The following is a 67,881-nucleotide window of genomic DNA, read 5'->3' on the forward strand; positions in this document are numbered from 1 at the left end:
GGGGGAGGAATATGATGGCAACAAGAGGGATTACCAGAGAGTCACTAGGAATAGAGGAAGGGGAAGAGGTGGTATTACGAACACCAGAGGAGGTGCCAATAATGATTCCTTTTTTAGGCAGAGGCATGGGCAAGAGGAACTTTCGCAAGACCTAGTCATTAACCTTTCATCTCGACCCCTCTCCAATATGGAATGTGAGGTCTTAAATTTGGGATTAGGATTTGTTCCCACACCACAATACAATGCCTTCAGGACCAAAGTAGATCTTTTTAAAATAAGACAAATTAAAATAAAAAAAAATTCTTTGAAGGAAAAAGAAAAAATATACAGTGTGAACCCTTTCCCCCGAAGTCGACTTTTGTACCCAACATTTCTGACCCTTGCATAATAGCCTTTGAGAAAATGGTGTTAAGAGATTTAAAAGCAACTGAAACCTCTTTTAGATCTGGCTGGCGTAATTTAAATATGCAACAGAGGTTAGCGTTAGAGAATTTGCAAAGTGACTTGGATGTTGTCATAAAATCTGCTGACAAAGGAGGTGCGGTGGTGGTTCAAGATAGCCATGAGTATATGAACAAAATTAAGAGACAACTAGCTGATGAAATGACATATACTCCATTGCATTCTGACCCCACCAAGCATGTGCAAAATATTATTAGAGTAGTTTTAACAGAAGCTGAATTACTTGGGGTCATTCATAACAAAACTGCAAAATTTTTACTTAATGACTCTCCTAGAACACCTGTAATTTATACTCTTCCAAAAATGCATAAGGGAATCTTGCCACCTCCAGGAAGAGCTATTATTTCAGGTTCAAATTCAGTTTTGGAGCCTTTAGCTAAGTTTGTTGATTTTTATCTTAAGCCATTTGTTGTTCAGATTCCGTCGTACATTAAGGATACTAAAGATTTCATATCCAAGATATGGGGAGGGACGGTGACTCAGTGGTAGAGCATCTGCTTGGGAAGCAGAAGGTCCCAGGTTCAATCCCTGGCATCTCCAAAAAAGGGTCCAGGCAAATAGGTGTGAAAAACCTCAGCTGGAGACCCTGGAGAGCCACTGCCGGTCTGAGAAGACAATACTGACTTTGATGGACCAAGGGTCTGATTCAGTATAAGGCAGCTTCATATGTGCATATATGTTCAAGATGGAAGGTTTAAATGTCCCACAGGATGCTTGCATAGTTACTATGGATGTTACATCCTTATATACATCAATACCTTTGGATGAGGCACGAGCAGTAGTAGAAGAACATTTTTTGAATAGACATGATCAAACCTGCCACATATTTCCTAATGGAACTGGTGGATATAATTTTTGAAAAGAACTTTTTTAGGTTTGATGAGGACTTTTATTTACAAATCCGTGGGGTGGCTATGGGGAGCAGTCTGGCTCCTTCTGTTGCCAGCTTATTTATGGCTGGACTTGAGAAACAGCGTATTTGTAATTCTAGGAATCCCTTTCTTGATGAAGTCCTAATATATTTTAGGTTTATTGATGATTTATTCCTGATTGTTAAAAATCGACAAGTGGTTGGTCCATTGTTGGAATGGATGAATGGGATACATACCACAATTAAGTTTACAGGCGGAAGTGACAGGTCTGAATTGCCTTTTTTAGATGTAACAGTTTACAAGATTTTTACAAATCAACTGGCAGTACGTCTTTACAGGAAGCCTTCAGATCGGAGTTCCTTTCTCCATTATCGCTCCTTTCATCCTCTACATGTGCGGAGGAGTCTGCCCTGTAGTCAAGAATCAAACGTAATTCAACAGAGGTGGGTGATTATAGGAGAGATAGAAGAAATTTAGCTCAGGATTTCAGGAAACGGGGTTTTCCAGCCCAAGTGGTAAATGAGGCTATTAATAAAGCTGATTCTGTAGCCAGAACATGTCTTTTTCAGGATCGTGAGGATAGGCGGGAAGAACAATTGACTTGTGCTTTTGATTACACTCCCCTTTCTTCCAAAATTCAATCAATTATAAATAAACATTGGCACCTGTTGAGTGATGTGCCAGGGTGTAGTAACAGACCATATATAGGACTTCATAGAACTCATAGCAGAAGAGATCTGTTAGTGCTCAGACATCAGGCAGAATCATCCAAATAGTAATATACCTGCAGTTGGAAATTTTCCATGTGGCAGGTGCAAATTCTGCCCTTTAGCTATGCAGACGAAAGAATTTGTGCACCCTACAACTGGAATGAAAATCAAGTTGAGACATCTCAGTTCTTGTTTGTCATGGAATGTGGTGTACGTGGTTCTGTGTGGCTGTCCAAGAATGTGTGGCTGTAATACTACTAGACAAGTAAGGGTCCGGATCCTTGAGCACCAGTCTCGGGTTTGTCTCGAAAACATGGAGGCTCCTTTAACGGAACATTATGTATCTGTTAATCATACTGATAGGGATATGAAGTTTTGTGTCTTATATAAATATCAAGGGATCAACAAAACTCAGAATGAAATTCAAAGGATATTACTCAGGGAAGAAGCTGCCCTGATTTTCAAGTTGAACGCATTGGAACCTTTAGGTTTGAATTCCGCCCTGGATTTATCTTGCTTCTTATAATATAGAGCTAATTTGGCAAACAATTTCCAGTATGGTTTACAGTAAGGGATATCTAATAATGAGGCTTGGGTTTCCAGCCCTCACGTTAGTAATGTTGTTTTAACAGTTGTACCAGCTGTTTCCAGTTTGTAAAGATAAAAGTAGGCTGTGAGGGACCATCCTTTGAGGTTTTCTCCAGAACGTTGTATGCTGGAAGTTGGTGAGTTTGATGTCCTGGTTGATTTGTATGAGTTGTATTTAGTGTTGAAAGATGTGTTAGAATGATGTGTTGTGTTGGTTACAGATAAGTGGAACACATCTCTCAGATGAAGACATTTGAAACAGTATTACAAGCTTTACTGTTAGAGGCTTATGACCATCCACTATATAATAAACGTCTTTAAAGAAATGGAGTTTAAAGGAGCGTCTTAACATCATAAATTCTTTGCTGAAGAACAAGAATTATCTTCAGTTGCAACACATTGGACACTGGCCCTTCAATTAATGGGTTTCAAGGACTTCAAACTGCATATGGACTAACTGCAGGCACTTTTGAATATTTATACTTTGTACTTTATATCTTGCATTTGTGATAATATGCTGTTGTATGTAATGATATGTGAAAATGTGTGAAGTTGAAATGTTTAATTATCTATTACACTTTTGAAGTATTTTTCACTAATTTTTTGTTATTTTTCCACAATTTTTTTGTTGTTGGTTGATCCACCTGGGGGTTGGCAACCCTACCAGGTAGCCCAGAGATCAGTAGCTGTTCCAGGAGATCTCCAGGCCCTACCTGGAGAATGGCGGCCCCACTGAAAGGACTTAGGCTGACTTTCCAGCAACTTACACATGAATCTTCCCTCTCTGCCCTTTGCTGACACTTAAGCAAGTAAAACCTAAGTGGCAGATTGTATTACCTGCTTCATCTCCCAGGATTAAAAATAGCCAACCAAGAGCAGATGGAACTCTTCTCCATTCTCTTTCATTCTCCTAGAGATCATCTTAACAGTTGAAGCAGCTGGGGGCTAGCAGTGAACAAAAACACTTAGGGGTTAACTGTGTGGACTGGGAGAACCGGGTTTGATTCCCCACTTCTCCACTTGCAGCTGCTGGAATGGCCTAGGGTCACCCATGGGTATCACAGAGCTGTCCTTGAAAGGGCAGCTTCTGGAGATCTCTCTCAGCCCTACATACCTCACAAGGTAAAGGAGATTGTGACCACTCTGAGACTCTGATTCAAAGAGAAGGGCAGGGTATAAATCTACGGTCTTCTTCTTTTTGTTGTACATACGGTCAAAAAGATGGAGATGTCTGAACATGTATAAAAGGGTTTTGTAAAACTATGGCAGAGGTGGCCAAACTGGCTCTTCCACACATATTGTGAGGCTCTTGAAGCCCCCACTACCCCGTTGGCCAGCTTGAAGAAGGCAGTTCTCTCTTTAAATCACTTCTCCAAGCCAAGCCAAACAGTGACTTGGAGAATGCATTTAAAGCTAGTTGTTTTCTTTCCACCTCTCTTTCCCCTTTGTCCCATCTATTTTCCTTCCTTCCTTTGGCTCTCAGACATCTGATATTCATGTTTTGCAGCTCTCAAACATCTGATGTTTATTCTATGTGGTTCTTACGTTAAATAAGTTTGGCCACCCCTGAACTAGGGGTTTGGGCCTCCTTCTACGGTCAAAAATTATTCCTCTATTTTCTTGGCCTGGATCCTGTGCCTTTAACGACAGCCCAACACACCATTCTTCTTATGTCATTTACAGTCTCTCACCTCAAGATAGGGATGCCAGCCTTCTAGTGGAACCTGGGGGTCCCCTGGAATTGCAGCTCATACCCAGACTGTAGAGCTCAGTCCCCCTGGGGAAAATGGATGCTTTGGAGAATGGACTCTGGCACTGCACCCCACTGAGGACCTTGTCCTCTCAGGCTCCATCCCCAAATCTCCAGGAGTTTCCAATCTGGATTCCAGCGTATGCCCTGCTGGTGGCCGGGGAGGGCTGCTGTCAACCCTACTCCAAGTAGGAGCTGGAGCTTGGGTTGCTGGCTTTGGGTTGGGAAATGCCTGGAGATCTGGGGGGTGGAGCCCTGGGAAGGGAGGGACTACAGAGGAAGGGAGGGGCCTCAGCTGGGTACAATGCCAAAGAGTCCACCCGCCAAAGCAGCCATTTTCTCCAGGGGCACTGATCTTGGTTGTCTGTGCCAAGCCCTACATATCTCTTTCTCTTAGAAGCTGGGTTGTGTTATTTGCTACCTAATAGCCAGGGCCATCTGGCAAAGCGGGGGGGGGGGGGGGGGGGGAGGGTTAGCTTCTCATTAAGTATTGCTGTGTCTCACGAGTGTGAGAAGAAGTGCCCTGGCAACTTCAAACATCCTTATCTCTTTGATATGTAGTTCTCTGTTGCTTATTGTAATATTGGACCCTTAAGGTAGAAGTGCCTGCCAAATCGTAACGGCTGTGAACCCCCATTATATATCTCTATGTATGCCTTGACTCTTCAGTTCTTTCAGTTACCTGTCCTCTAAGCATCTCCAGGTCTTAATAAATGAATCTATTTGAAATAAACAAAGGGTATCATTATTGGGACTATTGGAGCTTGACATTCTGAAAGAACTCACACTTTGGGACTGAACCAGATCCAGAAACTTTTAACACTATGGCGGAAGAAGCACCAGACAACAGCCAGGTCGACCAGCCTCTCCAGAAGCTGGGAATCAGGAGCCATCCCAAAGCAGCCACCGTGGCACATAATGGACATGAGGAGACAGGCTGGGAGGGCTTCCCCGCTGCACATCCAGCGACTATTCATCACCCCAAAGGACTGGGGGCCACGCAGATCCACCAGCTTAATGGACGCCGGCCCAGCCAGACGAGATGCGATCCTGGAACTACCCCCCTCCGACTATGAGGAGAAACAGAGGACGGCTAGGAGCAGGGGCGGGGGGTGAGGGAAGGGAAGGGAAAAGAAGAGAAGGTGACAAGTCTGATCCCTGATGACGAGGAGGAAGAAGACGGAGTGGATCTGAGAGACTTCCTCCAATTGATGAGGGCTGAGATGGTGAAGATGGCACACAACCCGAGGGAAGAAATGCGGGCGAACAATACACACTTTACACAAGAGGTTGCTCAGCAGATCAACCAAGCGTTGGCCCTACAGCAACCACCCGCCCTGCAAGGTAGACCGCCGCCACCACCCCAGCTGCCACCGGCCCCACAGCCTTTGCTTCAGCCACAGAGACCACAGCCACAACCCCAGGTGCCCCTGACACAGCCGCCCCCTCCTCCCCGAGACTACGGGAGAGGGCGAGAGCTGGCGACTACTTTCAACGGGGATCCTGAAAACGTAGAATACTTCACCATACAAGCTAACAGCTTCATGTACTATTGGGGGAACACTTTCCCCGATGAGTTTAGCTGGGTGGACTATTTGGGGTCAAAGCTACAAGGAGCAGCCAAGAGATGGTATGTAAGCCTCTATGAGACCCGCAGCCCCGAACTGGACACTGTAGAAACATTTCTACAAGCCATCCTAACCCAGTATGAAGACCCGCTACAAGAGACTCGGGCCCTAGCCACAGTGCGGACTTTTGGGCAGCCAGAGTTCGTGGGTGGAGTGAATTGATGAAAATGGAGCAGTTCCAAAGAGGGCTGAATGCCAGCATCCTGGATCGGGCCCTACACCAAGCCCAATCGACTTCACTGGTGGGGTGGATACAATTAGCGGGAGAAGTGGAGACTCACATGCGGCATGTCACTCTCCAAAAGACATCAAGGCCCCCTATTACTCCGAAGACCGGTGCACCCAAACCCAAGAAGACCGAAAGCCGCTCAAAGGAATCAGGATGGGGAAGCATCGCTGCAGTTGCCCCATGAGACGAGAATGTTATAGTAGTATTGAAGTCGGGAGAGAAATCCTGAGAAGAAGGGCCGGCGGGAAACAAGAGCAACCTGCACTGAGCGGCGCCGAGCGTCAAGTTGGAGATCGAATGGCGCCCCTGAGGGTGAGAGTCACGAGAACTTTATTTTTCATCCCACTAACTTTATTGAACCCTGCCCCAAAACACTTCATGCATGTAATTACCCCCCAAATGGTAGAGGTTCTAGGACTTGCCAAGAGCCCACTACACCACCCCGTCCAGTTCAAATGGATGGATGGGACAATAATAAAGGGGGATCCCTGCACCGAGCAAACCCAGTTGGTATCAGTGGGGATAGAGGACCACTGGGACACAAAGATTTTTGTAGTAGCCCCTCAGTTCTCGTTTGACTTGGTGCTAGGGGTGGGCTGGCTGGCCAAACAAGAGCCAAACATTAGGTGGGGTGACCAAATCATAGACTTTAAAGACCCAGCCTGTGACAGCCATAAGTAGCGAGACGACTTGGGTCCTGATCCACCCCCAGCAAATGAGAAATTATGCCTGACCATAGAGGAAGTGAGATGCCTGACCATAGAGGAAGTGAGATGCCTGACCATAGAGGAAGTGAGATGCATACCAAAAGAGTACAGAGATCACAAGAATGGTGTTTAGCGAGGAAGAGGCTAACGAGCTACCTCCCCACTGAAACACCGACTGCGCCATAGAGCTGATCCTGGTCAAGACCTGCCCAAAGCCAAAATCTACCCGATGGGATGGGTAGAGAAAATAGAGCTCCGGAAATTTTTGGATAAGAACTTAGCCAGGGGGTTCATCCACCCACCCACAGCACCTCACACCGCACTAGTGTTATTCCGCAAGAAAAAAGACGGGGGGCTGAGACTTTGCACTGACTTTAGGGGGATTAACATGATTTCGGCATCAAATGCCTACCCGATTCCGCTCATAAAGGATCTATTGAATACGGTGTCCCAGGGGGACATATGAACATAAGAGAAGCCATGTTGGATCAGGCCAAAGGCCCATCCAGTCCAACACTCTGTATCACACAGTGGCCAATACACACACACACACACACACACACACACACACACACACTGTGGCTAATAGCCACTGATGGACTTCTGCTCCATATTTTTATCCAATCCCCTCTTGAAGTTGGCTATGCTTGTAGCCGCCACCACCTCCTGTGGCAGTGAATTCCACATGTTAATCACCCTTTGGGTGAAGAAGTACCTCCTTTTATCCATTTTAACCTGACTGCTCAGTAATTTCATTGAATGCCCATGAGTTTTTGTATTGTGAGAAAGGGAGAAAAGGACTTCTTTCTCTACTTTCCTCATCCCATGCATAATCTTGTAAAACTCTATCATGTCACCTTTCAGTCGACGTTTCTCCAAGCTAAAGAACCTCAAGCGTTTTAACCTTTCTTCATAGGAAAAGTGTTCCAAACCATTAATCATTCTAGTTGCCCTTTTCTGGACCTTTTCCAGTGCTATAATATCCTTTCTGAGGTGCGGTGACCAGAATTGCACACAGTACTCCAAATGAGACTGCACCATCGATTTATACAGAGGCATTATGATACTGGCTGATTTGTTTTCAATTCCCTTCCTAATAATTCCCAGCATGGCGTTGCCCTTTTGTATTGCAATCGCACACTGTCTTGACATTTTCAGTGAGTTATCTACCACGACCCCAAGATCTCTCTCTTGGTCAGTCTCTGCCAGTTCACACCCCATCAACTTGTATTTGTAGCTGGGATTCTTGGCCCCAATGTGCATTACTTTGCACTTGGCCACATTGAACTTCATCTGCCACGTTGACGCCCACTCACCGAGCCTCAACAGATCCCTTTGGAGTGCCTCACAATCCTCTCTGGTTCTTACCACCCTGAACAACTTAGTGTCATCTGCAAACTTGGCCACTTCACTGCTCACTCCCAACTCCAGATCATTAATGAACAAGTTAAAGAGCATGGAGCCAGTACTGAGCCCTGTGGAACCCCACTGCTGTCTGTCTGTCATTCTTCTTTTTCTCAGGTAAACATGCAAAACTCTCACAGTAGAAGAAATTCTTAGACAGACTCCAGTCCAAATTTTATTCTCAAATGTGCAGTATATGAATATTCAAACATGCGGCTAAACGAGCCCTTCTGGAACTTTCAAACCTCATTTTCGCAGAAAGCTCCATCTTCGCATTCAAGACAAGGAATTTCATCACATCCAAATGCCATACTTCCCAATAGGTTCCCAGCACATGGAGGCAGTGCCTTTTTTCTCCTTGCCACCTGGAAGTTGGCAACCATAGAAGCAGATGATAATGCTGTTCTCCACATCCTGAAAAGCAGTTGTGGATTGCTGCCACTTAAGCAGACACTGAAGGAAGAGGAGCAGGATAGGTTGTTTATTTCCCCCGCAATAGGATTTGACTTTTAAAGCTAGAAGCAAGGTTGCCCCCCCAGTAGTACAGCTGTTCTTTCTATCATTATACACATTAGGTAAATAGTTCATTTTTGTCCTGGGCTTGCCAAAATTTACTTGGCTTGACTCCTGCCCTGGCCCAGGGCCCAGAATCTTTATCTCAGGGCCTCCCAAACTGTCATTCTGAAGAAGAGAAAAGCAACTCCCTTTGCGTTGTTTAAATTTTTTTGGGGGGGAGAGGGGTGTTGGGGGGAAAACCCCCACTGAGAATGGAGGCCAAGTGTTACAATGAAGGCCCCGTCCCCAAGAGCCCGAGCTGAGCCAAATCACACGTGAAGCAAGAACTCTGTGCCAAAAAGCTGAGACATTTTTATTCAGGCTTTATCACAGCTGTGAGGGGCTTCTAACAGTGATGCTGGGTTTGCTGTCAATGTCTTGAATGGCTCAAGAAGGTTAGCTGTCTTTGTCTGTAGTAGTCGGAAGGAGCAAGAGCCCAGGAGCATCTGAAAGGCTTTTTCTAAGCAGGGACGGCTGGCTTGGCGTCAGGGAGTGCGGCCTAATATGCAAATAAGTTCCTGCTGGCCTTCTTCTACAAAACAGAATTCTTGAGGAGCACCTTCAAGACCAACAGACCAAATCTGTGGCTGGATAAGGAGCTTGTGGGAGTTGCTGCTCATTTCTTCAGGTTTCTGCCACAAATTCTGACGGTCTCAAAGGTGCTCCGGGACTCCTGCTCTTGTCTGATGATGCCCATCTTGCTATATCTCCATTGAAGGCCCCACATTTACCTAGACAGAATGGAAATCCATCAGTCATGCGATGGTGTATCTGAAAAAGTGAGCAGTGACTCAAGCGAGCTCCTTCCCTGCCACACATTTTGAGTCTTGAAGGTGCCACATAATACACCACATAATATAGGTCCGTTCTCCTGGAGCAAATGGCTGCTTTGGAAGGTGGACCATATGGCATTCCATCCCTCTGAGCTCCCTCCCTAGACTCTACCTTCCCCTGGCTCCACTCCCAAATTTCCAGAAATTTACTAACCTGGAGTTGGCAACCCTATGCCACCTGGCATAAGCAAAACCAACTTCTATTGCGCAGCAGTTGCTTGAAATGACTGCCTTCTCTATTGCAAGACCCAGAAATTCTGGCATGCAACCCAGGCCAGGCTCCTCTGACTGTCTGGGCCTGCCAGCCTGGGGCCCAGTAAGCTCAGCATGCTCCTGAGGCAGGGTTGACAACTTCCAGGTGGTGGCTGGAGATCTCCTGGGGATCACATAAAGCAACATCAAGGAAAGGACCTTTGGGTGTGAAGCCCAGGGGTTGCTTTCGCAAAACCTGTGTGGATTTGCTGAGGTGATTTTTTAGCGACACAAATGGGGGCTTGTGAAACTCACCGGGGGGGGGGGGCGGTCTCATATTTCTCCCCTCATGGCTGAGCTGGCGAGCTCCAAGCCTGACCCCTGCTGCCCCCAGGTCCGGGGAGGCCACTGTGCTGTTCTGCTGAGGTCCTCTTCTCCTGACCCCAGTCTAGGGTTGCCAAGTCCAATTCAAGAAATATCTGGGGACTTTGGGGGTGGAGCCAGGCGACATTGAGAGTGGAGCCAGGATCAAGGCTGTGACGAGCATAATTGAACTCCAAAGGGAGTTTTGGCCATCACATTTAAAGGGACGGCACACCTTTTCAATGCCTTCCTTCCATAGGAAATCATGAAGGATAGGGGCACCTTCTTTTGGGGCTCATAGAATTGGACCCCCTGGTCCAATCTTTTTGAAACTTGGGGGGTATTTCGGGGAGAGGCACTAGATGCTATACTGAAAATTTGGTGCCTCTACCCTAAACAACAGCCGTCCCCCAGAGCCCCAGATACCCGCGGATCAATTCTCCATGATTTTCTATGGGAATAAATCTTCATAGGGAAAGAGTTCCCAGCAGACATTTCCCTCCCCTCCCCCCGCTTTCTGACAACCCTGAAGCGGGGGGAGGGCCTCCAAACCGGGGGATCCCCTGCCCCCACCTGGAGATTGGCAACCCTACCCCAGTCGCCATGGCACCCAGGCCCACAGCTTCAGCTTGCTCCATGAGAATGGTGTCGTTCTCTCCACTTCCTCAGCTTGTCCAGCGATTCTCCTGAGCTTTGTAGCCCCTCCAGCTGTGAACTCGATGCAGCTCCCTGAATGCTGCTCCTACCAAGTCTCCTCTGAGGAACACCAGAGGCATTTCACTTTGTGGGAATTAACCTCCTTGTGTGTGTGTATGTGGGGTTTTTTTTGTCAAAATGGCAAGATTTTCCAGCATACTTTAGGGGTTGCCCAAGCTCACAGAAAAGTCTGTTTTGGGTAAGTGTGGCCCCAACCCACCGATTAAGTATCCATAGACAGAGACCACACTTGGGAAATAGACATAGAGATAACTCACTGAGATGAATTACCAAAAAAATATTTTATTCCTTCCTCTAGTCTGTGTGCAGTTATACAAAAAATTACATACATAGTCAACTTTTCTTAAATATTCTGTTTATTTTGCCCAGTCCTTTTCCAAGGCTGTCCAGTGCTCCATAACTGATCCTTTGGCGCCATCTAGTGGCTGAATAAAGTTTTGACTGCCAGAATTCAGGACAACTGGAACTAAGAATTCCTTGAAAACTTTGTATGGAAGGCGGCTAAGAAAAAGCTTTGCCTGAAAGGTGCCTAAGAAAAAAGGGCCTAAAACTGATAATATTAATATTGCAAGATTGATGTTGCAGTCTGTTGCTTGGAAGTGGAACGTGTCACCAAATCCCAGCTTCTGGTGACCCTGTTGGCTTCCAAGGCAAGAGATATTCAGAGGTACAACCCTGCTGTAGGGTCTTTGAAGGTCTTTCGCCCAAATATTGGCCAGGGCTGACCCTGCTTAGCTTCTGAGATCTGATGAGATCAGGCTAGCCTGGAGTATCCAGGGCAGGAGAAACTCATCTGCAAGAGTTAGTTACCTTTGAGTTAAGACATCTGGGGTAGGGCTGCAAAGAGTTTTGATTGCTAAAGTCTAGTGCTGCATACAAAGTTTTGCCACTGCTGCTAAATTCCATATGTAAGGAAAGGAGGAACAAAGCAGCACCCCTATATTTAATGAACGATGTGGATTTCTGACTTAACACATTGGATCCAGTAGAAATTTCCACTGATTGAAGAGGGGGTGGGGGGTTGCTGATTTCTCAACCGTCTGTCCCCTCACTCCATGGCAGACCTCTGATGGTTTCGTGCATGGACTCTTATCTGGGAGAACCAGGTTTGATACCCCTCTCCTCCACTCACAGAAGAAGAAGAAGAAGATATTGGATTTATATCCCGCCCTCCACTCCGAAGAGTCTCAGAGCGGCTCACAATCTCCTTTCCCTTCCTCCCCCACAACAGACACCCTGTGAGGTGGGTGGGGCTGGAGAGGGCTCTCACAGCAGCTGCCCTTTCAAGGACAACCTCTGCCAAAGCTATGGCTGACCCAAGGCCATTCCAGCAGGTGCAAGTGGAGGAGTGGGGAATCAAACCCGGTTCTCCCAAATAAGAGTCCGCACACTTAACCACTACACCAAACTGGCTCTCCTGGGTCAGCCGTAGCTCCTGCAGGGTGTCTGTTTTGGGGGAAGAAGATAAAGGAGATTGTATACCGCTCTGAGACTCTGATTCAGAGTGAAGGATGGGGTATAAATCCAATGTCCTCCTCCTCCTACTACTACTACTTGAAGCTGCATTGGGAGAACAGAGGCAGGACTAAAATCTGCTGACTAAAATCCCTTCAATTCATCAGTGGGGATTTTATGAGAAATCCAGCCTTTTTGAGGGGGCCTGGGGGGTATCTGCCAAACCACTGCTTTCTCTGTGTGAAAACCACACTAACACAGATACGCCCTGAGTGGTTTTGAGCGTGTGTATGGAGATGCAGAGGAAAATATTTGTTCCAATTTTAGATTCAGGATCTGGGGGATTTTTTTCTGAGACTGCTGATTTTGGGGTCAGATATTACTCATTCAGGATTCAATTCTGTGTGGGTGTTTTGGGCTCCAGAGTCTTGGGACAATTCATTTCAGTGGGGAATCTATTTGAAGGTCTTTATAAAGATAATGGCGCCTCTTTATAAAGCAGCTCTTTATAAACATAATGGCACCAAATTGGCACCTGAAGGCCCCCTCTGTTTAAAGCTGATTGAACAAAAAGGGGGTTGATTTGATTTTACAAACCTCCTGAAATAGCTGCCCTTTTGCCCAGGCATGCTGCTCGGTTCCGATTCTGATGGTTACCATACCAAATCTTTAATGGCATAACAGTTGCAAATAAAAATACACAGAATATAAAAATTTAAACATTGGAGATTAAATCAAAATGAAACCGAGCTTACAGATGCATTCATACGCGGTCAGATTTAAATTTAAGGATGTCAGCCAAAACTTTTGCCACAGCCTCGCTAACCTCCCCCTCAGTATCATTCAATAAATAATAACAGGCTCTCTGGAAGATGATACAAGAAGAAATCTCCAAAATTTTGGGTTATGACTTTAAAAAAATTGCAGAGACTTTCCTATTTGGATTACAATTGGAAAAATTTCCAAAGGAAGACAGGACTTTAATTTGGTACTTGCTCTCAGCTGCTAGGACATTGTATGCGCAGCTGTGGAAACAAGAAAAAATACCAGAGAAATGGGACTGGATTGTGAAAGTTTTATCGTGGAGTGAGATGGACAAACTAACTAGAACTCTAAGATACTATGATTTAGATATATTCAAAAAGGAGTGGAAGAAATTTAAAGGATATATGGAGAAAGAGTGGAATGTAAAAAGACAGTGGACATTTTTTTAGTATTAATGAGAAGAAAATATTGAACTTTGATTGGTTAGGGGTACCTTTAGTATTGAACTTAATCTATAACTTTGGGGAAGTCAACATTGGAGGGAGGGGGGGTTGAAATATCATATGGGTTAGTACAGAAAATTAATAATTAAGTTTTGTAACCATATGTTATCAATAAATTGTTAAAACACAATAAATAATAACAGGCTGGTAGAATAGACAAATCTGGGGAGAAAGAAAGCTTGCAAAATAAATCTTTACAGAGATTATGATAAAAGGAACAATCAAGCAATATATGCTGAATTGAGTCGGGAATATTCGCTCCACAGGAACAGAGTCTGTCGCCTAAAGGGACTCGATGATATCTCCCTTGTAAAACTTTGGAGGGAAACGCATTTAGTCTAGCCAACATAAATGCCCTGCGATGACTTGGAATGGTTAAGTTTGATAGGTAATGGGGCATTTTGCCACAGAAAGCATAAAGACCTAAGGAAGCTGGGGAGCAAATATAAGGGTCTATTGGACGTAGTTTCGTTTCCTCCAACTCCAACAGTCTCAGTTTAATACATCTGAAGATATATGACTCATCAGAAGAAAAAAAATCATCAACCTCTAACCCCAACTGGTTAAGTTTGGACATAAGAACTGCTGACCAGGATGAAATATATGGGTCTCTTTTCATACAATCAAGAAGGCTGTTAGGATCACTTCCAGGGTTGGAAAATGCCGAGCTGAACTGCTTCTCAGAAGGGGAGCAGGCTGGAACTTCTGTTCGGGGTAGTGGTAGGCAATCTAATGCCTACTGCCTACTTTTCTCAGTCAGAGATCAGACCAAGTTATGCACAGGAAACTTTGAGGAGATTTACCTTGGCTAAAAGGGAGTCCCAGCGGGGGCTCCTTTGAGGCTTTGAGGGATCTCCAGAGATGAGTTGCATTTTCATCATCTGCAGAAGTTTCCAGAGTCATTTATTTGACATAAGCTCGACAGGATCCTAATCTTCTTTGATATTGCTAAACATCTAAAGCTATACAAGACCGGTGCTGATCTGGATAACTACAGAAAAGGTACAGATTGCTATCTTTCATTCCGGGACTAATTAAAGTTAAACAAAATAAAATCAGAAGGTGGGAAATTGAAATCTAGAAAGCTTGGAAGAAGAAGGGGAAAAGGGGCGAAATTTGGACTTTGTAAATTTAAAGGACAGTGCTAAAAAGTGGAAAGGAATTTATTGTTTTGTCTACTTGCGGTTTTGGAGAAAAAGCCCCATCGTCATAGACTTGCAGCTCCCACAGCCAACACAGGAAATATGTCAAGCATCGTGAGATCTCTCTACCAGCGAAAACGGGATTTGGTGGCAAGCAAAGCAGGAAGTATCGGAAGGAAAAGGGAAATCATTGAAGCAGCCAGCCTACTCTAGGACTATAATATCATAGAAAAACATCGGCGGCCATTGCTAGGAGGCTAAAAATGTGTTCGGGACATTAAAATTGGTGGAGCCGACAGAGGTGACGATTATAAGGTAAATACTATTGGACATTACTGTTAATAACTATTTTAGAAGCCTCTAGAGGAAAAAGGAAATTTTTTTTAAAGTGAGGCAGAAAGTCGCAACCGCCATGTTGGAAAAAATAAAAACTTTAAAAATTAATATCTGAGCCCAGGAGGCTCTGAGGGCAGCGAAATCAGGCTTATTGAAAAGAGCAAGCCTCGCTCTTTTAAATCTAATAGTTGAAATTTAATTTGGTGAGGTCAAAATTTTCGGTGTTTTTACATGTCAGACCATAAGCAAAGCCGTGCAAGGACTGCTTCACTGGAGAAAATGCAGGACCAATTAGATGCAATGGAAGCCAGGATAATGAAAGGGATGAAGGAGATGATAACTGCTTCCAAAAAAGAAATTAGAAAAGATATTGAAGAGCTAAAAAAAAGATATAGAGTATCTCAGAAATGAGACTGGGGTGACATAAAAAAAAAGTGCAAGAGGTGAAAGGGAGAGTGAAAGTACATGATTCCGCCTTATTAAAAATACAAGAAAAAGTGGCAATTCATGACTGCAAATTGATGGAGACCCAGATACGTCTGAGAGGAGTACCTGAGGATGAAGAAACTGATTTCAGTAATTGTGGGGGTTGCTAAGATAGGAGGGGATACACATGGAGCAGCAAAGATGTTAAAGAAGTAATCAACCCATCTTTGCGCAGAAAGATTCTTATGGAACATGGTGGTCGAGTGGTGGTCTAGCAGGGAAGTACCCGTTGGCCATTTGCATTAAAAAGCAGTAGTCCTGTTCATTTTCCTAGTGTTATTGTGTCCCTTTTGAACGATGTAATCCCGAAGGGCAGCACCAGAATGCTATTCCAATCCAAAGAATGCCTCCTCTGCCACCTCTACCAATCCAGACTTCTAGGGCTTCAGGGGAGAGCCAGAGGGGTGCAGTGGGTAGACTAGTTTGAATCCCACTTGTGCCATGGAAGGCTGCTGGGTGACCTTGGGCCAGTCACATATTGCCAGCCTAACCAACATTGCAGGGCTAAATGGCAGACAGGAGAATGGTGCAAGCAGACTGGGGAGAAAGGTGGGGCATAAACAACCTATATAAATATCCTTAATTATTTCTGGGCGAATTCCCCTTTCATTTGCATGATGCCCAGAAGGTGTGGCCCATCAGAGAGCTGAACCTAAGACTCGCATCATCGTGAGAACATCTCGATCTGTTATCAGTCTTGCTTCTTTTCATGTTAAAAAACTACATGAGAAATTTTATCAATGCATTAATTTGAGGGATCGCATTTGGATAAACCAGTCCCATCATTTCCACTTAGACAAGATCGGCCCAGGCAAGAATACATATTTGAGCTAAGTAGAATCCAGAAGGGTGATTATGAAACACAGCCATGTCTCACTAGGGATTTAACTGAAGACAGGAAATGAGCGGAAGATTGGGAGTCAGTGGGCAGTGGCCTAGCCCAGGAAGGCAGTCTTACAGGTTGTCTTCGCTATGAAAGGCAGTATCGGCATTGTGGAAGAGGTGATCCACCCAGCTAAAAACAACACTGCCTAGAATACTTCAAGCGTGTCAAACTGCGGGTGAATGCATGCAGGAAGTTTGAGCAGAACGTTAGGCATATCAGCCATACAGGAAAATCAACCCACTCAAATACCCAATAGCCACATTTTCTAAATACACACCAGCTCTTTGGAGAGCCCTCAGGGAAGCCATGCTGTGTAGGGCTAGAGCCAGGCCTCCTGGAACACTCCATGTACACTCACGAGGCCTTGCACAAGCATCCATAAGCTCTTGCACCACTGAGAGGACTAAAGCTGGCATGCATGATTTTAAATGGTAACTTTTTTAAAACATGTCTATTTTAAATTCTTAAGGGGGACACAGAAAGAACAAGAGGGGAATAGGGAACAGGACATGATCTGTATATTTTGTTATGATTTTGTTGTATCCCCCCCCCCCCCCGGAGCCCATTGTGGGAAGGGCAGGCTAAAAATCCAATCAATCAATGTCTTTGGGTGCAACGTAGCAGTGATATACCATTTTATACCAGTTTTCTCTACGTGCTTGATTCACTGTGAATTTTGTCTTTTGTCCATAGCTTTTCTCATTGTTGAAACGGAATCTCTTCCCCCAAGTTTTGCGACCATTTCGCCACGCAGGTCTTACTTCACTGTTTGTTATATTGTTCAATATTATTTTTTCCAAACTGAGTCAAATTCCTCAGTGTATCTCTTTCATGGTGTTTATCTTTAAGTCTTAATGAAAGTTGAGAAGATGTTAACCATTGTATCTTTCCCCCTTCATTAATTGCTTGCCAAGATTTGGTTAACTTATTTTTATTCATCATACCTTAATATGTTATAAAGTCATTTTTTCTCAACTTTGTTATGATAAGCATCTCATGTTGATATTAGAGGTGATATTAGGGGACATATTTTTCTGTCGACCACCATATTTTTAGCAGGCTGTCTCTAACAAGGGCCAGAATTTCTGAAGGGTAACTTTGACCATTGCCTTGTGTAGCTCAGAAGTGTAATGTTCTGCCAGTTCTTGACTCCACAAATCCATGCTCAAGTAAATATGGCGAGGGTTTATTAAAGTCAGGTACAAGACATGACTTTCTGCTAGAAAGCCATTGCCAGGAACAACCCAAGAGGCAAAGGGGCTACAATTACGAACAGCTCACATCATCTCCACCTTCTGGGTGGGTTGTTTCCCATAGAGGCATCTTCCCAGGCTTCCCACCTCCAAGGTCACAGCTGCATTCTCAGGCCAAAGAGGCCCACTGCTATAACTAGGTAAGCTTCAAATCAGCTTTCAGATGAAAGCACAAACTTGGCTTTTGTTCAGAACTAAATCTAGACTTGTGGAAAGGAGGACTTTTCAAAAATACAACCATGACAAACGTAAGCCATTTTTAATAGGTTCAGTGAAGTAGTCAATTTGTACAAAAAAGGTTATTTAATGATCCTACACATACAAAAGGGAGAACACGTAACAAAAATACCATTTTTATTGACACTGCACATAAGCCAAACTAGTTCAAATATACTTCAAAGAATGCAAGAACAATAGACCAGAGATATTTAGCCTTTCATTGCATGCCTGGACCTAAAGAAAAATGCAGAATTTTAAACCTGCAAAGCTGCTATTTGTTACAAAAATAAATTTGCATGACCAAAAAACCCAGCCTTCACATTGTACCTGCTGGCTTGTACCAAACGCTTTCCTTCTTCAACACAAAGAGTTGGAACCAGTGCAAAATTTCCACTTGCACAAGAAACAGCAGCTGCTTGTGCCAAGTCATCCCCATCTGCATTTCTGCCGGTGCAGGATAATGTGCAACAATCCCATGGTTTCAGTAAGTGAACTTAGTAGCTTCTTCATTTGCAAAATGGCATCCCCAAGACACAATACAGGAGGAAAAGGGAAACCATTGCACGAAATCTCACACATATACATCCTTGTATTAGCAAAACAGGATGGAAGCAGGAGACACTGCACACCATCTATTCCACAAGCAGAATTACTCTAAAAGCGCTTTCTCACACACACTGAGATTTCTGCATTCTGATTTTCCTCCCTTGTAAGTTTGTTTCTTTGGGGGCTTTCCATATTCTACACACATTTTGTTTCCTCTATTGGTTGACTTGATATTACAATGCTTTATGTCTGTCTGACATAAAACCTTATAATACTAGAGGGAGAGAAACACATGCTGAACAGAAAACCCCCTGAAAGAAACAGGAACTTACAAGGGAGGAAAAACAGAATGCAGAAAAGCTCACTGAATACTGCACTTTCAATCCACTTTGAAACTGCATTTTACTGTGCACTTGCAAATGATCACAAACATGCAGCATAAATGCAATGAAAGTACATTATTCAGTAGGTCAAAATGCCTAAGTTGATTTCCATTTGCACATCAATACATCCAATCCATCATCTTAAAAAAAAAACACCCAACCTTTAAATAGTTTAGCGTATTATATTTAGACATGTCTTCTGCTGCTGTTCAGAAACCGCGTTTTGAGGTATGCAGTTTCAAAACGCTTTCCTTGAACAAATTCACATGCACAGTTCTCAAGCATAAGGATTGCAAAATGCCAGCTCAACAAACACAGGCTGGTCCATTCACTTGTCTGAACGTGAACGCAATACTCATTTCAGACATAAAAATAAAGTGGACTGCTACCGGCAAGCCTTGCTCCCATACACAAAGTAATAAGGCATTTCTGCTTAATGTATTTTACTCAGTAGCTTTGATCTCCCTTGGTTTGCTGAAATTTTGAATTCCTCAAAATGTACCTGAGATGACAATGCTACCAGTCACTGTGACCTGAAGTACAGAACACATCAGTGCTACCAATGAGTTGAAGAGTCATTCCCTCTTCCCTCCGGGGACCCTGAGAACCAATTTAGGGTGCAAGAAAGAAGATGCTTCTCAGGATTACTTGTGCGCTTTAGGACAATTACCAGGACACTAAAGCAGATATCCCAATTGGGGTGCAACAAAATCTTGAGCCAAAAAAGTTCAAGGCTTGTTTCAGCTTGCTTCAGGGTTAACTTGCTCATCAAGTTAGAGAGAGAAGCAAAACAAGGGCTTAAGAATGAAGGCCTGCATTCCCCCTCCCCATGTGATCCTATCAGCATCGCCATGCCTTATAGCTTTGGACATTTTTTATTCTGGGTTTAACCTGAAACATGATAGCATGGACAATGCACCCAGAGAAAAGCAGAGCACATTTCAAAGTAATCCATAGTGATTATACTAGTTACTAGGGATGGGCACAAACTGGTTGATGAGCCAAAATCCTACACAAACGCGGTCTAATTCGAAACCCCCTACTTGGGCAATCCCCTCCTTTCTCCTGGCTGCAGCTTGCCAAAACTGGGAGGAAGGGGAATCTAAACTGGTTAGTTCTGCAAAATAAATGTCTTCCACTGCTCAAGATCTGTGAATCAATGAGCTTCTTTCTAAGGGTACAAAAGGAACTGGCTGGTTCGGTCTGGGACATTTTCAGCTCAGTTTGGTTTTTGGTTCAGGATCTGCCCAGAACCAGCATTTTTCAGTTTGTGCCCATCCCTATTAAGTCACAAAGGCCATAGTACTTGGCTAAGAGGCCATCACAGAGGATCCTAGCATGAGAGATGGGCTGACCAACGCATCTTTTAAACAGAGCCCTTCCCCATCCCGGATATCAAAGGAATTCACAGTTGCAAGCAGAACAGATTCAGTTATCTTCCATTTTTTTTCATGAAAATGAAGAAAGCTTCCTACAGCTCTGTTCTGTTCCAGAGTCAAACCCTAACGGTAGGCGCTCACAGGCTCACTTTAAGCAATTGATACAAAAATTTAACCTTCTCCACTTATTGGTGGCCCAGGAAAGGAAGGATCCAGAGAATTACAAGAAATCCATCAGCTCCACTGCTGGCGCTTCAACTGATGTTGCAGCAGATGGGAAGTGCTTATCTTTTCAGATTGTAAAGACAGCCTACAGAACATAACTTCAAGGTTTGTTACTTAGGCGATGAGCCTGCTGACAAACTCCGATGAAAATGAACCCGGGGGAAGACCCGCTACTCAGTAAGTCATCTCGACTGAGCTTCTGGAAACGCAACATCAAGACTCCTAGAGGTCAACAACACAGTCAACCACTTGACTGCCTGCGTTTGAAATATCGATCCGGTTGCTATAGATGTTGGTCAACAGCAGTCAAACACATTCACTTCAAATAGAGTTCAAGTGCCTTGAAGGTAGTTAGATGAGAATATGCTACTTAGGATTCTCGCAATTCAGAATTTACACATTTACTCAATTCCCAGTGCAGAAGATTGAGGTACTTGGAGGCTTTCTAACAGGCTTCTGCTAGCAGCCTTTGTTCTTGCATTTTTTCCAGTTATCAAACTTTCAGTTCTCAGCACTTATATAAAAACAGTACAACTCAGTTAAGTTGAAAGCACAAAATTGGACATTAGACCTGACTAAGCGGAGCGTCCCCAAATATTTCAACTCTTCCAGATGATGGCTCAGAAGTTTATTTTCTTTTCAGTACAAAATCCAGGAGAGAAACGCTTAAGAATGGATTCAGTTTCACATCGGAAATGATTTCCCAAAGAGGAGGGGCACGTCTGCTGTTAGGACAGCTGGCCACAGTCAGTGATGACTATCTTCTTTGAGGGCTTTCCACTTTTGGAGCCAAAGCTCTCGATTTTTTTCACAACATCCATCCCTTCCTTCACATAGCCAAAGACAACATGCTTTCCATCTAGCCTGCAACACAAAACAAGAACAATGCATGGACACAAAAAGCAATGCAAAACTACTTGCAAGCTTGTGGGACAAGAGCTTAACTAGAGTTTGGGGCAACAGCTACAAAGTAGGCTTGCAAACGAATAATTTGGCTCCTATAATTGTATTTGTCTTAGTGGGCCTTAGCAACATTAAGGGCTGCTGACCTTTTGGGAACAGCAATGTACAGTTTGGAAGATATTCAATGCAAACACTCAGTACTGGTGTTCAAGCCATCCAGTGCCAAATGGAATGGGCTGGGGGAATGGTTCACATCCCATCAGCACGTTAAATGTGACTGCCAAACACATGGATGGCAAAAACGGCAGCCTCTCTCTTTTTAGCATTTTGTTTCCAAAAGATAACCAGCCAGCCACAGCTAGAGGCAAGGGATGACTGAGCTTAGACCCTGCTTCTATTCAGAGTTATTCTGCTTCCAGACATGGAGGTGAATTTAACCATCATGATTAAAAGCCACTGACAGGACCGCCCTCCCAGAGCTGGCAACCTTAATAGACACACCACCTCTCATTCATTTCAAATCACAGCCTTCTGTACAATTGGCACATTACACATGGGCACAAAACAAGATTTTGCTAGGATTAACCAACATAAGTATGATGAGAAAAGAAAACAGAGAAAAGCACCCAAGTATTCCCACCAAATTCCATTTCAAAACAGCAGCAAAGAGAGAGGTAGTCTATTATTTAAATTTTAGATAAACTGTAGAATTAGGGTTTGTAGAATCTTTCGGGCTCAAGTGTCGTGTTCTACTGGAGAAAGTTTTCCTTCCAGACGTTTCGTTCTCAGCTGCGGAGAACATCCTCAGTGGCGTTGCAGCCGGAGCAGGCGCTCTGACCTTCTTAGCTGCTGTGCATTGAGTGAGGCCAGGGCTGCTGGAGAGCTGCTATTTCTAGGCTGGTGGGGGTGTGGTGAAAGGGCAGCTCTCCAGCAGCCCTGGCCTCACTCAATGCACAGCAGCCAAGAAGGTCAGAGCGCCTGCTCCGGCTGCAACGCCACTGAGGATATTCTCCGCAGCTGAGAACGAAACGTCTGGAAGGAAAACTTTCTCCAGTAGAACACGGCACTTGAGCCCGAAAGATTCTACAAACCCTAATGATGTTACCAGCCGTGAAAACCTGAAATCTTTGAAAACTGTAGAATGTTAGTAAAGGACACACCATGGGGAAAAGATGGAACCTGACGGGCCAGCTCTCCAGGGAAAGACACGCTCCCAAAGTATACTGGCTTCTCCATTCAGGACAATGGCATTTGACCAAGCTCTTAGGAGAGGAGACTAAATAACAGCAACATTACAGGGCAGAAGACTCACTTCTTAGTAGCATCTGACCTAATCCACTGGCACAGTCAGAACATGACATGAGACAAGAATACCAATTACTGATCTGCAATTCAAGGGTTTTTCTGACTTATGTTGGCTGTGGAATGGACAATCCAATTAAGACTAGCTCTCCAGCAGTCTGATTACATAACGGGAGTCACAGCATTAACATCGTAGACCTGAACACTCATTAAGCATTTGACAAGTAGTGAAACATGATATAAAATGTGTGTCTCCTCTCTTACAGTAGATACATAAGAGGAAGAGGGAACTGGATTTACATCCCACCCTTCACTCAAGAATCTCAGAGCAGCTTACAATCTCATTTCTCTCCACCAGTGAAGCTAGGTGGAGCTGAGAGAGCTCTTCTGAGAACTTCTCTAGAGAGGACAGCTCTGAGAGAACTGTGACTGACCTAAGGTCACTCCAGCAGGTCCATGTGGAGGAGGAGTGGGATTCAAACTCACTTCTCCCAGATTAGAGTCTGCACTCCTAACCGCTACACCAAACTGGCTAGGAAGGACACTATGTAATCCAGGGGTCACCAGACTTTGAGCCTATGGACACCTTTGGAATTCTGACACAAGGTGGTGGTGCAGCCACAAAATGGCTGCTGGGGTAGCGGAGACAGCCACAAAATGGCTGCTGTAATTTACCTTCAGTCACACAGTGAACTTTATTGTGTTCGGGTGACAGCTGCAGCCAAAGAAATACTTTTTAACATCTGCACAGCTAATCAAATCTCAGCCAATCAGAAGCCTTGGTGGACCCCACCTGGTTCCACCTACCTTCTAAAAACATTTGGTGGGCACCAGAAAAGGTGTCAATGGCCATCATTATGCGCCACACAGAGGACTTCAGTCTAGTCTTTCAGAAGAGGTAGGAAAATTTGCTGGGATTTACTTGAGGACACATACTGGCGTGGTTACATTAGAATTACACTGCCCAGCCACCTGTGAGTATTTCTGGCACACATTATTTGGATGTGAGGGACAATAACAGAATACACTTGCTTTTACATCTGATCATAGTCGATGGTTTCCCTTCCCTGCTCCTCCCACTGTCTTTGGCCCTCACATCCTAGTCAATTGGGGATCACATAATACACACACAAGGAAATGCTGTTCTCCACTTTGGGTCAGACAGCATTTTTTCCAGGCCAGTTTGGCCAGGGATCCCGGAGGGGTTTTTTTTTGCCATCTTCTGGGCATGCAGCAGGGGTCAGTGGGGGGGGGGGCGCGTGGGGAAGAGGCGTTTGTGAATTTCCTGCATTGTGCAGAGGGCTGGGCTAGATGACCCTGGAAATCCCTTCCAACTTTATGATTCTAAGACATCACATAGCCAACTGAGTAAAGCAGTACAGCAGCAGACTAGAAGAACTATGGAAAGGTATTTCCGCTCATGTCCTTAACTATCACCTGAAAAGACTGCTGATAAAGGGCTACAGTTCACGGGAGGGGAGGATCTTGTAAAAATTGTCAAGTCTGCTATGGGTTACTCAATATCTGTATTAAGGTTGGTTCTGAAGTGAAGGAGTCTGGGTACTTTACAGTGTACACCGGGGGCTGCTAGCTCACTCTCCTGCCCCCTCTCTAGAAATGCCTTTGTTGTGTAACCTGCTTTGAAATGCTAACCTGTGAACAAGATAGTGGCGCCTTCCCAGCCTTGTTCTCTGTGGGGAGTATGGGGTGTCAAGACTTCGGTCTGGGAACGAAAGAAGTAGCATCCTAGTGTGAAGATGTGTTGCATAGATTGCCCCCCGTAGGAATCCTTTAGATTCATACTTTAAATACTGGATTAGTGCATATGTGTTTCAGTCCTTCAATCTCTGCCATGGTCCACAGTTCTGATTACAATAAACTTGCTACTTTATCAAGAGACTCGTTATTGAATTCAGCCGACTTGACATTTTGAAGGACTCCCTATCTTGGAGTTCAACCTTTCCGGCAACTGAAAAGGCGATGTCCGAACAGTCTCCGGAGAATGGAGGATTCCCAACCAGAGTGGAGGGGGCCGAGACACCCTGGCACATCCATACTGCCAGAAGGACCGCGGCCTCCCCTCCACAGTTTCAGCTGGTGGCGACCCCACGGCAATACCAGCCAAGAACCTCCACTACGCTGATGGATCAAGCCCCGGTCCGTCGGGAGGCGATCATGACCCGCCACACCAAGCGGGTCCAACTGGCCGAGGCCGCCGCCGTCCACCCGGGCGAGGCGAGCGAAGGCGCCAGCGCCGCGGGGGCGCAGGACCTCGAGAGTGGAAGCGAAGGGGCCGAGTGCGGAGCGGAGGACGGAGGGGCGAGCCCCAAGGACCAGACCGATGAGGAGTACGAGACGTTTCGCGCGATGGTCCGCAGGGAGATCGACGGGGCGGTGAGAGACCTAAAGGACCAGATGCAGACCCTGACCGCGCAGCTGGGCAGAGCGCTGGGGGTGACCGGGGCTCACCAGCAACAGCCAGCCCCGGCGGGTCCGCGGGGACCCCCGGCTCGACAGGGCCCCGCCGCTCCTCCACCCGGAGCGGCCCCGCAAGCCCCAGCGGCGCCCCCCCCTGCCCCGGTCAGACAAAGAGACCTGGGGGGGGGGGCCGGGAGCTGGACGCCACGTTCGACGGGGACCCGGAGGAAGTGAACTACTTCGCGATCCAAGCAAACAGCTACATGCACTACTGGGGGGACTCATTCCCCGATGAGATGAGCCGCGTGGACTACCTCGGGTCGAAGCTACGGGGCGCAGCGAAGAAGTGGTATGTGAGCCTATGCGAAACCAACAGCCCGGTCCTCCATTTCGTAAACACTTTCGTGCAGGCCCTGCTGACCCAGTACGAGGACCCCCTGCAAGAAACCCGAGCGCTGGCGGCGCTGCGGAACATGAAGCAAGGGGCCCGATCCATCCGGGAGTACGCGGCCGACTTCCAGGCCAACGCCGCCCGGGCTCGGAACTGGAACGAGGTGATGAAGATCGAGCACTTCACCAATGGGCTGAACCCGAGCATCCTGGATAGAGCGCTCACGCAAGCCCGCCCCGATACCCTGGTGGGGTGGATTCAGCTGGCGGGGGAGGTGGAGACCAACCTGAAACGAGTGGCGATGCTGCGCCAAGCACTGGCCGCCGGCAGGGGAACGCCGAAAGCAAGCCCCGGGAAGGCTGAGCCACCTAAAGTCAAGAAGCAGGCGGTGGCTGCCCCGGGGGGGCCCCGACGTTGTTTTCGGTGTGGGGACCCCAACCATCTAGCCTCCGGCTGCCCCCAATCAGCCACCGGGGCCGCCCCACCGCAGGGAGCCACCCGCCCGGGCACCCCCGGCCCCAAGAAAACCACCGGCCGCCCTAAGGACGCGGCGAAGAGCAGCGCGCTCCTGGTGCAAGACGACCTACAAGAGGAGGAGGTGCGTCTGTCAGAGGAGCTGGCCGAGCTGGCGTGGGAAGAGGAGCCGGCGGGAAACGACGCCGACCTGCTTTGAACGGTGCCAACCAGCAGGTCGACCGAGAGGAGGCACCGCTCACGGTGAGACCCACGGGAAGGTTGTACTTTATAGTGGTCAAATTGTTGAACCCAAAGCTAAAAAGGTTCCTACAGATCCGGGCCCTCATAGACTCGAGCTGTAATAGAGAGCTGATTTCCCCCAAGGTGGTGGAGGCTCTGGGATTGAAACGCTTACAACTGCCCCACCCCATGCACTTTGAACAGATGGATGAGTCAGTAATGGGGGGGGAACCCTGCACGCAAGAGACTGAGCCGTGCCCCCTGGGGATTGAGGATCACTGGGACTCAGAGACGTTTGTGATCGCGCCCGCCTGCGGCTACCCCGTGGTCCTGGGAGTGGGGTGGTTGGAAAAGCACGAGCCCCTCATCCGCTGGAGAGCCCAGACTATCAGATTTCCCGACCCAAGTTGCAACCAGCACCTTTGGCAGGCAGCATGGGGGCCACGAGCGCCAGCCGCTCGGGAGAGGGCGTGCGTCCTGGTGGAAGAGGTGCACCATGTCCCGGACGCCTACCGCGACCTGATGGAGGTATTTAGTGAGCGGGAGGCCAACCAGCTACCCCCCCACAGGAGCACAGACTGTGCGATAGAACTAATCCCCGGGGAAAGCCTTCCCAGGGCCAAGCTCTACCAAATGGGGTGGGCTGAGAAGAAGGAGCTGCGAAAATTCCTAGACTTGAACTTGAAAAGGGGGTTCATCAGACCCGCGACGGCCCCCCACGCGGCCCCCGTGTTGTTTAGAAAGAAAAAGGACCACAGTCTTAGGCTTTGCACGGATTTTCGTGGGATTAACGCGATTTCCATGTCAAACGCCTACCCCATCCCCCTCATCAAAGATTTGCTAAGCACGGTGGCGGGGGGGAAGATTTTCACAAAGCTTGACCTGCGGGACGCGTACTTCCGAGTGCGCATCAAGGAGGGGGATGAGTGGAAAACGGCATTCAACACCCCGATGGGGCAATTTGAATATTTAGTCATGCCGTTTGGATTGCAAGGGGCACCGGGGGTGTTCATGAATTTCATAAATGATGTATTGCGGGAATTTCTGTACAAGGGGGTGGTGGTGTACCTTGATGACATCATTATTTATTCGCAAGACGAACAATCCCATGTGAAACTAGTGAGGGAAGTGCTGGCCACCCTGCTGAAGCACCAGCTCTACGCCAAGCTGTCTAAATGTGAGTTCCACCGCACGGAACTAGACTATTTGGGCTTCCGGGTGTCTGGGGACGGGCTGGCCATGGATCCAGCCAAAGTTCAGGCAGTTCTAGAGTGGGCCCCCCCGAGGACACGTAGACAGCTCCAAAGTTTCCTCGGATTCTCCAATTTCTATAGGACATTCATTGAGGGGTTCGCCCAGATCGCTCTGCCCCTAACAGACCTCCTGAAGACGAAGGGGAAGGGGGAGGAGGCAAAGCTGAATTGGACACCGACTTGTCAGGCGGCTTTCGACCGGCTTAAACAACTGTTCACAAGCGAGCCGGTCTTAAGCCACCCAGATGAGCGGAAGGGGTTTGTGGTCCAATGCGACGCCTCCGACGTCGCCGTAGGAGCCATTCTCATGCAGAGGGATGAGGAGGGGAAGCTGAGACCCTGCGCTTACATTTCGCGAAAGTTCTCGGAGGAGCAGAGGAACTGGTCAGTGTGGGACAAAGAGGCTTTCGCTGTCATGTTTGCACTGAAAACTTGGAGGTCCTGGTTGGAGGGAGCCAGGGTGCCCTTTGAGATATGGACGGACCACAAAAATCTAGAGGCACTAACAGGGAAAAGAAAATTGAGTGAAAAGCAAATCAGGTGGGCGGGCTTCTTCTCCAGATTCGACTTCACCCTGAAACACATCCCGGGGACCCGCAATTTCCTAGCAGACGCCCTGTCCAGGCTCCCACAGCATGAGAGCCAGAGAGAGGAAGTGGTAGATTCCCTGATCCCCCCCACACAAGTGGCGGCTATGGTCACTACCCGCTCGCAGAGGAAAAAGGAATTGAGCGGGCTAAGCAAAGAACGAATCACCCTAGAGGCCGAACGGGAGGGAGGTGGGCGGCCGGAGGGGTTGCAGAAAAGAAAAGACGCTCTTTGGTACAAGGGGGAGAAACTGTACATCCCGGAAATATTAAGGAAAGAAATTCTCCAACTATGTCACTGCTCCAAATTAGCTGGGCACTTCGGCTATGTAAAAACCTTGCACTTGGTGCACCGGCAGTTCTGGTGGCCGTCCCTAAAGAAGGATGTGTCGGACTTTGTAGCTGGTTGCCCGGTGTGTGTGATGGCAAAAAGGAGGGGGGGGAAAACCCCGGGACTCCTACAGCCTCTGGAAACAGCAAAACGGCCATGGGCCATGGTGTCCATGGACTTCATAGTCGAGCTACCCCCCTCCCGGGGGAAAACAGTCATACTGGTGGTGGTGGACACGTTTTCAAAACAAGCCCACTTCATCCCCTGCAGCCAATTACCCACGGCCAAGAAACTAGCGACTTTATTTTTCGACCACGTGGCCAAACATCACTCCATCCCTGACAAGGTCATAAGTGACAGGGGGCCTCAGTTCGTTGCCACCTTCTGGCGGGAGTTTTGTAAGTTACTAGGGATGGAACAGGGGCTAAGTTCTGCCTATCACCCCCAGACGGACGGACAGACTGAGAGAGTGAACGGGGTGCTAGAGCAGTACCTACGGTGCTTTGTGAGCCTACGCCAGTCGGACTGGGCGGACCTCCTCCCCTTCGCTGAATACGCTTACAACAACAGCGCTCACAGTTCCACAAAAGCATCTCCCTTTGCAACAGTGTTCGGGTATGAGGGAAAGCCGATTCCCATGCTGCCAGGGGGGGAGGGATTGACGGGCTCAAGTTTCGAGCAATGGTGGCAAGGTCCCAGCCAATGTTGGCCAGCCATTCAAGAAAACCTGAAGCTGGCCAAGGAGGCGTATAAGAAACAGTATGATAAAAGCCATGTGCCAGTCTGGGACTTGAAGGTGGGGGACTCCGTGTACCTGTCAACAAAAAACCTGCCTCTGGCACAACCGTCTAGGAAATTGGCTTTTAAGTTCTTAGGGCCATTCAAAATCAAGCGGGTAATCAACCCGGTGACAGTAGAGTTAGACCTCCCCCCTGCTCTTGGTAAAGTCCACCCTGTTTTTCATTGCAGCCTACTGCGCAGATCTCCGGGGCCGTCCAAATGGCATTCACAAGATTCACCAACCCTCCCCTCGAAGGGGGAGTGCCGGAGCCTCTCGGGGCCCGAGTTCCGGAGCCATAAATGTGACTCGCCCTCCTTGCAAGGCCGCCCGGCAGGAGGGGGATCCTAGGGGGGGCAGTATGTCAAGTCTGCTATGGGTTACTCAATATCTGTATTAAGGTTGGTTCTGAAGTGAAGGAGTCTGGGTACTTTACAGTGTACACCGGGGGCTGCTAGCTCACTCTCCTGCCCCCTCTCTAGAAATGCCTTTGTTGTGTAACCTGCTTTGAAATGCTAACCTGTGAACAAGATAGTGGCGCCTTCCCAGCCTTGTTCTCTGTGGGGAGTATGGGGTAAGACTTCGGTCTGGGAACGAAAGAAGTAGCATCCTAGTGTGAAGATGTGTTGCATAGATTGCCCCCCGTAGGAATCCTTTAGATTCATACTTTAAATACTGGATTAGTGCATATGTGTTTCAGTCCTTCAATCTCTGCCATGGTCCACAGTTCTGATTACAATAAACTTGCTACTTTATCAAGAGACTCGTTATTGAATTCAGCCGACTTGACAAAAATCACTCCCTATTCCTCCAATTTTGGGTAAGCCCTGGTGGTAGAAAGCACTGCCAAGTTGCAGACAACGTATGCTGCCCCCTCCTTTATGGGGCTTTCAAGGCCAGAGACGTTCAGAGCCTTTGCCTGCCTCCACGTTGCAACCCTGGACTTCCTTGGGGGTCTCCCATCCAAGTACTGATCAGACGCAGCCCTGCGTAGCTTCTGGAATAGGATGCGATTGGGCTAGGTTCAGGGTGGAGATCGGCCATCTAGGTTCAGGGTGGACATCCAGTCCTAGATATTCCCTTATTAAAACTGGAAGTAACCAGAAACAGTCTAGTAGAAGAGCACTTAGAATCATAGAGTTGGAAGGGACCTCCAGGGCCATCTAGTCCAATCCCCTGCACAATGCAGGAAACTCACAAACACCTCCCCCTAAATTCACAGGATCTTCATTGCTGTCAGGTGGCCATCCAGCCTCTGTTTCAAAACCCCCAAGGAAGGAGAGCCCACCACTTCCCGAGGAAGCCTGTTCCACTGAGGAATCGCTCAAACGGTCAGCAAGTTCTTCCTAATGTTGAGCCGGAAACTCTTTTGATTTAATTTCAACCCACTGGTTCTGGTCCTACCTTCTGGAGCCACAGAAAACAATCCCACACCATCCTCTAAATAACAGCCCTTCAAGTACTCGAAGATGGTGATCCTATCACCTCTCAGCCACCTCCTTCTCCAGGAGGGTTAAAAACAGCCACTGTTTCCAAGGGAGATCTTTACAACTTGGGAAGAGTCCTTCACTCCCTCCCTCCCTCCTCCCTGCCCAACCGTGAGCAGAACTGGAGCCCTTCACCAAGCCTTGTGACAAAGAGCCAGTGTGTGCATGCTTCCAGAATGCTTACCAGTCAGTTTTGGCTGTGCAGATGAAGAACTGAGAACCATTGGTGTTGGGTCCTGCATTGGCCATTGAGAGGACACCTGCAAAAGCAACAAGACAGCCATTTAATTCACCACACACACACCCAGCACAGTAATTCAGTTTGTTTTTGCAGCTTGTTCTCTGTCTGTGTCTTGAATGGGCGATGCTATTCCCAGAGCGTTCCTGACACAGTCTATTCAACATGAACTCTGAAGTGTTCCAGTTGGAATCAGGCACTATCCCATGACTCTTCGGCATTCAGGACCAATTAAGTGCTGACCCCCTTGCCCAAAATTCTTCTTTTAATTTCCCCTCCCCCAGTGCTCCTCTCCTCTTCCTATGCTGTTTTTGCAAAACAACTCCAAGTAGTGCTTCGTACACACACCACCCCTGGAATCCCAAGAGATGCTTCAGGCACGCCCAACAGCTTAGGGGTTCTGGAGGGGATTCCCCCCCCCCTTTTTAAAGACCAGTTTCCAAGACATAACACCATCTGGCCACTTCAGAAGCGAGGTCACCATACAGAATGGAGACCAGCTCTTCAAGAAACAAGCTCTTGGCGACACATAACTACTCTGCGCTGTCTGCCAAAGCCTGATCCAGGCCCCCCCACAGCCCCCACCAAGCGTTCTTATTTATTTGGATTTCTATCCCGTCCTCCCTGTCGAAGCAGGCTCAGGGTGTGGAAGTGGGTGGGGCCAAATAGGGCTTTTGTCCAGCAAGGCATCTGATTGGCTGGGCAGATATTTTTTAAAATGTAGCTTTGGCAGCAGCTGCCCCTGCAGCATAAGGATCTACAGTCTGTGACTGACGGTAACCTGCGGCAATCATTATGTGGCTGGCTCCGCCTCCTGCAGCAGCCATTTTGTTGATGCACCCACCATCCCATGCCAGAATTCCCCATGTGCCTGTAGGGTAAAAAGGCGGGGGACCTCTAGCCTGATCTAAGGAAATAAAATGTGGCTGCATTAGTCAGACCAAGAACACTCGAGGAGTTTAAAGGGCTTCACCCTCGAACTCACACAACTTTGGTGGGGGATCATGTCAAGGAGGACAGGACCACATTTTGCTGGGTCATCCCCCTCAAGAATGAACAAGCATGACCTCATGGTTTCCTCTTCCTGCTGCTCATCCATATGATTACAATTACAAAACATGACAACCACCATTTAATTACACTTAATTAGGGTTTAGACTGGAGCTTCATCTGAAAATATGAGCCACAGAATTCCTCTGGAACGGCACAATGCTATCCACCATATCTTCCAGTCTTTAACCAAACCTCTTCCAGATTAAGTTGGTCCAGTTCTGGAAGAAATACTGGAACTGGTCTGTAAATTGCCATCGTCCTGGTGGCTACTAGCAAGATAAAACACCATCTAGTAGCCAAGCAGAAAAGGGACTGAGGGAGCATCTAGCTATCAGCTAATCTACTGAAAACTTTTTCTGCTCCTGAACTTTCAACACCAGCTTTACCTAGAAGATGAGACTGACCTCCATTCCTGGAAAAACACATGATGAACACACAATGAACCTTATAATGAATCCAAGTTATCAATCTATCAAGGTCACTTTTGTCTTCTCAGGCTGGGAGGGGCTCTCAAGGGTCTCAGGCTGAGGTCTTTCACATCATCCACCCACATGGTCCTTTCAACTGGAGATGCCGGGGATTGAACCTAGGATCTTCTGCATGCCAAGAAGATACTCTAGAACAGGAGTAGGTAACGTTGGCTCTCCAGATGTTTTTTGCCTACAACTCCCATCAGCCCCAGCCAGCATGGCTAATGGTTGGGGCTGATGGAAGTTGTAGGCAAAAAACATCTGGAGAGCCAACGTTCCCTACCCCTGTTCTAGCCCCTCTCCAATTACATGCTAAACTTCTGTCAGGCAGTTATTAGAAAAGGTCAGGAGGGAGAGCAGAAGGTCTACATAGAGCACATAGCTTCCCACAAAGGGGGACACACATTCCACAGAAGAACGAGGTCACACACACAGAGCCCCAAATGGTCTTCACTGATACAGCTGAGCTGTGTGCAGGATGTCCAGCATGGCTTCTAAGGACAACAATGCTGGCCACCGGCCATGCAATGCATAAAAAAATCCTGAGGAGTCACATTTCTCATCCATAGGCCTACCACACTATTGACAATGTGTAAGGTGGTCTGGAAATGTAGGCCTCCCCTCTGGTTAAGTAACTAGGGGTGGGGGAGGAAGGACAGAAAGTTAGAGTCAGTTTGGTGTAGTGGTTAAGTGTGAGGACTCTTATCTGGGAGAACCAGGTTTGATTCCCCACTCCTCCACTTGCAGCTGCTGGAATGGCCTTGGGTCAGCCATAGCTCTCGCAGTTGTCACCCTTGAAAGGGCAGCTCCTGTAAGAGCTCCCTCAACCCCACCCACCTCACAGGGTGTCTGTTGTGGGAGGAGAAGATATAGGAGATTGTAAGCCGCTCTGATTCAGAGAGAAGGGTGGGGTATAAATCTGCAGTCTTTAGCTTACCTGGCCCAATGTGCTTCAGTTCAAAGTTTTCATCAGGAAATCGGCTGCCGTATATGGACTTGCCACCGGTGCCATTGTGATTGGTGAAGTCGCCACCCTGGAAGGAATTACAATTATTGAGAGTTCCGTGTAGTAACTTGTATCAAATCTATCTAAATGAAACTCATAATCAGAGAAACCTGTAATGTGCAACATTGTTTTTTGAGGAATCCAAGTGTGATAATTATTTGGTTAAACACAAAGTTTGAGAGCGCTGAGTTTGTGTTCAAATCTCAACTGGGTGATGGACCCACTAAGGAGACTTCTGAATGCCATTATTTTCTTAGCTTCCAAACTACAACATGGGATAATATTGGCCCAGTTTACAAGGATAACATACGGGAACACCTCTGAGTAGCTATCAAGATTGTTCTTACTCGAAGGCATGCTGCATAGCTTAGAGAAGGGGTCCCCAACCTTTTTGAAGATGCGGGCACATTTGGAAGTCTAACACAACAAAATGGCTGCAGCCAGCCACAAAATGATTGCCACAGCTTAACATTAGCAATACAGTGCAGATCCTCATGTTGTGGAGGCAGCTGCTGCCAAAGCATCATTTACAAAAACCTGCACTGCCAACCAAATCTCCAATAGTTGACCAGAAGCAACTGTGAGGTGGGTGGGGCTGGAGAGGGCTCTCACCGCAGCTGCCCTTTCAAGGACAACATCTGCCAGAGCTCTGGCTGACCCAAGGCCATGCTAGCAGCTGCAAGTGGAGGAGTGGGGAATCAAACCCGGTTCTCCCAGATAAGAGTCCGCACACTTAACCACTACACCAAACTGGTGACGCTGTGTGTTATACTTCATGTAGAAACTTTGCCAACAATACTAAAAATTCTTCCTTCCTTCCAATGTTCAATGTCAGTGTCATTCAGCTTACTGTTCCGATGGTCTCTCCATGCAATTTGCTACTGACAGGATCTCCAGCAATTTCTTATTGGTATTGCTGGTTTTCTAACCCAAAGACACCAGGCAGACTTGTTACGCAAGTTCTGCTCCGCTTCTGCGGTTGCACCTGGGGGACGCAGCCTCTTTGGGCAGCCCAGTGCAGAGGCTGACGTGTTACAAGACAACATGCCTATTTCTACTACTGTCTCTCCCACCCCACCCCACCCCACCCCACCCCCAAGCAGGAAACTCTGAGTCTGACATGATGCCACAGCTGCCGCATCCCTGGCAGCTGGTCAGGAGGTGTGGCTTTAAAACACCTTCCAATGACATCACAATCATGAGACGTTTCCACTAAGAGTCATGTGAGTACTGGACACAGGGATGTGGCTTTTGGCAACAGCTGTGTAACACCTAGAAAGTCTGTGGTATGAATCACGTTGGTACCTGAGGATTCATTCAAGTTCCACCTCTGTTGAGGATTTTCAGGTTGAAACTTTGTTCGGGACAAACTTACAAGAATTTTGAAAGACTACGAGTTGGAGAGTTTTAAAACGGAGTGGGAGAAGTTCAGAAGATATGTGGAAAAAGAATGGAAAATACAGGGACATTGGGTGATTTTTTATAATAACCGAATAATGAAAATGGACTAAAATAACTGAGTAGGTTTATATAGGTTTTGTTTACTCTCTTGTAGGATGATATGTAGTTTTCTTTTTTAAGGAAATTCTTTAAGTGATAAGGCTATCTTTTTTTTTTAAATTAGTATTTTAAGTAATTGACACCGGCGGGAGTCTTGATATGGGGGGAGGATAAAATTGAGTAATGTATGGGATAGGTATAGAGTGTTTTTCTTTTTACGGCATTAGTATTGGATATTATTACCATATGTTACTAAATAAAATTGTTTTAAGTAAAAAGAAACTTTGTTTGGGAGTAAAGAGAATGCCTTGGGAAGAAGATAAAGTAGCAGCTAAAGCAAAACAGAAACAAACCTCGGCTTTTTGAACCTTGACTTTACACCCCTTAACGACAACCCAGAGGACACCACCTGCAAGGGGTTTGATGGGTGGCAATGATTTAGATCTCTGGAAAAGGCTGCAGTCCTCTATGGTGCGGTCCCCAATGTGGTGCCCACCAACCTTTTCTGGTGCCTGCCAATGATTTCAGAAAGTGGGTGAGGCTGGTTGGAGCTTTTGCCCAGCAAGCCTTCTGATTGGCTGTGCAGATCCCCCCCCCCAAAAAAAAATGTTGCTTGGCAGCAGCTGCCACCACAACACAAAGATCTTCAGTGTGCATGAAGGTCAGCTGTAGCAGCCATTGTGTGGCAACCAGTTTGAGGCTGTGCCCACCACACTGGGTCAGAATTCCAAAGGTGCCCACCGGCTCAAAAAAGGTTGGGGATCCCACCTCCATGAAACTGCCGCGTTGCAGCTGAACAGGACTGAAAAGGGCTCCAAAGGACTTATACAACCACAATTCATGTGCCCAGCGGGCCAGTCTTTTCCGGTGTGCTTGTCAACAATGGAACTGCTAGCAAAGGGGGGCTCCCCCCACCTCTCTCAGTAGTGGATTCCACTGTTGAAAAACTCCGTCCAAAAGTTCTTCCCAATATCCAGCAGGAACTGTCCTGCCCATTATTGTGTTCCAACAACCTAACTCCTGCCACCAAAGGACACTGAAGAGAAAGAACCAGCCTTACCAGAGGTGCCCCAGGAGGTAGAAATGGAGATCCTGGAGGGATGACTGTGGCACTAGGAAGTAACTTCAGCACATGTGTTCACACTGGATTCTACTGGCCACTTGGTAGCTGCATATATGTTTCAGCTATGTTCCTAATACCTTCGGAACCATCTCCCAACACTCTTTGATGAAGGGCCCACATCCTCCTCCCTCCTCACTGGAGTTCTGCTGTGCGATACTCCCACAAGGGTTGCCAGTTCCAGGTTGGGAACTTCCTGGAGATGGGGTTAAGGTCTGCGTAGGGCTGGGATAGAGGTCCCCCCCACCCAAGCATCCATTTCTGCAGTCTGGAGATGAGCTGTAATTCCAGGGAATTCCCAGGTCCCACCTGGAGGCTGGCATCCCTACCACACAAACTGACATGACTATAAGATAACACATTTGGACTGCTTTCCCGGGAAACACTACAGCACTTTCACTTAGAGAAAAGAATTCTGAACAAATATGTAGGCTATGGATGGAAGGTGCTAGAGAACACTAAACTGCATAATAGCTTGCCTACCCCTGAGCAAACACGGGAGCATGCTGTCCATCATTTAAAAAAATACTTAAGCATTTAATGTACAATTCCTCTGGTTTAACGGCCATTAACTGCATCATGTTGATCTCATGCCTTGTCTCTGGGATGACAAACATCCCTCCTACAGCTTCATAGGGCAAAGGCAGCAACCCTGAAGCAGAGTTTGAATTTAAATTCTATAGTGACAAAGTTCTTAGCAAAGACAAAAACTTCCACTGCCTAACGAGAGAGGAAGAAGGCAGAGAGAAAGAAGCAGGGAGGTTATTCTGCTAGAATGGGAGGGGGGGGGAGTATAAAACAGATATTCATTTATGGAGCATCTTGTTTTTGTATTTTTACATTGTTGTGTACATGTGTATGCGCATGTGAGTATGTGTGCGCACCTGGGAGTTATAGTGACCTCTGGTGACTGACCCCTACTGGGGGCCTTGAGGATATTCTGGGAGGTGGTTAAATAAAGCCTGCCCCCGCCTCTCACCTCTGGTATTTTAAGGAAGTCTCCCATCCAAGTACTTGCCAGAGTTGACGCTGCTTAGCTTCCAAGATCTGAGATCAGGTTTGCCTAGGCTATCCAGATCAGGACATTTATAGAGCATCTTAACAGCAAGTCCACACATCTGACAATTTGGGCCCTAGTTCATGGCAGCTTATGCTAGAATGAAAACCTGTTTGTCTATTGCAGAAAACCTCAGCAGGAGTCACTGAAATTAAGCCCTCCTTTAACCATCAGGAAAAAAGGACTGACTTTATTCAAATGCAGGCACTATTTCTTCCATCCAACATCTCTGCTCCTCACAAGCAGAGAAAAGTAGAGGCTCACCACTAGTTCCTCACTGAAATTCATATGGAGGCCTTACAAGAACTAGGAAAATTGCAGCATCCACATGAAAACAGCTGCCCATACACGTACCATCCACAGCAATGCAGACTCGACTACTTTCGGGCCTTCTCATCTCTGTTCCCTAAGCTGAACATCACCAGTACCCTACCTCACTTTCTGAACAACCTTCTGCACTTTATTTTTACAGCCACTGTGAACGAATCAGCATTCAAATGAGAAGGAACTGCCATTTCATGCATGCCCCAAGTCACGCTTCACTGACTTAGAACCGCTTTAACTGCAACTCAAACTGAGCACATACTTATCTGAGGCGAGGTGTCTGTGGAGATTGCGGGCATGGTGTGCTCTGAAACACCTACTCTGGCAACAGCAACACACAGATTAGTCTCAGAGAACAAGAGGCGGAAAAGGTTCATTGCCAGCCTTATGTCCTACCAGCCAAGACTCCTGAGAATTCTGTTTTCTTAGCCAAAGCCCCCCTCCCCTTGAGAGAACAAAAACAGCAAGGGAGTATAATCAAGTAGGTTTCTTAAAGGAAGCTGGGCAGTAGTCTTTATTTTACTAAGCAACAGCCACAGAAACAATTTTAGAGTTGTCTCAATTGCTATATCCAGTTACAAACTGTTCTTCAAGTAGCAAAAAATAATTTCTTTGTATCTGACAAAGGGATATTTGACTCTCAAAGCTTATCTCCTGGAAATGCAGTTGAGCTGCCGGACGCGAATCTTGCTGTTCTAATGCAGGCTAACAAGGCTGAAACATTTCTAAAATTTTACTGACAGATATTTATAGCTCTGTTTTCTTTCCAATGCGGACCCATAGGAGTTTACACCACCTTATTCCCTCCATCTTCTCCTCACGAGAACCACCCTGTGAAGGTTGCAACTCCTGGAGAGAGCACTTGCTCAGCATGCAGAAAGTCCCAGGCTCAATCTCCAGCATCTCCAGTTAAAAGACCAGGCAGCAGGTGATGTGAAGACCTCTGCCAGAGATGCTGGGAGACCAGCTGCCCGTCTGAGTAGACGCTACCGATTCTGAGGGACCTGTGGCCCGATTTAGTGTGAAGAACCTTCATGCATGTGACACACAGTAAGCTTCCAAACTGGGCCAGAGCAGGAAATCAAACCTGGGTTTTCCAGGAGATGGCATCACACCCACGATACGACACTGATGGAGAGCCATGTTAGTCTGTCTGCAGCAGCAGAAAAGAGCAAGAGTCCAGCAGCACCAGAAAGACTACCAAAATCTGTGGCTGGGGAGGAGCTTGCGGGAGTCACTGCTCACTTCTTCAGATATCTGAGCAGTGACTCATGAAGGCTTCTTTCCTGCCACAAATGCTGTTAGTCTTTAAGGTGCCACTGGACTCTTGCTCTTTTCTGCCACTGTAAGACACCGGCTCTCTCAAATTCCTCCCAGTACCACCCCAAATTAGTGTCTACATTTCACCCTTAATGACCTGCTCCATTAATATAAATAACTTTGACATGGCATAATCAACCACTGAAAATGAGAATAAAATGCGCAGCTACAGAGATGGGGAATGAACATGATGACCCCCGATTCCAGCTCCCACAGAACTGCCACCCCTTCCATGCATGTGTTTCCTCCCTCTGATCAGGGACACCACTTTACAAAGGTTGCCATCTCCAGGAAGGCATGGATGCATGGACACTTCCTCCATGCATTTGACCTGGAAATCAGGCAGAGGTGGAGGGATGGTGCTCTTCTCTCCTTGCACACTCAGTGTACAGAGAACTTGTGTGAAGAAGGCGGCTGTAATTCAGCAGCATGTTTCCAAGGAGCAGTCAATGTGTGGTCAAGGGAAGGTGGTTTCCTCCATCTATACGCTTACTTGGCAATGGATTTATTTATTTATTTATCAGATTTCCCCCATCATCACTCACCTAAGGACCACAGAAGCAATTTACATGCATCATAACACAGACGTTAAGCAACAAAATCAAATAATACATATTTAAACATATTCAAACCAGCCCAGGTTATCTGGTTAACCTCTAAAGGCCAACCTGAGCAGTCCATCCCTGCAAGCCCCACAAGGCGTATTCCGCAAAGTAGGGGCCATCACTGAGAAAGCCCTCGCCGGGTCACAGCAAACCAATTCTCTACAACAAGTTGTGGCGGCAACCAAGACACCCCTGTGCCATTAGTTTTCTTCCTAAAATGTCACTACTTCACTATTCAAGGGTGGCAAAAATTCCCACACAAGCGACTTTTATGACAAGACCAATAACAGACCTTGTTGTGGATGTTATCAGCATCTTGGCCACCAGCTGAAACCTTTCTTCTGTCAGCTGACTGCAATTCATTGAAAATGATGATTAAATGGACCACTTTCTCTGGTCTTTAGGTGAGTGGCCTTCCACACCTTCAAGTTAACTGGTTAATTCGTTACCTGGCACATGAAAGAAGGAATCACTCTGTGGAAGGTAGATCCTTTGTAGCCAAAGCCCTTTTCGCCTGTGCAGAGAGCTCGAAAGTTTTCTGGTGAAAGAGAAGTCGGGGGCGGGGAAGGGAATAAGCACACATTGTGAAGCTCTGGGTATTACGAGTGCAAGACAAATAATCATTTCTGAACAAATCCACATCACTGCTTCTTTCAAGGAAACAGATCTTTGAAAAACAAATCTGGAGACAGTGTCCTCCTGCCCCTTGTTGAGACTGTAACTAGCTGCAGAAGGTTTAAAAGGCTTTGGAGAAGTGAAAAACTGGGCTGCTCTCCCCCCTCCCCCAATGCACATACAACTCCCACTAGAGTGCATTGAACAAGGTCTCATTAAGGCAATAAACCTTTCTGCACTGTAATATCTCAGAGGGCAGACAGAGGTCCTTGCAAGTGAATGCTTCTCTACGTAAGACAAAAATTCTACACTATAAACTATACATCCCGGGTGGAGGGGGAGAGGAAGGAGGCTTCTGTTTGACTACTTAGTTGTCTTTTTGATATCTACTTTTTAAGCTAGATGTCAGGAAGGCAACTAAGATATTGGGGGGGGGGCGCTACCCTTCTCCCTGATCAATAGCTTTCAATGTGTGTTGGTGGAAAGTCCCATCAAGTCACAGTTGACTTACGGCAACCTGTAGGGTTTTCTTCAAGGCAAGAGACATTCAGAGGTAGTGCTGCCATTGCCTGCCTCTCCATAGCAGCCTTGACTTCCTTGGTGGTCTCCCATCCAAGGACTAACCAGGGCTGACTCTGCTTAGCTTCTGAGATCTGATGAGGTCAGACCAGCCTGGGCCATGCAGGTCAGGGCAACACACACACACACACACAAATGGTTTGCCACTGTCTGCCTCTGTATAGTGTAGCGACCCTGCACTTCCTTGGTGGCCTCCCTTGCAAGTATTAACTAGAGATGACCTTGCTTGGCTTCTGAGGTCCGATGATACTGGGCCAGCCAGTGCCAGTGCCTCACAATCCTCACCGGCCAGCTGGGCCCCAGGGAGGCCGCCGTGTGGCTTGGCTCGGCCCAGCAATCCCTGAGGGCCAGACCAAGTTGACTCAAGGGCTGTAAATGGCCCTCAGAACGGACGTTCCCCACCCCTGCTATAAACCATAATCTGTAGTTGTTCAATAACTTGCCAATGTAGCATTCTGGAAAGCTGCAGCATAATGTTCCAAGAAAGGATCCCCCCCCCACCCCTTTTTAACAAAGAACAGAGGCAGCAAATAAAACTGATCTTCCTACATTCCCGTACTTGAAACCACAATGCTGACTGAAACAAGGACGTTTCAGAAAACCTTTTCAATTTTCCTTCCTTCCTGTTTTTTTCACCAACATGATCTAAATTAACCTTGTTTAAAAAATTAAGTACCAACAAAAGCATAATCTTACCTGCTGTTTTTGGCACCACATCAGCATTCAGCTAGAAAAAAGAGAGAAAACACCTTATAGTTTAGATTAAAATATGCAGCCAGTTTTGTTATAAAAAAGAAAAAAGAAAAATGAAGACAGACCCTGAACAGGGTGGCAGAAAGATTTAATGAGACCAACACAATATGTGTTGAGGACAGCCTTTGATCATATTAAGATTTATTTTTAATCACCTTTCTGATTGCTTTGATTTAATTTGAGCACAGCTGAGATGATCACTCACTGATGCAAGACAATCCCCCCCCCCCCCCACTATTTAAGCCCACTTTTCTCCCAAAGATTCAGAAAGGGAAGATAGCAGCCACATTATGGCTTCGTTTCCCCAGAGGTTTTTGGAAGGCAGATGAACAAAGCACAACTTTCTCCTACATCCTGAAAGGCCAACTGAGACAGGAGTCCTCCATGAACAGGGTTTGTTTGGAGTGGGAACATTTCAGTCTGGTGTGGAAGGAGAACAGTGAGTGAATTGGTAGCCACAAAAACAAATCCCTCCACTCCCCCAAAAACCTTCAGGGGATCTAAGCCTGTATTTCAGTTTCATCATATCTGTTCATATTAACATACTGAATATCACGTTTTTAAATCAGAGCTGTATATATGGCTCTCCTCTCTTCCATCTTATCCACACAACAGTCCCGTGAGGTAGGCTAGACTGAGAGGATGTGACTGTCAGCGGAGGGGCATTGAAGTTCCAAGAATGAAGAGACTTGTCTTTGTTCAAAACTAGTTTCCATTTATTGATTACAACAATGTTACTCTCTACGCAGGTTAATTGATACTAATAGCGACTTAGGTATGAGCTCAAGCATTTATAGGCATACATCAAAGCATAAGGGTTTTAAATCACCTCTCACAATAAGGCAGAGACTTTTCCACTGAAAGTAACCAGTTCCCATATCTGTTATCTCTTCACTTGCACAGTCTGTCTCTCCTCCCCTGCTGTGGCCTTGCTCGTCCCTGGCCAGCGCCTGGGAAGGGGCTAGATGTTTTACACTTCAAAGACCTTTGACACCTTAATCACCCCTCCTTCGCATTCCCTCTACGCTGGTGTTAGTGAGGCCAGAAATCATAGGGTTGGTAGGTTCACAGTAAATAAACATTTCAACTAAAAGTAAACTTCAAGGCATACAAGCTGACAGTGACTGGCTGAAGTAAATGAGTTCTATGGCCATCTGTGGATATGAACCTGACCCTCTCTTGTCCTAGTTTGGTGTAGTGGTTAAGTGTGCGGACTCTTATCTGGGAGAACTGGGTTTGATTCCCCACTCCTCCACTTGCACCTGCTGGAATGGCCTTGGGTCAGCCATAGCTCTGGCAGAGGTTGTCCTTGAAAGGGCAGCTGCTGTGAGAGCCCTCTCCAGCCCCACCCACCTCACAGGGTGTCTGTTGTGAGGGGAGAAGACATAGGAAATTGTAAGCCGCTCTGAGTCTCTGATTCAGGGAGAAGGGCGGGATATAAATCTGCAATTCTTCTTCTTCTTCTAGTTCACCTCCAAAACCACACCAGTGTTCCCTTTCTAGTCACTGATTCTGCACAGGCACATATGGTACGCTAACTGAAATCACCTACAGCCCAATTCTACCGGCTTCCAAGTCTACAACTGTGTTGCATTCAAGAACATTATGAGCACATAAATGTTTACTTTTCCAAGATCAGAAAAGAACCTGTGTTTACGCAACTGAACAATTCACTTCTCCCCGCACTGAAAGGAGTATAAAAATTTCACTGGGATCAAACCCAAAGTAGAAGAGAGAGTATGCCCGAATAGGGGAACACACGTGCCCATTCTTCCTGATCACAAATGCATTTAATATATCAAGTAGGAGTCCTGTAGCACCTTTAAAACTGACAAAGTTTTACTCAGAATGGAAGCCTGCGCACTAATGCTTCAGTTCAGACCAACGCGGCTGCCCACCTGCATTTAATGAATGAATAGTTAGATGGATTGGAGGCTAAAATAGCTGAAAAGTGAGGTAAAGATGACTTAAGAACATAATAAGAGCCATCCTTGATTATGCAAGCAAGGATTCATAGCTTCCAGGCGGGACCTGGGGATTCCTGGAATTACAGCTCATCTCCAGACTACAGAGATCAGTTCCCCTGGAGAACATGGATGCTTTGGAGGGTGGACTTTACGGCAGTGCACCCATACAATGCACATCTTCTAGGGAGGACTTCATGTCTATTTAGGGAAAACAGAAGGATGATGGGAAAGGGAGAACACTAACCGATCCCTGCAAACAATACAGGATTAATTCTTAATCAATCATTCTCAAATTCTTAATCCTCCTCCCCAGATCTCCAGGAATTTCCCAACCTGGATCTGGCAACGCTACTCTCCCATCCCCTGCTGGTGGCTGAGGCGGGGGGGGGGGGCAACCAGACAGACCACAACCAGGATGAGTGCGCAGCAGCCTTCCGTCCATGCTCCCCAGCTACTGATACCAAGAGGCACAATGCCTCTAGTACTGAAGGGAGTAGATATCCACCACAAGTAATAACAGACGATAGCCGCATTCCCTGTGAATTTGTCCACTCCCCTTTCAAAGCCTTCCATATTGGCAGCTACATCGCCACATCCTGTGGCAGCAAGTTCCACAAGTTAACTAACTGCTGCATAAAATTAGTGAAGTCCTGTGCAGTTTGGCCAAAAGTTTCTAAGGAAGAAATGAAACTCACTCCTGTTTGCCAGATGCAAACACACACAATACGAACATCTTCTAGGGAGAGCTTCATGACAGGAGGATGATGGGAAAGGGAGGAGTGAACATTAAACCATCAAGTCCCTGCAAATACTTCAGGATTAATTCTTAATCCTCCTCAAACTTAACTCCTTTTTCACCAAACAAAAAACCCTGAAAACCAGCCAGGAGAAAACCTCCTGAATTTGCCCTAACTCAAAATTATCTCAGAGGCGTACCGACCCAAACCCTACTGACCCTAAACTAACATGGGATGAGACGTGACAGAACTTCTCTGGACGGAACAGGCTTTTGTCTAATAAAACCAGCAGGCCTCTCAGTGGTTCTTCCGGAAGCCAGAGCTCAACAGACATCAGTCTCTTTAAAACAGTCAGGAAACCCCATAAAGAGAGGCCTGACACATTAACCAGGAAGAGGGAAGGCGGAAGGAGACCACATCTTTTGCTTCTCAAATTCTGCATATGCTTCAAATCTGTAATCTTGCCTCTTAACACGCAGAGAGAGTTTGCAGAGTGGAACTTTGCTACCGGGACTCTAGATTTAGGCCAGTATTTTGGTGACTTTTGTGACCAGGAACAGTTGGGGGGGGGGGACTGAAGTGCTGGGAATTTGTGAGGGGGAGTCTGGGGAGGGTGCGGTTTGGAAAGAGAAGGGACCTCAGTGGGGTCCAAGGCCACAGAGTCCACCATCCAAAGCAGCCATTTTCTCCAGGGGAACTGGTCTCTGCAGCCTAGAGATCAACTGTAATTCCTGGAGATCTCCAGCCCCACCTGGAGGCTGGCACCCCTAGGGATATACTTAATGCCCTCTACTGAGATCTGTCTTTGTGTAACCTTTCCACTTTTCCTAACAGCCCTGCTCTTTCACCTGGTGTCAGGGTCACCTGCCTAAGAAAGGCCACACAAATCACCTGGAGGAGTCATCAGGGCAATTAAAACAACGTGAGGCTTGTTAGTCTACAACGATATCCTGCAAGTCCCTGCATGAAGGAGCCCATCAAAACGACAGCCTCTGTGAAAAGCATGAGAAACAACACAGACACAAAGCTGCCTTATTCTGAACCAGGCCACTGGGGTCCATCAAGAGATGTCTGGTCTACTCAGACTGGCACTTGGCTCTCCAGGGTCTCAGGCAAAGGTCTTTCACATCACCTCTAAACTAGAGATGCCAGAGATTGAACCTGGGACCTTCTGCATTCCAAGAACAGGCTTACGATGAAAGCTTATACCACAGGCGCCGACATTCACACCTACAATGAACATATGACCTCACCCCCCCCAAAAAAGAAATCTTATTTACTTTGTTTACACCCTGCCTTCCTTCCCCGGGAGTGGGGGCCAAAGCAGCTCACCTGGTTCCCCTCTTCTTCACTTTGCCCTCACAACAACCCTGGGAGGTAGGTCAGGCTGAGCCATGTGCGTGACTGGTCCACGGTCAGTCAGCAAGTTCCGATGGTACAGGTGGGGATTCCAATGAGAGCCTCCCTGCTCCCAGGCCACAACACCATGAGGCCAGACAGTCAAACCTGACGGAGCCCAACAGCCTGAAAACGGAAGCAGGCCTCAGAAAACTTCCCTGCCCCTCATTTGCCAGCGATCGTTGCTTGCTACAAACAACACACCTTAGAAGAGGCCCAGAATTTCTAAAGGCTCTCAAGGGCACCATCCAGAACAACTCAACATTGCCCAACATCCCACACACACAGCTGAACTTCACTGATGGTCACAACGCAGGGCTTCCTCCTTTCCCTCCTCTTCACTTGGACTTTCTTCACTGCTGCCTCTGCCCAGTCCACTCACCACCCCGGAACAACTTGCCACACACTCTTGCTCAGGCAGATGTCCCAGGCTAGCCTGAAAAGCATCAGATCTTAGAAGCTAAGCAAGGGGTCACCTTTGGGAGACCACCAAGAAAGTCCAGGGACGCCACTGAGAGGCAGGCAATGGCAAATACCACTGAAGGTCTCTTGTCTTGAAAGCCTTTGAGGTTGCTGTAAGATGACCAATTTGGTGTCGTGGTTAAGTGTGCGGACTCTTATCTGGGAGAACCGGGTTTGATTCCCCACTCCTCCACTTGCACCTGCTGGAATGGCCTTGGGTCAGCCATAGCTCTGGCAGAGGTTGTCATTGAAAGGGCAGCTGCTGTGAGAGCCCTCTCCAGCCCCACCCACCTCACAGGGTGTCTGTTGTGGGGGAGGAAGGGAAAGGAGATTTTGAGCCGCTCTGAGACTCATTGGAGCTGAGGGCGGGATATAAATCCAATATCATCTTCTTCATGGCACCTTCGATCGCCACCAGTGTAAATCTTAACTCCGCATTTGGAATTACACACCACACACACATTAAGTGTCCAAAGCAGATCCACTGTGTATTTCTGTGGTGAACAGTGCAGCCTTTGGAGCAGGAGTGTCTGCAAACACACAGCAAAGACAGGTCCAGTCAATGTTCAGCCAGCTGCAGCTTTTGGACACCTCTGCCCATGGAGGTGTGTTGCTCTTTAGCAGGGGCGGCCAAACTGTGGCTCGGAAGCCACCTGTGGTTCTTTCACACATATTGTGTAGCTCTCGAAGCCCCCACTGCCCCATCAGGCAGCTTCGAAAAAGCATTTCTCTTTTTACATCACTTCTCCAAGCCAGCAACATGGAGAATGCATTAAAGTTAAAGTTGCTTTCTTTCCACCTCTCTCTCCAATCGATTTGGCTTCCTTCCAGCTTTCAAACATCTTCCTTTCATGTCTTGCAGCTCTCAAACATCTGATGTGCATTCTATGTGGCTCTTACATTAGGCAAGTTTGGCCTTTAGAATATTAAAATATGCACCCTGGGTATACCCAGTGTAAGCAGACAGACAATCCAATGTGGTGCAGAAGAATGTGATGGCTTCTGACTGGGTTCACTGGTGTCCCAATTCCTGCTAAACTACGAACGAACCTTCAACAAGCTAATCTTTCTCCAATCAATTTAACTTAAGTTGTCGCAATGATAAAAAGCCCCTCAAGCCCCTGGGAGGGACAATGTACACAAGTGTGACAGAGTGACCACAGTAACCTACCAACTTTTACAGAAAGAAACTTTTACAGACAGAAAGATCCATTTTAATAGCATTGTTGGATTCAGGGATCCATTTGTTTTGCTAAATCGATGGAAGTGATCTTTTTTTGCCAGGTAGTCTGTCCCAAGATGTCCCCAGTCCTTGAGACTGGAAAGATAAGGTGGGGTACAAATTACTTAAACAAATAAAATAGGTACAATAGTCAAGGAGATGGGAGGGGAGAGCGGTCACCAGATTATTCCAAGACATAGAACTGTAATGTTTAAAAGTGAACCACCACTGCACAATTTTTTAAAAAGTTTTTAAACTTTAAAAAGTTGTATTGACTGTGCTTTTCCCATTTACTGAAAGCATGTGGGGCAAAATGAATTGTGATCAGCTCATGAACTAGATTTTCAAGACCCCAGCACTTTGTTTGGAAGGACAAGAAAATGTATTTTATCTAATTGCTGCCCTAATAAAAAGGCATGGGGCCTTCTGCTACTCAAATCCTATGAAGAATTTTGCACAAGAGATGATTCTGTATTATTTTGGAGATGCGCTGATCTACTCAAAAGCTTTTATGTTTTTTTCCCTTGCCCATGACTCCACTCAGCCTGCCCCTGTTCTGATCCACGGAGAACTTGTTTACTTGGTTAATATCCTGCCTTTCTCCCCAAAGGGGACCTCCAAAGCAACTTACCTCATTCTCCTCTCTTCCATTTTACCTTTACAGCAACCTGCGGTAGGTTAGGCGGAGCCTGTGGCACTGCCCCAAGGTCACCCAGCAAGCTTCTACAGCAGAGTGGGGATTAGAACCTGGGGTTTACCAGATTCTAAGCCGACACTTTAACCGCTATGTCACACTGCCTCTTAAGTGAAAGCTGGAACCCTGTTTGGACTAAGTAACAGTTCCCACCTGACTAGCAATGCAGAAAAAATCCAGGTGAGAAGTTGCAACTTGTTAAATGTCAAAGTGAGCCAGTGAAGTCCTAACATTAAACCCCATAGCCAGAGGGCCGCTGCTACACAATAAAGGAAATGCTCCAGGAGGGCAAATACATCAGGGAAACAAGGTATCCTCTTCTAGACTTTCAATTATTTCCTTAAAACTTTGGAAGAAAGGTCACAAGTCGCCACCTCCCTCCCCAACCTCTTCAAACATCGTATTTTGTGACTTTTGTTACCCCATGGTTTTTAGAAAAGTAAAAGATCAACTGTCTCAACAGAAAGAAACAACAGAAAGCCTAAACCAGGGGTGTCAACCATGTGGCCGGGGGCCGTATCAGGCCCCCCGACGGCTCCTATCAGGCCCCCGAGTGACTGGCTGTCATCTGCTTCCTTCTCCCTCTCCCTTGCTTCCTTCTGCGTTACAGCTTGCTTTGCCAGACTTGTTAATCACACAGGAACTAGAGTAAAACCTCTGTTTTCTCCATTGGCTGAGGATCCTACCATGGGGAAGAAGGGCAGGAGGCAGAGCTTGCTTTGCCAGACTCTCTCAATTGCTCAGCAAAGCCACTGAGCCAAGCCTCTCTTCCTTCTATTGGCTGAGGCTCCTCTCCCTCCTGATCCCCTGGGGAAGGAAGGAAAGAGCCAGAGCTTCTTTAGCCCAGTTCCCTGAATTCCATGGGAGAAATACAAAGAAAGCAACTTTAAGACCAATGAGTGCTAACTTTTAAAGCATGTTTTAAGTTTTTAAAAAAACATATATTTGTGCTTTGTCTGTGTTCTTTATAAAACTTATCTCTGGTACCTAATCTTAAACAGGTACACTCATGGCCCGGCCCAACTCAACATGTTCCGGCCCAACAAAGTCTCATTTATGTCAGATCTGGCCCTCATAACAAATGAGCTTGACACCCCTCGCCTAAACAGAAGGCCCTTTCCTATCTTGTAATGTAGAGCAAGTCGCTCAAGATGTCTGTATCGTCTTGGTGGCCACCTGCTCCCCTATCAACCCACCCAAACATGAGTTCCAAGGGCCTGCTGAACATCCCAGGACAAAGCGGGCAAAACAGACAGGATCTTTTCTCACGACACCTTTTTTGCCAAGTTTTAGGCATCACATTTTAATTCTCCCAGACTTTTTAGTGATTAGTTTTATTAATTCGTGTACGTGGCCAGATTCCTACCTCACCTGATTCTCTGGGTGAGTATTTCTACTAAACTTAAGCCTATATAACCAACTGCTCATCTGAAACTTTCAATTTGTGCTTGCTGCTGTTACTTCCTGTCTCCACAGCAGAGGCAGGCATATCAAGCCAACAGCCTGGAGAATTCTACAGCTGAGAAAGCATACTTATTCTTTAGATAATTTATACACATTTCAAAACCCAGTTTCATTTATTTTTGTCATTAACTTCATTTATACCCCACCTACCTCCTCAAGGGGGATCCTCTTTTTATTTTCATAACCACGACCCAGTGAGGTAGCCTAGGCCAAGACAGTGACTGGCCCAAACCACAAGTGGGGATTCAAACCTGGGTTCACCTAGACCTTTGTCTGACATTTTAAACCACTTCATCACCCTGGCTTGCCGTCCAGATTTGGCTGAAGAAACCTCATTCCTACAGTTCAGTTCTCAGAATCTTAAACAGGGAATACACCATCCCATGGAAAATAAAATTCTGTTTAGATGACCCCCAGGGCTACAGAATTTCTTCTTTTCACTCCCAGGTTGTTATCTCCCAGCTAGGCTGTAGAACTTTCCTGATCTGAAAAGCTTTTTGCAAATAACTTTGAATGGATTTGACCCCTCTTTATCTTGGAATATGATCAGGTTCGTCTCACGCCTATTACTGAAGGGGGGGGAAGTGGAGATTCGACTTTATCAGGCAGCCAATGCTAACAATTTTTAAAGAGTGGTTTAAATTCATCTGCTTTGAAATAAGAAAGCAGTGGGATCCAAAGGTGGTGCAGGAATTTCTTTCAAGGAAGTCTGCTAAGAACTCGGTGGCATTTCTAATGTTCCAACCCCCCCACTGCCCAAACCGCCCTGAAAGATCAGTCACGCTCCAAGGTTATGTCTCCCCGCCTGCAACGCATAAGCACCAACACGCATCAAATCAACAAGTTTCCCTAACAAGAGGGTGGGGAAGGTGTCATGTTTGTCTTCCATTAACCACTTTTTAAGGCAGCCAAAGGCCTGGGTTACTATTGTTTTTCCCCCTCACCTTTGCAAGGCTTTTATATAGGGGGAAAAAAGAATTTTATGTTCATCTTTGTACTCTTTTTCTCCCCAAATGGGGACCAAAAAGCAGTTTCTATCTGTCTCTCCTCCCTTCCCATCTGATCCTCCAAAGGACCACCTCGATTTATTGCCCTCTGCCCCCCCCCCCCCTCCCTCAGTCCCTCCAGGGCAGAGCGGGGAATTCGAACCGGGGTCTCCCCGGCCAACACTCAACCCGGGACACTCCTTTTTCTTCCCGCGCCGGAAGTCTGCCCGAAGGAGCAGGCGAGCAGGCAGGCAGGCATCCAACCGGTCAGGAGCTGCTGCTAGAGGTGCCTTTCCAAAGCGGCCGGATCTCCCAAGGGCACCTTGGCCCGGCCTCCTGCTCCTGCTCACCTCCAGCACCACGCGGCCCAGCGGCTGGTTGTCGGCGCCCACGTCCATGTAGACCACCGGGTTGCTGTCGTCGTCGTCGTCGTCGCTGCGCTGGCCGCTGCTGCTGCTGCAGGGCCGGCGGGCGGGCCCGAGGGGGGCGGAGGAGAGCCGCAGCACCGGCAGCTCTGCCGAAGAGCCCGCCTGGCCCCGCGAGAGCAGCAGCAGCCCCAGGCGGCGGGCCGAGCTCAGCGCCAGCATCGCGGCGCGGCAAGCAGGCAGGCAGGCAAGGAGCGGGCGAGCGAGCAGAGGGGCGGCGGGTCTCTCGGAGGAGCAGCTTCGGCCACGCGGCTGCTGCGTCCCAGGCGGCGCACTGGCTGGAGAGGGCGCTTTTAAAGGGCTCCCGGCCCGCTCTGGCTGCAGCGCCCCTACAGGCCGGACTGGGCAGTGCCGGCCAGTGACGTCAGGGGGCTGGAGGAGGTTAAAATGGGCTGGCGGGGGAGGGGGAGGGGGTGACTCTCTGCCCTCCCCGGGGAAAGAGGCGGGTGTCGTGCGTGTCTTGCGTAAAGTGCTTCTTCCCGAGCGGAGTCGAGCTTGCAAGGTGCGTTTATAGGGTTGCCAAGTCCAATTAAAGAAAAATCTGGGGACTTTGGGGGTGGAGCCAGGAGACATTGGGGGTGGAGCCAAGAACAAGGATGTGACAAGCATAATTGAACTCCAAGGGAGTGCTGGCCATCGCATTTAAAGGGACAGCACACCTTTTAAAATTCCTTTCTTCCATAGGAAATAATGAACTATAGGGGCACCATCTTTTGGGGCTCATAGAATTGGACCCTCTGGTCCAATCGTTTTGAAACTTGGGGGGTATTTGGGGGAGAGGCACTAGATGTTATACTAAAAATTTGGTGCCTCTACCTCAAAAAATAGCCCCCCCAGAGCCCCCAATACCAACGGATGAATTCCCTATTATTCCCTATGGGAATCGTTCTCCATAGGGAATAATAGAATGCCCAGTAGACATTTCCCTCCCCCCCACACGCTTTCTAAAAGGGGGGAGGGCCTCCAAACCAGGGAATCCCCTGCCCCCTCCCTCTCTCTCTCTCTCTCTCTCACACACACACACACACTTACCAGATCTTCTTCCGGAGAACTCTTGCTGTGAAAGTGAAAGCAAAAGAAAGGGCGGGGCTGTTCTCCCAAGCCCTTCCTGCTCCCTGCCCAGCCTTAAAGGGGCAGACATTTTACAAACGGCTCAGGAGCTCTATAATGAAGCCTACAGGTATGTTCTCCCCCCCCTCCACCCCCCACCCCCACCCCCCGCTTCCCACTTCTTGAAGACCGGGAGATGAGGCTGCAAACCCAGGGGACTCCCGCCAGAGCGGGAGGGTTGGGAAGCCTATGCGTTTAAGAAGCCAAGCTGAGAAAAGAAGCCGGGCTCGACCCCCTGGCTAGAGGGCCTGATTTAGGATTAGCCAGAGTTTGAATCCAGGGTCACCTTTAAGACCAGTTTGAATCCAGGGTCACCAGTTAAGACCACAAAGTTTGAATCCAGGGTCACCTTTAAGACCAGCAACGTCTAATTCAAGGGATGAGCTTTCCTGTGCACACACTTCCCTAGATAGGAATTTACCAGTCCATACTTTTAGGCAGAGAGAAAGAGAGAGTGTAACAACATTACTCCCAGTTTTTTTTTACATTGAAGTCATCAGTCTCCAATTCTGACATTTATTTGCTTCTCTGTGTTGCTGAATCCAAACAAATGGTAGCCATTCAGCCTTAGCTTGTTATTCCTGTTTGGTCTTTGCATCTGTTAACATCTTCATGATATTAAAGTGGTAACCATATAAATGAAGCTCATTATTCTTGAATCTGATCAATATTTTTATTCTGATCATGCTAATGTATTTCCTATATGTATGGACTGGTAAATTCCATTTCATTGTATTTGAGGAAGTGTGCATGCACACAAAAGCTCGTTGGTCTTAAAGGTGCCACTGGATTCAGGGTTTGTTCACACCACACTAAATAATGTATTTTGCAACTGGATTTTTACTGTGTGAGAATAGCAAAAAATCCAGTTGCAAAATGCATTATTTAGTGGATGTAAATGCACCTTCAGACTTTGTTCTACTGCTTCAGACCAACGCAGCTGCCCACCTGAACATATTTTGAAAAGTAAAAAAGAGGACCTATTTCCCAACTGACTACTTCAAACAAGTGATCTCACTCTGACCAATCTCATTTTCAGTTCCCCTTCTACTTAAGAAGTGATAATTGCTACTTACTAGGAATATTCCTAACCTGCCAACCCCAAAAGAGGACATTTTCATTAGTTTCTTTTAAAAAGCCCAAAAGAAGATGGACATCAAAAAAGAGGGATCTCTGACTGACTCTCCTCTATGGACCCTCCAAGTTTATGGGGTCTGAGTTAGAGCCCTACCCCCCCCCCTCCAAGAAGGTGCACCCAGGAAAGTTCATGGAAAGTTCATGGTGGTTGACCTGCCACAAACATGAGTTTGTGACAATGAATCAGCCGGAATTCATTATGAACTTTAGATGTCAGAGGAATGGTTCTTAGCCATTTACTATCCTACAGGTGTGGCTTCGATCCTATGAAGGAGTTCCACATGCACTTGATAATCTTTTCTGCAGAATGCACTTCTTCCTCTAGCACTTGTGTTTGTGCTGGAACCCACTGATCTAGGGTAAACGGAATTCTTAGCAGAAGAGGAAGCACCTTCTCAGCAGAGACTAGCACATACACAGCATGTTCGTAGGATCCATCTAGGGTTGCCAACTTCTAGGTGGGGCATTATACCCCTCTGAGTCCTCCAGGCTCCACTCCACTCTTCAAATCTCCAGGAATTTCCCAAATCTGAGTTGGCAACCTTAGTGGCATCACAGTCCTCACTTCCAGGACATGAGCTCTATCAGAGTATCAGCCATCCGCTGTGTGTGGGAAGGGGATTATCCCTGTACACAAACTCCTGCCACATGTGAAGATCTCTGGATCAGAGATGAACATTCCTACCCGGGACACGCTGAGAAAATGTGGTTGGTTATCATATTTGTGACTCTCCAAGGCCAGTGTATCTGAGCGTCACATGACATGTGGCAGGCAGTAGCCACTGAAATATGTCACTGCATCAGACCTTTGGTGTGTATACATAGGAACGAGTGAAGGAGTCACACCTAATTGTTTGTGACACAGCAGCTTGTGACTTCATACAACCGCTGTATACTTCACAAGTTGTCCGGACTGCTAAAGGAACTTTCATAATCCTTCAGCGATTCATGCATCTTACTCAGGTAATGATTTATGATGAGCTATTCAGCAGCACATCATTATAATCCCGTAATTGTTAGCAGTGTTGTAATGGAAAGTTGAGTTTCTGGTTAGTAGTTGATACCCTGGGCTTAAGTTACAATTATCTGCTTGAGATTCAGGGCCACTTTTGAGTGGCATAGGTAATTTATATCTTCGTATTTGTAAAATGCATAGAAGGAATCAGCCACAAAACAGCTGAAGGCATGCCTTTCATGTGTCTGAAAAGTCAGATGTTGGACTTTTTAAAAACGCTCCTTGATTTAAAAAAAAAGTTTTTTTTCAAATTGTCTTGTAAGCTGGTGTGGCCTGGCGATTAGAGTGTTGAACTGGGACCTGAAAACCCCCGGTTTGAATCCCCATTCTGCCATGGGTGACCTTGGGCCAGTCATAAAAGTTCTGCCTAATCTACCTCACGGGGCTGTCTTGAGGCTAAAGTGGAGGAGAGAAGAGCAATGTAACCAACTTTGGGTCACCATTTAGTAGGGCTGCCCACCTCCAGGTAGCACCTGGGGATCTCTCACTGTTACAATTGATCACCAGGTGGTCAGGTGATCAGTTCCCCGGGAGGAAGTGGCTGCTTTGGAGGGCGGGCTCTATGGCATCATACCCTGCTGAGGTCCCTCCTCAAACTCCACATCCAAAATCTCCAGGTATTTCCAAATCCAGAGCTGACAACCTGACCCTTGGGAAGCAAGATGGGGTATTAATGAAGTAAAAAAAAAAAAATTAAAGCAGTTTTTGATCAATGAGAAAACTGCCATTGTAAAGACCTGTTTCTCTATCATACCTCTTTAAAAGAACAATTCCATTTCTTCTTTATTTAGAAACTAGTTGAAAAACCATTAACCAGACCAATCTCAAATCAGAGTGCTCTACTAGGATTAGAATTATGAAGGCGATCAGACGGGCAGTTTAGCCTGATATAGTTGCTTTACCCTAACATTAAATGTTCATTAAATGTATGGTTCATACAACCATGTCTGACAGCTATTCCCCACATCACACTGTTGACTCATGTTCAGCGTTCGGCCCACTAAGACCCCTAGATCCCTTTCACACATACTACTGCCAAGAAAAGTCTCCCCATCTTATAATTATGCATTTGATTTTTCCTACCTAAATGCAGAACTTTATATTTATCCCTGTTAAAATTAATTTTATTGGTTTTAGCCCAGTTTTCCAGCTTGACCCTGACATCTACTGTATTTTCTACCCCTCCCAATTTAGTATCATCTGCAAATTTAATAAGCATTCCCTCTATTCCTTCATCTAAATCACTGATAAAGATGTAGAGCAAAACAGGCCCCAGGACAGATCCTTGAGGCTTTTCACTCCTCTCCAAGAGGATGAGGAATCATTCACAAGCACTCTTTGGGTGTGATCTGTCAACCAGTTACGGAACCACCAAACAGTAATAGGATACAAACCACATTTTACGAACTTGTCAACAAGAATAGTATGTGGAACCTTATCAAAAGTCTTACTGAAATCAAGATAAATGATGTCTACAGCATTCCCCTGATTCAGCAACTTTCTCAAAAAAAAAAGAGATCAGGTTAGTCTGACATGACTTGGTATTGAGAAACCCATCTCTTAGTAATCATAGCCATCCTTTCTAAATGCTCAAGGACTGATTGTTTGATTATTTGTTCTAAAACTTTTCCAGGTATAGATATCAAGCTGACAGATTGGTAGTTACCTGGATCCTCCTTTTTCCCCCTGTCTTAGAATCATAGGGTTGGAAAAGACCCCCAGGGTCAATGCAGGAAATTCAAAGATACCTCCCCTTAAATGCACACGATCAGCATTGTTGTCAGATGGCCATCTCACCTCTGCTTAAAAACCTCCAAGGAAAGAGAACCCCCAACCTCCCAAAGAAGCCTGTTCCACTGAGGATCTGCTCTAACTGTCAGGAAGTACTTCCTGATGTTGAGCTGGAAAGTCTTCTGATTTAATTTCAACCCGTTGGTTCTTGTTCTACCTTCTGGGGCCACAGAAAACAATTCTGCACCATCCTCTATGTAACAGCCTTTCAAGTACTTGAAGATGGTGATCATATCACCTCTCAGCCGCCTCCTCTCCAGGCTAAACATGCCCAGCTCCCTCAACCTTTCTTCATAGGACTTGGTCTTCAGACCCCTCACCATCTTTGTCACCCTCTGGACCCTTTCCAGATTGTCTATATCTTTCTTAAAATGTGGTGCCCAGGGCTTTTTTTGTAGCAAGAACTCCTTTGCATATTAGTCCATACGCCCCTGATGTAGCCAATCCTCCAAGAGCTTATGGGGCTCTTGTTACAGGGCCTACTGTAAGCTCCAGGAGGATTGGCTACATCAGGGGTGTGTGGCCTAATATGCAAAGGAGCTCCTGCTACAAAAAAAAAAACCCTGGGCACCATATTTTAAGAAAGATATAGACAAAACTGAACACAATATTCCAGGTGAGGTCTTACCAGAACAGAGTAAAGCGATCTGGGTGCTATACTTCTGTTGATACAGCCCAAAATTACACCACATCACACTGTTGACTCATGCTCAGCGTATGGTCCACTAAGACCCTTAGATCCTTTTTGCACAAACTACTGCCCAGACAAGTCTCCCCTATCCTATAACCATGCATGGGATTTTTCTTACCTAAATGCAGAACTTTAAATTTATCCCCGTTAAAATTCAGCCCAGTATTCCAGCCCTGTCAAGAGCATCCTGGATCCTTTCTCTCTCTTCTACTGTATTCGCAACCCCTCCCAATTTAGTATCATCTGCAAATTTAATAAGCATTCCCTCTATTCCTTCATCCAAATCATTTTTAAAGATGCTGAACAGGACAGATTCTTGAGGCACTCCACTTGTCACTCCTCTCCAAGAGGATGAGGAACCATCTGGTAACCAAACGGTAATAGGATCCAAATCACATTTTACCAACTTGTCAACAAGGGTAGTATGTGGAACCTTATTAAAAGCCTTACTGATATCAAGATAAACTATATCTACAACATTCCCCTGATAAGGTTAGTCTGCCATGATTTGTTCTTGAGAAACCCATGCTGGCTCTTAGTAATCACAGCCATCCTTTCTAAATGTTCCAGGACAGACTGTTTGATGATTTGTTCTCAAACTTTTTCGGGTATAGACGTCAAGCTTACAGGTTGGTAGTTACCTGATCCTCCTTTCCCCCCTTCTTGAAGATGGGGACATTTGCCTGCCTCCAATCTTCTGACACGTCACCTGTTCTCCGAGAATTCTCAAAAATAGTGATCAGAGGCTTGGAAATTATATCCGCAAGTTCTTTTAGTACCCTTGGATGCAATTCATCTGGCCATGAGGTCTTTGTTTCATTTATATTTTTATATATTTTAGCAGAGTTGGACTTCCAACAGATGTCCGGGTAGTTGAACTCTCCCATGACCATTGTGTCCCTTCTCTTTGAGAGCTTTGCAGTCTGTTGTAGGATTATCTCATCCAAGTCCTCTGTTGGCTTGGTGGTCTATAGCAGACCCCCCCCACCATAATATCACTGTTATTTTTTGAAGATGGGGAGAACATTTGCCTCCTCCAATCTTCCGGCACTCACTTGTTCTCCAAGAATTCTCAAAAATAATTACCAGAGGTTAAGATATTATATCCTTAAGTTCTTTTAGTATTCTTGGATGCAGTTCATTTGGCCCCAAGGGCATAGTTTCACTTAAAGAAACTAGGTGTTTATGTACTACTCCTATGCCAAACCTAGGCTGCAACTCTCTTACCTCATCATATGCTCTGTTGTTGCCATGTTGAGCACCTTTTCCCTCACAAGAGAAGAAGAAGATATTGGATTTATATCCCGCCTTCCACTCCGAAGAGTCTCAGAGCGGCTCACAATCTCCTTTCCCTTCCTCCCCCACAACAGACACCCTGTGAGGTAGATGAAGATATTGGATTTATATCCCGCCCTCTACTCCGAAGAGTCTCAGAGCGGCTCACAATCTCCTTTACCTTCTCAACCCCCACAAAAGACACCCTGTGAGGTAGATGAAGATATTGGATTTATATCTTGCCCTCCACTCCGAAGAGTCTCAGAGCGGCTCACAATCTCCTTTCCCTTCCTCCCCCACAACAGACACCCTGTGAGGTAGATGAAGATATTGGATTTATATCTCGCCCTCCACTCTGAAGAGTCTCAGAGCGGCTCACAATCTCCTTTCCCTTCCTCCCCCACAACAGACACCCTGTGAGGTAGATGAAGATATTGGATTTATATCCCGCCCTCCACTCCGAAGAGTCTCAGAGCGGCTCACAATCTCTTTTACCTTCCTCCCCCACAACAGACACCCTGTGAGGTGGGTGGGGCTGGAGAGGGCTCTCACAGCAGTTGCCCTTTCAAGGACAACCTCTGCCAGAGCTATGGCTGACCCAAGGCCATGCTAGCAGGTGGAGGTGTGGGGAATCAAACCCGGTTCTCCCAGATAAGAATCCGCACACTTAACCACTACACCAAACTGGCTCGCCAGGAAAAGTCAGGAATTGAGCAGTTCTGCCCTCTCTTCATCATCTGTTACAATTTCACTTTCCTGTCCCCGCAAGGGACCTTCCATGTCCATGCTCTTTTTCTTATTTTGAACATGAAAAAGATTTTTTGTTTTGTTTTTAGCGTCTCTCACTGGCCTAAGCTCATACTGAGTTTTAGCTTTCCTAACTTTCTCTCTAAAAGCGCTGGTTATTTGTTTATATCACCCTTGGTTATAAGGCTCTCCTTCCATTTCCTTAATGAGACTTTTTTATTTATCAGGTCGTTAGAAAGCTGTTTATGGAGCCACCTTGGCTTCCTTTGGCTCCTCCCATTTTTCCTTCACATATGAATTTTTAAGAAACTCCCACCCCTCTTCAACTCCTTTCTGCTTAAGTATTTCTGGCCATGGGATTCTACCCAGCATATCTTTAAATTTGTCAGAATTTGCTTTTCTGACCTATATGTCTGACTACATACAGTTTTTCCCTTCCCCAAGACTGTAAATTCCAAAATTACATGGCCACTTCTACCCAGGGTGCCCACTACTTCCACCGCATCAACCACTTCTTCCCTGTTGGTGAGAATCAAGTCCAAGATAGCAGATCCCCTTGTTTCCCTCTTTACTTTCTGGAAAATGAAGTCAGCAAGACAAGTCAGGAATCTATTTGACCTTTCATTTTTAGTAGAGTTGGACTTCCAAGAGATATCTGGGTAATTGAAATCCTCCATGACTACAGTGTCCCGTCTCTTTGAGAATTTTGTAATCTGTTCTAGGAGTGTCTCATCCAAATCCTCTGTCTGGCTTGGTAGTCTGTAGCAGACCCCCAAGATATCACTTTTGTTTCTTACTCCTTTTGTTTTTACCCAGAGACTCTCAATTGAACTCCCACACACAGATTCATGTATTTCCTCGCAAGCAGGGATTTTTCTTGAGCAGGAACGCTATTCTGGCTGGCTTGGCATCAGAGGGTGTGGCCTAATATGCAAATGAGCTCCTGCTGAGCCTTTTCTGCAAAAACCCCATGCCAAACAATGTTGATGGCAGGGGGTGTGGCCTAATATGAAAATGAGTTCCTGCTGGGCTTTTTCTACAAAAAAGGCCCTGCTCACAAGTATATTCCTCTTTAACATATCACACAACTCCTCTGCCCTTCCTTATTCGTCTGTCCCTTTTAAATATGTTGTATCCACTACTCCTTCTCCGCTGTGGACATTATCAGTGCAGGAGGAAGCACCAGAAGAGAGTCTTGCCGGGGGCGCCAGACAGTCTAGGACGGGCCCTGCTTGTACCCCACTGAGGTCCCTGTCACCCCTAGGCTCCACCCCCAAAACCTGAAGGAGCTTCCCCACCTGGATCTGGCAGCTCGAACCCCTCCCCCCTGTAGGGTTGCCAAGTCCAATTCAAGAAATATCTGGGGACTTTGGGGGTGGAGCCAGGAGACATTGGGGGCAGAGCCAGGAACAAGGGCGTGACAAGCATAATTGAACTCCAAGGGAGTTCTGGCCTTCACATTTAAAGGGACAGCACACCTTTTTACATGTCTTCCTTCCATAGGAAATAATGAAGGATTGGGGCACCTTCTTTTGGGGCTCATAGAATTGGATCCCCTGGTCCAATCGTTTTGAAACTTGGGAGGTACTTTGAGGAGATGCACTAGATACTATACTGAAAATTTAGTGCCTCTACCTCAAAAAACAGCTCCCCCGGAGCCCCCCAAACCTTCAGATCAATTCCCCATTATACCCTATGAGAATCGATCTCCACATAGGGAATAATGAAGTACTCAGCAGATGTCCCCCCCCCTTTTCTGACGATTCTGAAGCGAGGGATTAGCCTCTCTACTCACGAGTTGCTGCCAACTTCTTCAAAGTCACACAGACACCCCATCCCAAGAGGAAGCCTTTCAATCAGAGACTGAAGCCTCTGGAGGGGGAAAGTCACATGGTGGCTGTGGGGGCGGGGGGGGCGGGTCTCCCCCCGCTGGTCAGCTGACTGGGAGTGGGAAGGAGCCTGGGAAAGCGGGAGAACTCCTGCTGGGACCTGGGGATTGGCAAGCCTAGCCCCCTGCCCCTCCTTAGTATCAGGGCGCAGAGCAAGAGGAGGGGCCTTGACCTCTGGGTCTCTGCTGTGGCCTTCCAGGGGCATCTGATTGTCTACTGTAGGAAACAGGATAGCGGACTAGGTAGACAATTGGTATGATCTGAAAGGGTCCTCCCTATATTCTCATCTATAAATAATATTATTTTTGCTGAATGTTCCTGGCCTACACCAGCTGCCCTTTTACACTAATCAAGGCAGCCCAGACTCATAATGCAGCCCTACTTTTCTGTTGCACTGGCACTTGGGAAGTTCTTTCAAGGCCACTGTTGGTCCCGTGTGTTGGCAGGACACCAGGTAGTGGTGGAAAGTGCTGTCAAGTCACAGCAGACTTATGGTGACCCCTTGTTGGGTTTTCCAGGCAAGAGGCATTCAGAGCTGAATTGGCCATTGCTTGCCTCTGCCTAGCATCCCTGGACTTTCTTGCTGGCCTGCCGTCCAAGCACTAGCAAGGGCTGGCCCCCTGCTTAACTTCTAAGATCTGATGAGGTCAGGCTAGCCTGGGCCATCCCAGGCAGGGGGTGACAGCACACCTAAGTCAGCCGATGTATGGTGCTCCCGTAGAGTTTTCAAGGCAAGAGAGGTTCAGAGGTGGTTTCCCATGGCCTGCCTCTGTGTAGCAAGCCTGGACTTCCAGGTTAGCCTGGGCTATCGAAGGCAGGGACTTGACGTTAGCTTCCGTTTATATATCCAGGGCAGGAAAAAAAATTCAGTGAGATAAAAACACCATTCCTCTACGTGGTTATATCTAATCCAAAATGTTGACGATTCTCTGTATTTTTACAGCTTATTAAATAGGAAAAAAAAGACACACTTCAGTGAAGAAAAAAAATATTTTGAGACCATGTCTTAATTATTCTCTTACAAGAAAAAAATGTTTTATCAGCTTAAACAACACAAACAAAGGCTGTTGCAGTGAGAAAGGCAGCTTTTAAAACGATAATTACTGCCATAACAGCAACTCCCCCCTAAACCAATGAAGGACTTTCGAACATGTTTTATAATTTATAATCTTACTACATATTTACAATGCAAAAACCAAATTTACTATGGACACTGCAAGAACAAACACACAGTTTACATGATGAAGTATTAAATTAACTATTACAGAACTATTACTGTATTGTCTACAGAGCTACTGTGTACCGCAGGAAGATAATTGGATCAGTCAACCAGAGGCAAAGGCTGTGGGGACTGGTCTGCTCCCAGCCTGCTCATTTAATCGTTCTTTTAGCTATGAATATGGTGCTCAATGTGCAATGCTCTCACATCCATTGGAATGCCCACACTTTCCATCCAGTGCTGTCATGACTCTTCTGGCTCTGGCTTGCACTCACTACATTCAGATTTCTTACAGCAGAACTAGATATATAATGCATACATTTTGTACAATAAATGTAGCCAAATCACTGAGAACAGAGTTGCTGGCAACTGTTTAAAATCGTGGCAACTGGTGGGAGGTGGATTGGGGGTGGGTTCACGTAAATATGTGGCATTCTGACTCAGCGATGTCACTTCAGGTGCAAATCAGTCATATTTCTTTCTCCTGTTCTGTGAAACTGGACACTGCTTTCCAAGATACAGTAGAAGGTGTTATTGGAGTATCAAAGGTAGGGTTGCCAGCCTCCAGGTTGGGCCTGGAGATCTGCTTTTACAACTGATCCCCAGCTGGCAGAGATCAGCTTCCCTGGAGAAAATGGTAAATATCAAGAGATTACGATGTAAATGAATAATTAAGTAAAAAAACACCGGAATAACAATAACACTTTTACACAATATAGTGCATATGAAACCTACATTTATCAACATACATGCATAGCAATAGTCATCCTTAGTAACTTGTTAACCACTCATGATACTTAATTCACAAATGCTCATAATACAAAAGAGCCCTGTGGTGCAGAGTGTTAAAGCTGCAGTACTGCAGTCCTAAGCTCTGCTTACGACCGGAGTTCAATCCCCAGTGGAAGCTAGGTTTTCAGGTAGCCAGCTCAAGGTTGACGCAGCCTTCCATCCTTCCGAGGTCGGTAAAATGAGTACCGAGCTTGCTGGGGGGAAAGCGTAGGTGACTGGGGAAGGCAATGGCAAACCACTCCATAAAAGTCTGCCGTGAAAACATTGTGAAAGCAACGTCACACCAGAGTCAGAAACGGCTGGTGCCTGCACAGGGGACCTTTCCTTTCCTTTCCCATAGTACAAACGCAGCTGGAAAAAGAGTTCTCTTTATTCCCCCACACTGTCTGCTGTATGAAGACAATAAAGTACAGTTCCTCAGAGGCAATTGCCTTCCTGTTGTTCTCCCTTATGTTCAGCAACTTGGGTGGAGTTCTCAAATCTCCAGCAAAGCTTGTCTCTGAGAGAGAAAGGGACCGCAGCTCGGGATTCCTCATGGTTTCAGTCCTTCGTCAGCCTTTTTCTCTCAGGCCGTTTTCCCACTGACCTTACTCCGGAACGACGTCCCTCTTCACCGCGCAGCGTCTGCGCGGATTTCCCACCAACTGCTGCGCACAACCAGGAAGTGCTGCGGCTTTTGCGTTGCAGATGTAAACCGCTAAAAACCAGTTTGCATCCGCCATGCAAAAGCCGCGGCTCTTCCTGGTTGTGCACAGCAGTTGGTGGGAAATCCGCGCAGACGCTGCGTGGTGAAGAGGGACGTCGCTCCGGTGTAAAGTCGGTGGGAAAACGGCATTAGTGTTTTATCCTGGAGCTATTTGTTACACAAAAAATTAGATCAGACTAATAACAATTTACCATGCTTATAATATACACATTTTATATGGCAATGCACATTCACCCTCAGTACAACGTTTAACAACTTGGATCAACACATGTTAATTGCTCCTTCGGTTTCTGGCTCTTGCCATTTCACTGCCCTTGTCTCACTAATAAGCAAAAGGCATTCTGATTCTTAAAGCTACGCAGCACCATCTAAGCTTCTCATTATTTCCCCACCCTTCACAGACATGCTGACAAATCCATAGCCAAATTCATGCCCTTTGGTGCAAGTGTCTGGAGCTTATCTATCCAGTAGCATTCTTGTTGAAGAAGGACCTTAACTATGGCCACACTGGTGAATGGTTAAGTTTGATATCTACGCATGGTCTTTTGGAAGTTCCACCCAGACTAACTGTAATGACTTATTCTGCGTAATCTGCCTTGAGTCCCAGTGAGAAAGGGTGGAATATAAATAACAGAAATAAAAATAAAAAATTTAAAATAGCTGTATATGGAAATTCCAGTTCTGGGTCATAGTTACACTCATGACATTATCTTGTCTTCTGGAAAGCAAAAGCTATACATAGCACATGGTGCCCTGATAACAAGTTAATTTTTTTTTTTTGGGGGGGGGGTGTTTTTGTATATTTGTGCGTGTGTGTGTCATGACAACTTCTAGGTGGCTGACTCCTACTGGGGGCCTGGAGGATATTCAGAGAGGTGGCTGAATAGAGCCTGCCCTGCCCTCTCAACTGGGTATTTCATGGACGTCTCCTCCCGTCCAAGTACTAACCAGAGTCAGCCCTGCTTAGCTTCCAAGAGCTGATGAGATCAGGCTTGCCTGGGGTGAGGGTGATAACAAGATAATGTATGGGATGGAGAAAGTAGAGAAAGAAGTCCTGTTCTCCCTTTCTCACAATACAAGAACTCGTGGGCATTCGATGAAATTGCTGAGCAGACAGGTTAAAACGGATAAAAGGAAGTACTTCTTCACCCAAAGGGTGATTAACATGTGGAATTCACTGCCACAGGAGGTGGTGGCGGCCACAAGGATAGCCACCTTCAAGAGGGGTTTAGATAAAAATATGGAGCAGAGGTCCATCAGTGGCTATTAGCCACAGTGTGTGTGTATATATAAATTTTTTTGCCACTGTGTGATACAGAGTGTTGGACTGGATGGGCCGTTGGCCTGATCCAACATGGCTTCTCTTATGTTCTTATAACAAGTGGATTCTTGATTTCAATTTGAGATTGATTGGGGTGATTTTAATTTGGGAAGTAGATGGTTTCCCAAAACCAACCTTTCCAACATCACCAGTATTTGCTGTCAGCTCCCTGTCTCTCAAAAGAACATTCACCAACTCATGTTTTTCCAACCAATTTAAATTCTTCTTGCTCCCAGCTGGATTTCTTTTAGGGTTGCCAGCTCTGAGTTGGGAAATACCTGGAGATTTTGGGGGTGGAACCTGGGGTGGGCGGGGTTTAGGGAGAGGAGGTTCCTCAGCAGAATCTAATGCCATATAATCCATTCTCCAAAGCAGCCATTGAAGGGATCTTGATCATCAAGAGATCAATTGAAATAGCTAGAGATCTCCAGGTACCGCCTGGGAAAGTGCACGCGCAATACACGCCTCTCCTTTCCCGGTGTAGTGAACGCTGCGTGGTCACTGTCTGGCTATGCCTGGCAGATGGTCACTGCAATGGCCTCTCCTACATTACTGCATCCGTGGCAACACCTTCTCGCTGGTCCCCCCCGTTTTCACAGAGTTTGCCATGTCATGGTGCGACTGAATGTCCGGCGGTATAACCGGATGGGCAGGCTGGGCTCACCAACCTCGCCAGCCAAGAGAAGGAAAACTCTAACATCAAGCCCGGGCAGACAGAGCTCGTTAATGTAACATCTACCACCTGGAGGACTCGCTGCCAGCGTCCCGGCTTACTGGGCCATGGCAGATGACCCCATGGTGAAAGGGTGGAGCCAGTACTGTGCACACTGCACTTCACCTAAAAATTCCTCTGCGCAGGCCTGAAGGGTATCCACATCCACAACCCACAAGTCCTGCAGCGATGGGCAAGGGGCGAAACGGCAGGTGGAAGATGCCACTGGAAGCCGCAGTCCCGATCCTGCATGTAGGCGGTTCAGGGTATTGGTCGCCTGATGCTGACCCGGAGACGAAAGCATTTTTTGGCAGCACCCTGAACGACCAAGCAGCCTTATTTAGGGACAGCACTGCTTGCTCCGTATGGAGAGGGGCCTAGAAAAGGTGGCCTAAATAAAGCTCGTCTCCTCCCCCCCCAGTTGGCTAGCCGCAGTCAACGGGCATCCTTACTTGCGGTCAAAAAATAACAACAAAGAAAAGGCATGCACCTGCCTCACAAAGTGTGCAAAGACTAAAGCTTGAGTGTTGGAACATCAGAACCATGCTTGACACAGTAGACAGTGGTCGCCCTGAACGACGCTCTTCTCTAGTTGCCCACAAACTTCTCAGGTTGAATATCGACATAGCAGCTCTCAGTGAGGTCAATTTCCCTGAGGAAGGTAGTCTTCAAGAACACGGTGCTGGCTATACCCTCTACTGGTCGGGTAAGTCAAAGGCTGAGAGCCGCCTTTCTGGTGTTGGCTTCATGGTCAGGAATTCCATTGCCTCTAAACTCGAAAACCTGCCAACAGGTCACTCAGATCGCATCATGTCTATGCGCCTCCCTCTTCAAAACAAGCAGCATGCAACACTCTTTAGTGTGTATGCCCCAACCCTTCAAGCAGATTGTGCAGAAAAGAACAAGTTCTATGCTGATCTACGCTACCTCGTACGGAAGACCCCTACAGAAGACAAGGTGATCATCCTTGGCGACTTCAATGCCAGAGTAGGTAAAGACTCGGAAGCCTGGAAAGGAGTACTTGGCAAACACGGCATTGGCAACTGCAATGATAACGGGCGCCTCCTGCTAGAATTCTGTACGGAGCATCAGCTCACCATTACCAACACTATCTTCCAGCAGAAGAACAGTCTGAAGACAACCTGGATGCACCCACGGTCCAAGCACTGGCACCTTATTGACTACATTCTGGTGCACCAGAGAGACCTTCGAGATGTCTTACACACCCGAGTAATGCCCAGTGCAGAATGTCATACGGATCATCGTCTTGTACGCTGCAACCTCCGTCTTCACTTTAAATCTACACCCAGGAGAAGCGGTATCCCCCGGAGGAAGTTTCAGGTTGGCAGCCTTCAGTCAGCCGAAGTTAAAGCTGCCTTCCAGGCAAAACTCCAGACAAGAATTGAGGACCCCAGTTGCCTCACAGATCTTTCTCCAGAAGCACTCTGGGAACACCTAAAAACTACCATCCTGTTGACCTCTGAAGAAGTCCTCGGGTTCTCCACAAGGAAGAACAAGGACTGGTTTGACGAGAGCAATCAAGAGATCCAAGAATTACTGGCAAAAAAGAGATCTGCCTACCAAACACATCTTGCTCAGCCCTCCTGTCCCAGGAAAAAAGCAACCTTTCGCGCTGTATGTAGCAACCTCCAGCGCAAGCTTCAAGACATTCAGAACGAGTGGTGGACCAAGCTTGCAGAGAGAACTCAACTGTGTGCAGACACTGGTGATTTAAGAGGGTTCTACGAAGCCCTGAAGGCAGTATATAGTCCATCATATCAGGCTCAGAGTCCCTTGCGTAGTGCAGACGGCCAAGTGCTCCTCACAGACAAGGCATCCATACTGAACCGGTGGTCGGAGTATTTTCAGGTTCTCTTTAGTGCCAATTTCATAGTTCAAGATTCAGCAATCCACCTCACCCCACTTCAACCAGTGAAAACAGAGTTGGATGAGATCCCCACCCTAGAAGAGACTGTTAAAGCCATCAAGCAACTGAAAAGTGGCAAGGCAGCAGGAGTTGATGGAATCCCACCAGAGATCTGGAAGCATGGGGGCATAGTACTACATAGCACACTTCACAAAGTACTTGTCACCTGCTGGGAACAAGGCAAACTACCACAGGACTTTCGCGATGCAATCATCATTCCTCTACATAAGAACAAAGGGGAAAAGTCAGATTGCTCCAACTACCGGGGGATAACCCTGCTCTCCATCGCAGGCAAAATCCTTGCTAGAATACTCCTGAACAGACTGGTGCCCACCATTGCAGAAGAACTCCTCCCAGAGAGCCAGTGTGGCTTCAGAACTAACAGGAGCACCACCGACATGGTATTTGTTCTCAGGTAGCTCCAAGAGAAATGCAGGGAACAGAACAAGTGTCTATATGTGACTTTTGTCGACCTTACCAAAGCTTTTGATACTGTTAGCAGGAATGACCTGTGGCAAATCTTGGAACGTTTAGGATGTCCCTCAAGGTTCCTCAGTATGGTCATCCAGCTACATGAAGACCAGCGAGGCCAAGTCAGACACTGCAACGATCTCTCGGAGCCCTTCCCAATAGGCACAGGTGTAAAACAAGGCTGTGTTCTCGCGCCAACTCTCTTTATGATCTTCTTTAGCATGATGCTTCAAAGAGCTGCAGTAGATTAGATGATGACAGTGGTGTCTACATCTGCTATCGCACCGATGGCAGCCTGTTCGACCTGAGGCGACTAAAGGCCCACTCCAAGACAATGGAAAAACTCATC

General features: G+C 46.7%; 1 protein-coding gene across 1 annotated transcript; it reads right to left on the bottom strand.

Moving 5' to 3' along the window:
* Positions 1-20,926: 20,926 nt before the first annotated feature.
* Positions 20,927-50,895, bottom strand: PPIF (peptidylprolyl isomerase F). The gene is made up of 6 exons (XM_060240782.1): positions 50,655-50,895; positions 41,318-41,348; positions 39,877-39,965; positions 33,433-33,529; positions 30,919-30,994; positions 20,927-21,452 (listed from the first exon to the last, which is right to left on the bottom strand). Exons 1-6 carry the CDS (start codon positions 50,889-50,891, stop codon positions 21,317-21,319), a joined length of 666 nt encoding a protein of 221 aa, XP_060096765.1. The 5' UTR covers positions 50,892-50,895; the 3' UTR covers positions 20,927-21,316.
* Positions 50,896-67,881: the final 16,986 nt, after the last annotated feature.

The sequence above is a fragment of the Heteronotia binoei genome, chromosome 6 (assembly GCF_032191835.1).
Source record: "Heteronotia binoei isolate CCM8104 ecotype False Entrance Well chromosome 6, APGP_CSIRO_Hbin_v1, whole genome shotgun sequence".
NCBI lineage: Eukaryota > Metazoa > Chordata > Lepidosauria > Squamata > Gekkonidae > Heteronotia > Heteronotia binoei.

Bases quoted from the DNA above. Each gene is read 5' to 3' on its own strand.
- PPIF (XM_060240782.1), bottom strand. From the start codon at position 50,891: ATGCTGGCGCTGAGCTCGGCCCGCCGCCTGGGGCTGCTGCTGCTCTCG. The intron at 39,966-41,317 runs GTAAGATTATGC...CTCTTTCACCAG, and splicing joins TGTGGTGCCAAAAACAGCAG to AAAACTTTCGAGCTCTCTGC. The intron at 21,453-30,918 runs GTAAGCATTCTG...TTTGTGTTGCAG, and splicing joins TGCACAGCCAAAACTGACTG to GCTAGATGGAAAGCATGTTG.